Below are 72,089 nucleotides of genomic sequence, written 5' to 3' on the forward strand. Positions count from 1 at the left end.
GCATACCGGCACCCCCAAATATCTTCCGTTGCTACTCAAATTTTGCGTGGCCACTTTATCTGACCCGAGGAACTTTCTATGTGATTTCCGGAGAATTTTGTTTCGGGACCCTGGAATACCGAAAAACTGTTTATTATACCCTTCAATTTGAGCCGTTCGGAAGGACGTACCGGACCCAGTTTATTTTTCTCCCTGTTTTTCAATAACACGTCCGAGGTCATTTCAGGAGTTAACCTATTCGATTCAGCCTCAAATAACGAGCATTAATCCATTTTTCACGATTATCCGAGTTTCGACAAATGCTGGTTTATGGCATACCGGCACCCCCAAATGTTTTCCCTTGCTACTCAATTATTGCGTGGCCACTTTATCTGACCCGATGAGCTTTCTATGTGATTTTCGGAGAATTTTTTTCCGGGACCCTGGAATCCCGAAAACTCGTGTATTATACACTTCAATTTGAGTCGTTCGGGAGGTCGTACCAGACCCTGTTTCTTTTTCTCCTTATTTTTCAGTCACGCGTCCGAGGTCTTTTCAGGAGTTAACCTATTCGATTCAGCCTCAAATAACGAGCATTAAACGAGCAATAATACATTTTTCACGATTATCAGAGGTTCAACGAATCTTTGGTTTATGGCATACCGGCACCCGAAATGTCTTCCGTTGCTACTCAAATTTTGCGTGGCCACTTTATCGACCCAGTACCTTTCTATGTGATTTCCGGAGAATTTTGTTCGGGACCCGGGATTTCAAAACCGTTTATTATACACTTCAATTTGAGCCATTCGGGAGGTCGACAGGACCAGTTTATTTTTTCTCTCGTATTTCAATCACGCGTCCGAGGTCATTTCAGGAGTTAACCTATTCGATTCAGCGTCATATAACGAGCATTAAACGAGCATTAATAAATTTTTCACAATTATCCGAGGTTCGACGAATCTTTGGTTTATGGCATACCGGCACCCCCAAATGTCTTCTGTTGCTACTCATATTTTGCGTGGCCACTTTATCGACCCGATGAGCTTTTGTGTGATTTTCGGAGAATTTTGTTTCGGGACCCCGGAATCCCGAAAAATCGTGTATTATACAATTCAGTTTGAGTCGTTCGGGAGGTCGTACAAGACCCTGTTTCTTTTTCTCCTTGTTTTTCAATCACGCGTCCGAGGTCATTTCAGGAGTTAACCTATTCGATTCAGCCTCAAATAACGAGCATTAAACGAGCAATAATAAATTTTTCACGATTATCCGAGGTTCGACGAATGCTGGTTTATGGCATACCGGCACCCCCAAATGTCTTCCGTTGCTACTAAAATTCTGCATGACCGCTTTATCTGACCTGAGATACATTCTATGTGATTTAGGAGAATTTTGTTAGGGACCCTAAAATCCGGAAAAACCGTGTAATATACACGACAATTTGAGCCGTTTGGGAGGTCGTACCGGACCCACTTTATTTTTCTCACGGTTTTTCAATCACGCGTCCGAGGTCATTGCAGGAGTTAAACTATTCGACTCAGCCTCAAATAACGAGGATTAAATGAGCATTAATCCATTTTTCACGATTATCCGAGGTTCGACGAATGATGGTTTATGGCATACCGGCACCCCCCAAATGTCTTCCGTTGCTACTCAAATTTTGCGTGGCCACTTTAACCGACCCGATGAGCTTTCTATGTGATTTCCGTAGAATTTTGTTCCGGGACCCTGTAATCCCGAAAACTCGTGTATTACTTCAATTTCAGTCGTTCGGGAGGTCGTACCAGACCCTGTTTCTTTTTCTCCTTGTTTTTCAATCACGCGTCCGAGGTCATTTCAGGAGTTAACCTATTCGATTCAGCCTGAAATAACGAGCATTAAAGGAGCAATAAAACATTTTTCACGATTATCCGACGTTCAACGAATGCTGGTTTATGGCATACCGGCACCCCCAAATGTCTTCCATTGCTACTTAAATTTTGCGTGGCCGCTTTATCTGACCCGAGGGACGTTTTATGTGATTTACGGAGAATTTTGTTCCGGGACCCTGGAATCTCGAAAAACCATGTATTATACACTTCGAATTGAGCCGTTCGGGAGGTCGTACCGGACCCAGTTTATTTTTCTCCCTGTTTTTCAATCACGCGTCCAAGGTCATTTCAGGACTTAAAGTATTCGATTTAGCCTCAAATAACAAGCATTAAACGAGCATTAATAAATTTTTCACGATTATTCGAGGTTCGACGAATGCTGGTTTATGGCATACTGGCACCCCCAAATGTCTTCCGTTGCTACTCAAATTTTGCGTGGCCACTTTATCTGACCCGAGGAACTTTCTATCTGATTTCCGAAGAATTTTGTTTCGGGACCCTGGAATCCCGAAAAACTGTTTATTATATACCCTTCAATTTGAGCCGTTCGGGAGGACGTACCGGACCCAGTTTATTTTTCTCTCTGTTTTTCAATAACACGTCCGAGGTCATTTCAGGAGTTAACCTATTCGATTCAGCCTCAAATAACGAGCATTAATCCATTTTTCACGATTATCCGAGTTTCGCCGAATGCTGGTTTATGGCATACCGGCACCCCCAAATGTTTTCCCTTGCTACTCAATTATTGCGTGGCCACTTTATCTGACCCGATGAGCTTTCTATGTGATTTTCGGAGAATTTTGTTCCGGGACCCTGGAATCCCGAAAACTCGTGTATTATACACTTCAATTTGAGTCGTTCGGGAGGTCGTACCAGACCCTGTTTCTTTTTCTCCTTATTTTTCAGTCACGCGTCCGAGGTCATTGCAGGAGTTAAACTATTCGATTCAGCCTCAATAACGAGGATTAAATGAGCATTAATCCATTTTTCACGATTATCCGAGGTTCGACGAATGATGATTTATGGCATACCGGCACCCCCCAAATGTCTTCCGCTGCTACTCAAATTTTGCGTGGCCGCTTTATCTGACCCGATGAACTTTCTATGTGATTTCCGTTGAATTTTGTTCCGGGGCCCTGGAATCCCGTAAAACCGTATATTATATACATTTCAATTTGAGCCGTTCGGTAGGTCGTAACGGACCTTGTTTCTTTTTCTCTCGGTTTTTCAATCATGCGTCCGAGGTCATTTCAGGAGTTAACCTATTCGATTCAGCCTCAAATAACACGAGCATTAATAAATTTTTCACGATTATCCGAGGTTCGACGAATGCTTGTTTATGGCATACCGGCACCCCCAAATGTTATCCGTTGCTACTAAAATTTTGCGTGGCCGCTTTATCTAACCCGAGGAACTTTCTATGTCATTTACGGAGTATTTTGTTCCGGGACCCAGGAATCCCGAAAAACCGTGTATATAAACACTTCAATTTGAGCCGTTCGGGAGGTCGTACCGGACCCAGTTTATTTTTCTCCATGTTTTTCAATCACGCGTCCGAGGTAATTTCAGGAGTTAAACTATTCGATTCAGCCTCAAATAACGAGCATTCATAAATTTTTCAAGATTATCCGAGGTTCGACGAATGCTGGTTTATGGCATACCGGCACCCCCAAATGTCTTCCGTTGCTACTAAAATTCTGCATGACCGCTTTATCTGACCCGCGATACTTTCTATGTGATTTCCGGAGAATTTTGTTCCGGGACCCTAAAATCCGGAAAAACCGTGTAATATACACGACAATTTGAGCCGTTTGGGAGGTCGTACCGGACCCACTTTATTTTTCTCACGGTTTTTCAATCACGCGTCCGAGGTCATTGCAGGAGTTAAACTATTCGATTCAGCCTCAATAACGAGGATTAAATGAGCATTAATCCATTTTTCACGATTATCCGAGGTTCGACGAATGATGATTTATGGCATACCGGCACCCCCCAAATGTCTTCCGCTGCTACTCAAATTTTGCTTGGCCGCTTTATATCGACCCGATGAACTTTCTATGTGATTTCCGTTGAATTTTGTTAGGGGCCTGGAATCCCGTAAAAAAACCGTATATTATATACATTTCAATTTGAGCCGTTCGGTAGGTCGTAACGGACCTTGTTTCTTTTTCTCTCGGTTTTTCAATCACGCGTCCGAGGTCATTTCAGGAGTTAACCTATTCGATTCAGCCTCAAATAACACGAGCATTAATAAATTTTTCACGATTATCCGAGGTTCGACGAATGCTTGTTTATGGCATACCGGCACCCCCAAATGTTATCCGTTGCTACTAAAATTTTGCGTGGCCGCTTTATCTAACCCGAGGAACTTTCTATGTCATTTACGGAGTATTTTGTTCCGGGACCCTGGAATCCCGAAAAACCGTGTATATAAACACTTCAATTTGAGCCGTTCGGGAGGTCGTACCGGACCCAATTTATTTTTCTCCGTGTTTTTCAATCACGCGTCCGAGGTAATTTCAGGAGTTAAACTATTCGATTGACCTCAAATAACGAGCATTCATAAATTTTTCAAGATTATCCGAGGTTCGACGAATGCTGGTTTATGGCATACCGGCACCCCCAAATGTCTTCCGTTGCTACTCAAATTTTGCGTGGCCTCTTTATCTGACCCGAGGAACTTTCTATGTGATTTCCGGAGAATTTTGTTCTAGGACCCTGGGATTTCGAAAAACCTTGTATTACACTTCAATTTGAGCCGTTCGGAAGGTCGTACAGGACCCAGTTTATTTTTCTCCCTGTTTTTCAATCACGCATCCGAGGTCATTTCAGGAGTTAACCTATTCGATTCAGCCTTAAATAACGAGGATTAAATGAGCAATAATCCATTTTTCACGATTATCCGAGGTTCGACGAATGATGGTTTATGGCATACCGGCACCCCCAAATGTCTTCCGTTGCTACTCAAATTTTGCGTGGCCGCTTTATCGACCCGATGAGCTTTCTATATGATTTAGGAGAATTTTGTTCGGGGCCCTAGAATCCCGTAAAACCGTGTATTATATACATTTCAATTTGAGTCGTTCGGGAGGTCGACGGACCTGTTTCTTTTTATCCCGGTTTTTCAATCACGCGTCCGAGGTCATTTCAGAAGTTAACCTATTCGATTCAGCCTCAAATAACGGGCATTAATAAATTTTTCACGATTATCCGGGGTTCGACGAATGCTGGTTTATGTCATACCGGCACCCCCAAATGTCTTCCGTTGCTACTAAAATTTTGCGTGGCCGCTTTATATGACCCGAGGAACTTTCTATGTCATTTCCGGAGAATTTTGTTCAGGGACCCCGGAATCCCGAAAAACCGTGTATATAAACACTTCAATTTGAGCCAATCAGGAGGTCGTACCGGAACCAGTTTATTTTTCTCCCTGTTTTTCAATCACGCGTTAGAGGTCATTTCAGGAGTTAAACTATTCGATTCAGCCTCAAATAACGAGCATTAATAAATTTTTCACGATTATCCGAGGTTCGACGAATGCTGGTTTATGGCATACCGGCACCCCCAAATGTCTTCCGGTTCTACTCAAATTTTACGTGGCCTCTTTATCTGACCCGAGGAACTTTCTATGTGATATCCGGAGAATTTTGTTCCGAGACCCTGGGAATTCGAAAACCGTGTATTATACACTTCAATTTGAGCCGTTCGGGAGGTCGTACCGGACCCAGTTTATTTTTCTCCCTGTTTTTCAATCACGCATCCGAGGTCATTTCAAGAGTTAACCTATTCGATTCAGCCTCAAATAACGAGCATTAAACGAGCATTAATCCATTTTTCATGATTATCCGAAGTTCGACGAATGCTGGTTTATGGCATACCGGCACCCCCAAATTTCTTCCGTTGCTACTCAAATTATGCGTGGCCGCTTTATCTGACCCGAGGACCTTTCTATGTGATTTCCGTAGAATTTTGTTTCGGGACCCTGGAATCCCGAAAAACTGTTTATTATACCCTTCAATTTGAGCCGTTCGGGAGGACGTACCGGACCCAGTTTATTTTTCTCCCTGTTTTTCAATAACACGTCCGAGGTCATTTCAGGAGTTAACCTATTCGATTCAGCCTCAAATAACGAGCATTAATCCATTTTTCACGATTATCCGAGTTTCGACAAATGCTGGTTTATGGCATACCGGCACCCCCCAAATGTTTTCCCTTGCTACTCAATTATTGCGTGGCCACTTTATCTGACCCGATGAGCTTTCTATGTGATTTTCGGAGAATTTTGTTTCGGGACCCTGGAATCCCGAAAACTCGTGTATTATACACTTCAATTTGAGTCGTTCGGGAGGTCGTACCAGACCCTGTTTCTTTTTCTCCTTATTTTTCAGTCACGCGTCCGAGGTCTTTTCAGGAGTTAACCTATTCGATTCAGCCTCAAATAATGAGCATTAAACGAGCAATAATACATTTTCACGATTATCGAGGTTCAACGAATCTTTGGTTTATGGCATACCGGCACCCCGAAATGTCTTCCGTTGCTACTCAATTTTTGCGTGGCCACTTTATCTGACCCGAGGAACTTTCTATGTGATTTCCGGAGAATTTTGTTCTGGGACCCTGGGATTTCGAAAAACCGTTTATTATACACTTCAATTTGAGCCGTTCGGGAGGTCGTACCGGACCCAGTTTATTTTTCACTCTGTATTTCAATCACGCGTCCGAGGTCATTTCAGAAGTTAACCTATTCGATTCAGCGTCATATAACGAGCATTAAACGAGCATTAATAAATTTTTCACAATTATCCGAGGTTCGACGAATCTTTGGTTTATGGCATACCGGCACCCCCAAATGTCTTCTGTTGCTACTCATTTTTTGCGTGGCCACTTTATCTGACCCGATGAGCTTTCTGTGTGATTTTCGGAGAATTATTTTTCGGGACCCTGGAATCCAGACAACTCGTGTATTATACAATTCAGTTTGAGTCGTTCGGCAGGTCGTACAAGACCCTGTTTGTTTTTCTCCTTGTTTTTCAATCACGCGTCAGAGGTCATTTCAGGAGTTAACCTATTTGATTCAGCCTCAAATAACGAGCATTAAACGAGCAATAATAAATTTTTCACGATTATCCGAGGTTCGACGAATGCTGGTTTATGGCATACCGGCACCCCCAAATGTCTTCCGTTGCTACTAAAATTCTGCATGACCGCTTTATCTGACCCGCGATACTTTCTATGTGATTTCCGGAGAATTTTGTTCCGGGACCCTAAAATCCGGAAAAACCGTGTAATATACACGACAATTTGAGCCGTTTGGGAGGTCGTACCGGACCCACTTTATTTTTCTCACGGTTTTTCAATCACGCGTCCGAGGTCATTGCAGGAGTTAAACTATTCGATTCAGCCTCAATAACGAGGATTAAATGAGCATTAATCCATTTTTCACGATTATCCGAGGTTCGACGAATGATGATTTATGGCATACCGGCACCCCCCAAATGTCTTCCGCTGCTACTCAAATTTTGCGTGGCCGCTTTATCTGACCCGATGAACTTTCTATGTGATTTCCGTTGAATTTTGTTCCGGGGCCCTGGAATCCCGTAAAACCGTATATTATATACATTTCAATTTGAGCCGTTCGGTAGGTCGTAACGGACCTTGTTTCTTTTTCTCTCGGTTTTTCAATCACGCGTCCGAGGTCATTTCAGGAGTTAACCTATTCGATTCAGCCTCAAATAACACGAGCATTAATAAATTTTTCACGATTATCCGAGGTTCGACGAATGCTTGTTTATGGCATACCGGCACCCCCAAATGTTATCCGTTGCTACTAAAATTTTGCGTGGCCGCTTTATCTAACCCGAGGAACTTTCTATGTCATTTACGGAGTATTTTGTTCCGGGACCCTGGAATCCCGAAAAACCGTGTATATAAACACTTCAATTTGAGCCGTTCGGGAGGTCGTACCGGACCCAGTTTATTTTTCTCCGTGTTTTTCAATCACGCGTCCGAGGTAATTTCAGGAGTTAAACTATTCGATTCAGCCTCAAATAACGAGCATTCATAAATTTTTCAAGATTATCCGAGGTTCGACGAATGCTGGTTTATGGCATACCGGCACCCCCAAATGTCTTCCGTTGCTACTCAAATTTTGCGTGGCCTCTTTATCTGACCCGAGGAACTTTCTATGTGATTTCCGGAGAATTTTGTTCCAGGACCCTGGGATTTCGAAAAACCTTGTATTACACTTCAATTTGAGCCGTTCGGAAGGTCGTACAGGACCCAGTTTATTTTTCTCCCTGTTTTTCAATCACGCATCCGAGGTCATTTCAGGAGTTAACCTATTCGATTCAGCCTTAAATAACGAGGATTAAATGAGCAATAATCCATTTTTCACGATTATCCGAGGTTCGACGAATGATGGTTTATGGCATACCGGCACCCCCAAATGTCTTCCGTTGCTACTCAAATTTTGCGTGGCCGCTTTATCTGACCCGATGAGCTTTCTATATGATTTCCGGAGAATTTTGTTCCGGGGCCCTAGAATCCCGTAAAACCGTGTATTATATACATTTCAATTTGAGTCGTTCGGGAGGTCGTACGGACCTGTTTCTTTTTATCCGGTTTTTCAATCACGCGTCCGAGGTCATTTGAAGTTAACCTATTCGATTCAGCCTCAAATAACGGGCGTTAATAAATTTTTCACGATTATCCGGGGTTCGACGAATGCTGGTTTATGTCATACCGGCACCCCCAAATGTCTTCCGTTGCTACTAAAATTTTTTCGTGGCCGCTTTATCTGACCCGAGGAACTTTCTATGTCATTTACGGAGAATTTTGTTCCGAGACCCTGGAATCCCGAAAAACCGTGTATATAAACACTTCAATTTGAGCCAATCAGGAGGTCGTACCGGACCCAGTTTATTTTTCTCCCTGTTTTTCAATCACGCGTTAGAGGTCATTTCAGGAGTTAAACTATTCGATTCAGCCTCAAATAACGAGCATTAATAAATTTTTCACGATTATCCGAGGTTCGACGAATGCTGGTTTATGGCATACCGGCACCCCCAAATGTCTTCCGGTTCTACTCAAATTTTACGTGGCCTCTTTATCTGACCCGAGGAACTTTCTATGTGATATCCGGAGAATTTTGTTCCGAGACCCTGGGAATTCGAAAACCGTGTATTATACACTTCAATTTGAGCCGTTCGGGAGGTCGTACCGGACCCAGTTTATTTTTCTCCCTGTTTTTCAATCACGCATCCGAGGTCATTTCAAGAGTTAACCTATTCGATTCAGCCTCAAATAACGAGCATTAAACGAGCATTAATCCATTTTTCATGATTATCCGAGGTTCGACGAATGCTGGTTTATGGCATACCGGCACCCCCAAATTTCTTCCGTTGCTACTCAAATTATGCGTGGCCGCTTTATCTGACCCGAGGAACTTTCTATGTGATTTCCGAAGATTTTTGTTCCGGGACCCTAGAATCCCAAAAAACCGTGTATTATACACTTCAATTTGAGCCGTTCGGGAGGTCGTACCGGACCCAGTTTATTTTTCTCATTGTTTTTCAATCACGCGTCCAAGGTCATTTCAGGACTTAAACTATTCGATTCAGCCTCAAATAACAAGCATTAAACGAGCATTAATAAATTTTTCACGATTATTCGAGGTTCGACGAATGCTGGTTTATGGCATACCGGCACCCCCAAATGTCTTCCGTTGCTACTCAAATTTTGCGTGCCCACTTTATCTGACCCGAGGAACTTTCTATGTGATTTCCGGAGAATTTTGTTTCGGGACCCTGGAATCCCGAAAAACTGTATATTATACCCTTCAATTTGAGCCGTTCGGGAGGACGTACCGGACTTAGTTTATTTTTCTCCCTGTTTTTCAATAACACGTCCGAGGTCATTTCAGGAGTTAACCTATTCGATTCAGCCTCAAATAACGAGCATTAATCCATTTTTCACGATTATCCGAGTTTCGACAAATGCTGGTTTATGGCATACCGGCACCCCCAAATGTTTTCCCTTGCTACTCAATTATTGCGTGGCCACTTTATCTGACCCGATGAGCTTTCTATGTGATATTCGGAGAATTTTGTTCCGGGACCCTGGAATCCCGAAAACTCGTGTATTATACACTTCAATTTGAGTCGTTCGGGAGGTCGTACCAGACCCTGTTTCTTTTTCTCCTTATTTTTCAGTCACGCGTCCGAGGTCTTTTCAGGAGTTAACCTATTCGATTCAGCCTCAAATAACGAGCATTAAACGAGCAATAATACATTTTTCACGATTATCAGAGGTTCAACGAATGCTGGTTTATGGCATACCGGCACCCCGAAATGTCTTCCGTTGCTACTCAATTTTTGCGTGGCCACTTTATCTGACCCGAGGACCTTTCTATGTGATTTCCGGAGAATTTTGTTCTGGGACCCTGGGATTTCGAAAAACCGTTTATTATACACTTCAATTTGAGCCGTTCGGGAGGTCGTACCGGACCCAGTTTATTTTTCTCTCTGTATTTCAATCACGCGTCCGAGGTCATTTCAGAAGTTAACCTATTCGATTCAGCGTCATATAACGAGCATTAAACGAGCATTAATAAATTTTTCACAATTATCCGAGGTTCGACGAATGCTGGTTTATGGCATACCGGCACCCCCAAATGTCTTCTGTTGCTACTCATTTTTTGCGTGGCCACTTTATCTGACCCGATGAGATTTCTGTGTGATTTTCGGAGAATTTTGTTTCGGGACCCTGGAATCCAGAAAACTCGTGTATTAGACAATTCAGTTTGAGTCGTTCGGGAGGTCGTACAAGACCCTGTTTCTTTTTCTCCTTGTTTTTCAATCACGCGTCCGAGGTCATTTCAGGAGTTAACCTATTCGATTCAGCCTCAAATAACGAGCATTAAACGAGCAATAATAATTTTTTCACGATTATCCGAGGTTCGACGAATGCTGGTTTATGTCATACCGGCACCCCCAAATGTCTTCCGTTGCTACTAAAATTCTGCATGACCGCTTTATCTGACCCGAGATACATTCTATGTGATTTCCGGAGAATTTTGTTCCGGGACCCTAAAATCCGGAAAAACCGTGTAATATACACGACAATTTGAGCCGTTTGGGAGGTCGTACCGGACCAACTTTATTTTTCTCACGGTTTTTCAATCACGCGTCCGAGGTCATTGCAGGAGTTAAACTATTCGAGTCAGCCTCAAATAACGAGGATTAAATGAGCATTAATCCATTTTTCACGATTATCCCGAGGTTCGACGAATGATGGTTTATGGCATACCGGCACCCCCCAAATGTCTTCCGTTGCTACTCAAATTTTGCGTGGCCACTTTAACCGACCCGATGAGCTTTCTATGTGATTTCCGTAGAATTTTGTTCCGGGACCCTGTAATCCCGAAAACTCGTGTATTACTTCAATTTGAGTCGTTCGGGAGGTCGTACGACTCGTACCAGACCCAGTCTCTTTTTCTCCTTGTTTTTCAATCACGCGTCCGACGTCATTTCAGGAGTTAACCTATTCGATTCAGCCTGAAATAACGAGCATTAAACAGGCAATAAAACATTTTTCACGATTATCCGTGGTTCAACGAATGCTGGTTTATGGCATACCGGCACCCCCAAATGTCTTCCATTGCTACTTAAATTTTGCGTGGCCGCTTTATCTGACCCGAGGAACGTTTTATGTGATTTACGGAGAATTTTGTTCCGGGACCCTGGAATCTCGAAAAACCATGTATTATACACTTCGAATTGAGCCGTTCGGGACGTCGTACCGGACCCAGTTTATTTTTCTCCCTGTTTTTCAATCACGCGTCCAAGGTCATTTCAGGACTTAAACTATTCGATTCAGCCTCAAATAACAAGCATTAAACGAGCATTAATAAATTTTTCACGATTATTCGAGGTTCGACGAATGCTGGTTTATGGCATACTGGCACCCCCAAATGTCTTCCGTTGCTACTCAAATTTTGCGTGGCCACTTTATCTGACCCGAGGAACTTTCTATGTGATTTCCGGAGAATTTTGTTTCGGGACCCTGGAATCCCGAAAAACTGTTTATTATATACCCTTCAATTTGAGCCGTTCGGGAGGACGTACCGGACCCAGTTTATTTTTCTCCCTGTTTTTCAATAACACGTCCGAGGTCATTTCAGGAGTTAACCTATTCGATTCAGACTCAAATAACGAGCATTAATCCATTTTTCACGATTATCCGAGTTTCGACGAATGCTGGTTTATGGCATACCGGCACCCCCAAATGTTTTCCCTTGCTACTCAATTATTGCGTGGCCACTTTATCTGACCTGATGAGCTTTCTATGTGATTTTCGGAGAATTTTGTTCCGGGACCCTGGAATCCCGAAAACTCGTGTATTATACACTTCAATTTGAGTCGTTCGGGAGGTCGTACCAGACCCTGTTTCTTTTTCTCCTTATTTTCCAGTCACGCGTCCGAGGTCTTTTCAGGAGTTAACCTATTCGATTCAGCCTCAAATAACGAGCATTAAGCGAGCAATAATACATTTTTCACGATTATCAGAGGTTCAACGAATGCTGGTTTATGGCATACCGGCACCCCGAAATGTCTTCCGTTGCTACTCAATTTTTGCGTGGCCACTTTATCTGACCCGAGGAACTTTCTATGTGATTTCCGGAGAATTTTGTTCTGGGACCCTGGGATTTCGAATAACCGTTTATTATACACTTCAATTTGAGCCGTTCGGGAGGTCGTACCGGACCCAGTTTATTTTTCTCTCTGTATTTCAATCACGCGTCCGAGGTCATTTCAGGAGTTAACCTATTCGATTCAGCGTCATATAACGAGCATTAAACGAGCATTAATAAATTTTTCACAATTATCCGAGGTTCGACGAATGCTGGTTTATGGCATACCGGCACCCCAAATGTCTTCTGTTGCTACTCATTTTTTGCGTGGCCACTTTATCTGACCCGAGGAGCTTTCTGTGTGATTTTCGGAGAATTATTTTTCGGGACCCTGGAATCCCGAAAACTCGTGTATTATACAATTCAGTTTGAGTCGTTCGGCAGGTCGTACAAGACCCTGTTTGTTTTTCTCCTTGTTTTTCAATCACGCGTCGAGGTCATTTCAAATTAGATTAACCTATTCGATTGACCTCAAATAACGAGCATTAAACGAGCAATAATAAATTTTTCACGATTATCCGAGGTTCGACGAATGCTGGTTTATGGCATACCGGCACCCCCAAATGTCTTCCGTTGCTACTAAAATTCTGCATGACCGCTTTATCTGACCCGCGATACTTTCTATGTGATTTCCGGAGAATTTTGTTCCGGGACCCTAAAATCCGGAAAAACCGTGTAATATACACGACAATTTGAGCCGTTTGGGAGGTCGTACCGGACCCACTTTATTTTTCTCACGGTTTTTCAATCACGCGTCCGAGGTCATTGCAGGAGTTAAACTATTCGATTCAGCCTCAATAACGAGGATTAAATGAGCATTAATCCATTTTTCACGATTATCCGAGGTTCGACGAATGATGATTTATGGCATACCGGCACCCCCCAAATGTCTTCCGCTGCTACTCAAATTTTGCGTGGCCGCTTTATCTGACCCGATGAACTTTCTATGTGATTTCCATTGAATTTTGTTCCAGGGCCCTGGAATCCCGTAAAACCGTATATTATATACATTTCAATTTGAGCCGTTCGGTAGGTCGTAACGGACCTTGTTTCTTTTTCTCTCGGTTTTTCAATCACGCATCCGAGGTCATTTCAGGAGCTAACCTATTCGATTCAGCCTCAAATAACACGAGCATTAATAAATTTTTCACGATTATCAGAGGTTCGACGAATGCTTGTTTATGGCATACCGGCACCCCCAAATGTTATCCGTTGCTACTAAAATTTTGCGTGGCCGCTTTATCTAACCCGAGGAACTTTCTATGTCATTTACGGAGTATTTTGTTCCGGGACCCTGGAATCCCGAAAAACCGTGTATATAAACACTTCAATTTGAGCCGTTCGGGAGGTCGTACCGGACCCAGTTTATTTTTCTCCGTGTTTTTCAATCACGCGTCCGAGGTAATTTCAGGAGTTAAACTATTCGATTCAGCCTCAAATAACGAGCATTCATAAATTTTTCAAGATTATCCGAGGTTCGACGAATGCTGGTTTATGGCATACCGGCACCCCCAAATGTCTTCCGTTGCTACTCAAATTTTGCGTGGCCTCTTTATCTGACCCGAGGAACTTTCTATGTGATTTCCGGAGAATTTTGTTCCAGGACCCTGGGATTTCGAAAAACCTTGTATTACACTTCAATTTGAGCCGTTCGGAAGGTCGTACAGGACCCAGTTTATTTTTCTCCCTGTTTTTCAATCACGCATCCGAGGTCATTTCAGGAGTTAACCTATTCGATTCAGCCTTAAATAACGAGGATTAAATGAGCAATAATCCATTTTTCACGATTATCCGAGGTTCGACGAATGATGGTTTATGGCATACCGGCACCCCCAAATGTCTTCCGTTGCTACTCAAATTTTGCGTGGCCGCTTTATCTGACCCGATGAGCTTTCTATATGATTTCCGGAGAATTTTGTTCCGGGGCCCTAGAATCCCGTAAAACCGTGTATTATATACATTTCAATTTGAGTCGTTCGGGAGGTCGTACCGGACCCTGTTTCTTTTTATCCCGGTTTTTCAATCACGCGTCCGAGGTCATTTCAGAAGTTAACCTATTCGATTCAGCCTCAAATAACGGGCATTAATAAATTTTTCACGATTATCCGGGGTTCGACGAATGCTGGTTTATGTCATACCGGCACCCCCAAATGTCTTCCGTTGCTACTAAAATTTTTTCGTGGCCGCTTTATCTGACCCGAGGAACTTTCTATGTCATTTACGGAGAATTTTGTTCCGGGACCCTGGAATCCCGAAAAACCGTGTATATAAACACTTCAATTTGAGCCAATCAGGAGGTCGTACCGGACCCAGTTTATTTTTCTCCCTGTTTTTCAATCACGCGTTAGAGGTCATTTCAGGAGTTAAACTATTCGATTCAGCCTCAAATAACGAGCATTAATAAATTTTTCACGATTATCCGAGGTTCGACGAATGCTGGTTTATGGCATACCGGCACCCCCAAATGTCTTCCGGTTCTACTCAAATTTTACGTGGCCTCTTTATCTGACCCGAGGAACTTTCTATGTGATATCCGGAGAATTTTGTTCCGAGACCCTGGGAATTCGAAAACCGTGTATTATACACTTCAATTTGAGCCGTTCGGGAGGTCGTACCGGACTGTTGGAGTTAGTGTCCTCCACAATAGTGCGTTAACATAATAAATCTCATTTAATAGAATATCATCAGATATTTAATTATTTGATCCTCGTCAGTTGATTAACGTAAATCGATAACGGTTGGCTGACTAGAGTTTGACGTTATTGTCGTGAGACGGCGGTGATCAACTGACCCCTTTCGGTCACACCTAAAGGAACGAACCCCAATTGATAACTAATTAATTGTATGAGATACAATTTATTTAGTCCCTTGATTTATAGACTAAGAGGTTAGTCGATTATTATTAGAGAGATTTCGAGTTGCGAACTCGAGGAGCGGCAGTTATTATTTAATTATGCGATAATTAAATAATAAGTTTTAGGAAACGGGTTTTAGTTAATTAACTGTTAATTTACTAAAATTGTACTAATTGATTAATGTGATTAATATTAGTACGTAAATAATATGTGTAGTGGTACACGTATATTTACGGAGTGAATTGGACGAATTTATTATGGAAGCATTTAAACATGATACGATGTTTATAATGAAAATTACACGGATTTGTGCGACAAATATAAAAACCAACATGGACCCGTATATGGTCATGTGGACCGTGTAAAATAAGTGTAATGGATGATTACTTACATAATCATTTTACCTTATTTTGTACACTACCATAATATATGTCTTATACTACATTTTGCATGTGATGTAAGATAAAAATATAAAACAAAAAAATTGTCCACTAGAGCACCAACCCACCCGCCACTTCCTTTCCCAATTCTACACTCCATATATTTGGTCATTTGTTCACTCTACCTTACTTACACAATTCATTTTTGCATGTGAACAAAACCTCTTCCATCTCTCTACAACATTTTCTCTAGTATACAATTATTACTAAGAATAGTTAGTAATATTACTAGTATTATTATCAAGGGCACATATTAATAAGTTACTAGTTCATACTTATTAATATTGTTGGGTAGTTCTTGGGTGCTACTTGGAGGAGACTTTCTATTTGAAGGTTTTTCAAGGAGGATCATCCATATCATTTTAGCTCAAGAACAAATTAGTAAGGAGAACTAATTTGTGCCCATTTTACCTCATATTCAATGTAAGGAAATTGTTTTTCCTTATACTTTGTTTTTATGCTTTCATATTAGCATGCATGTTACATAGATCACATTAACATCAATTTATGAGATAAATTTATTTTATTAGAGAGTCTAATATGGATCTATGATCTTTCAAGTGGTATCAGAGCTAAGGCTTGTAATTTGCATGTTGATTTTAAGCATTTTAATGAATTATGAGATAATTAGTAAAAACTCAAAAATTGTGTTAGAAGAGGTTTTAGCACGAAATTTTTGGGACATGCATACCTACTGATCTCAATAGGTTTGTGGAATTTTTTGGTGATTTGTGAAGTAATTTTGCTAATTTTAATGTTTTTTGGTAGAAAACCGAGTCAAAATGTCGCATTTTAGTGAAAAATTGACTAAAATTAGTTAAATATTGATTCGGTGCAGGGCTTTTTTATGGTAGTTCATGCATGTTTTCTACTGATTGTATGCAAAAGGTTGAAGGTTGGTTCGAATTTTTGCATGTTTATTGATTTTTTTTTTGAGTAAAAAGTCGATAAAAGTACAATTAATTAATCATAATTTCGAATTTTTGGATTCTGCCCATGATAAATTTATGTACATTTAAGAATATTATTTAAATGTCAAAAGTGATTTTGCATGTGTGTTTTCACTTTGTTTTGATGTTTATTGGTTTTAGTGGTTAAAAACCGATAAATATCGATCTTTTTCTTCACAAAATTTATCCGGAATTTTTGGGCAATTTTTATGACTTTTTGGTGTTCTTGGGAGTGTTCAAGAATACTAAAAATTTTTGTTTCAATTGTTTGGGTAATTTTTCAATTATTTTGGATTTTTACTTAAATATTATGATTTTACCGATTAAATTAGCAAAATATCACCAAATCAAACTAATTATTTATCATAAAATTAGTGAGGACTAATTTTGAGGTTCAAAACAGTTTGGACAATTAGTTTGGACTTAAATGAGATTTAAGAGTTAATTATTGATTTTTACATGTTAAAAATCGATTAAATCCACAAAAACCGAGATGGATACCAATGATTGATAGGTAGGGCGATTTTGGCATCATATTTACAGCATTTTAAGCATATTTATTTAACTTGAATGAATGATTGTCATTTATTTAAAGTATTTATCTTTTGTACCTAGTATGGCCTAGTTTATTTTTAATCGTTATTACCCGAAATGAATGGGAATATCGATTTGTTTGTAATTAAATACGATCTCGTATCGTCGGTTTGTAATTAATTAATAGTTTTATTCATTTTATTAATTAATGTATAATAGGAATAGCTATGTAATTCATTAGTAATAGTTATTTTACCGGCGTTTCCAAAAGACGGATTACAACGAGACGGAGTCTATTTTTGGAAGGTGTTCCAAATCCCACAAGGAAGAGCCACTTATGGAATGAAGAGGCAAGGGACCAAGGAGTTGGTTTCCGAAATGTAATAGACTAGTTTTTATTAACTAGGAGGTCATACTAGGATTTATTCATATGCTTACATGTTTGCTTGTTTTATTTTCGCGCATGCCAAAATCGCCATTCACATGCATATTCTTTTTTCGCGATTGTCAATTCACGTCATTTATATTCACCGAATTAATTCACTTATAAGGAATTTATGACTAAATTGACAAGATCTCTCACATAACTAAAATTGAGATTAGCCTTACCAATTAGTAACACCTATGAATCTCTTGTTCATTAGAGCCACGCTCGCCCAAGCGGGGTGTTCTCTTTTTACCTTGGGTAAGTAGGGTGGTAAGCGGTTATCACACGCCAAAATTGGTTGGACTCAACGGGATATAAGACGGTCTTGTGTTCCGGGGCTAGTAGATGAATTTGAGGAAATTCGTCGACCAAGAGTTCTAGAGGTAGAATTAGTCAACGTGACTTACCGAATTTACGCAATTATGGGATGTTTCGCCCAAGCGATGCCTATTTTTGTCTAAAGACGGATCTTGGAATCATTTATATAATTTAGTGGGAGATCATTATATAAATGTTGAAACTTGTTGAACATGTTTTCACAAGTATTTTTTTTTTAAAAAAAAAAAAACATTGAATGTTAATTTTTCCTTTTTTCGTTCTTTAAATGTATTTACTATGACATCGCGCACTTCATCCTCCTTTCATCCTCTATTTATTATACTCGTTTCGTTCTTTCATAGGAAGCGGTTTCTTTGAAGGAATTAATGATTGGTAACATGATTTACCAATTCACCTACATAAGCTTACAACAATTATTGCGATTATTATACAACTTAACATCCATACATATTTAAAAAGGGGTTTTCATGTTGCAAACTCATATTACGAGTTTAAAAGGGAGTCAAATTTTATCAAGAGAGTCTTGATTTCGAAAGTGACACCTCCGTCATGATGATGACATATTAATTACTCAAGAGTAATTTAAATGTTTACGAAAAGAGTTTTCAAAAACACAAATAATACTCCAATATAATACCGTCAAATGGCTCAATTCAATAAAAGCCAAATCGATTGTTTATGCGCTAAAGAATTTAGGCATATGATAACAATTGAACGGTTAGGTAGTCCAATTTCGCAAGAAGTTGAGATTTTGCCACATGTTTTCACTCACTTTATAGTAATTCACTCTTACTAAGTGTATAAAATATCACAAATGACATGAAGAGAGGTCTTCATGAGATTCATTTTTGCTTGATTGAAGCAAAGTGGAATGTAAAGTGAGTGGGAGTTAAGAAGAATCAACCCTAGATGTATGCGATAGAACAAAGTTGAAAGAGACATCTACTCAATGGATAGGCTAGTTCCACTATCTTGGTATGACATACTAAGTATGGGTCATTTCTTTGTAAAGAAGTTTACATGAATTGACAAAACGTAAGACGTCTAGCATAGGACATTTTTGTATCGAAATGGTGCTAGAGTAGCAATGATTTCGATGAGGACAAATGTACCTAAATTTGGTTTTAAAAGAATGTAATCATCTATGTTGATACATAGAAGGCATCACTTATATGATTTAAAACAAAAGGTTGTACCTACTCCTATGATAACTTGGTGGTTGGTTTAGAGCATACAAGTTAGAGGAATTTTACATTCTTCACGAAAACTAAATATTAAAACTATCTTGTAGATTTTAAAATCTCTAATCTGGTGAACCCTATTGATCAAACCTCAAGTAAATTCGTTTCAAACGAGTAAACGAAAAGCACATTGAACAACCATTTGATTGTGAGTCTTATGGTATGTGTGCATGTATTATGTTTTTCTTTTGCAGAAAAGAAACACAATAGTGAGGTTATCGACCATATACATACGAATGTGTAAGGCCGATAGTTGGTAATATACATACTTGGTTACTTTTACCGTAATGTTAAGTAGATATGAAAACCTCATATCTATTTAATAAGACATAAAAGTGATTTTTGAAACGTGGAATATTTACAAAATGAAGTAGTAAACCAATAGCACTTCAAGATCAAGATGTTGATCGGAAGTTTCAAAGTATTGACTTTGAAGATCAAATGGGTAATATCAAGTAGTGACCTTGATAATCACTAAGAAGATTGTGAACCAGTTCACTTAATACCTTCTCCTTGGGACACCATAGAGTATGGTGTAGTCAAGTATATAAACCGAACTTTATGAGATATAGTTTAAGGTTTTTCGCAATTTTGTAAGCTATTTTCTCACTAAAAGTTTAAAACTCGACTATAATAGCCTTAATGACTCCATATGAGATATGGGTAGGGAGGGTCCCTAACTTGTCATTATTATACATTTGGGACCATAAATGTTTATGTTCGAAAACCAATTTATGTATTTGTGAGGGTTATCCAAAATTCAACCACTTGGTTTTTACTCCTCCAAAACGAGAACAAAGAGTTTGTGGCTCGTAATGCTGTCTTTCTAGAAAGATTTTCATTTTCTGGAAGACAGAGTGGGAGAAATTTTGAACTTGCAGAAGTCCAAGACCCACAAACTGAGTACAATGCAAGAAGACGTTATTTATTGAGTCTTGGACTTCTGCAATACAAGAAGACGTTCTTTATTGTGGCTCAGTGGTTATAAGGAGATCATTTTGCGATAATATTGCGTTACTTTTCAAAAGTGACGAATCTTAAACCCACATCAAAGGCTTTTCTATAGTATGAACTCTATGTGATGGCGTGTCACCATGCAATTCGAATTGATCTCCTTGCACACGATGCGATAAGGAAGGAAACACGAGATGTTTTTGAGACTTGACTTAAGGTGAATACTTTGGTTAGTTACCTTGATCTTGTCATAAAGGTTACATAAGATGTTTAAAATTTGGGCTTGTTATATAGAGTTTGTGACAACCCAAATGCCTTTATCAATTCGTATGGTCTTAGCAATATAGCCTCTCATGAGGATGAGTTTAGGCAAAAGGATAACGAAACTTTCTCGTTGGGAGAAGTTTCATCAATGCTAAGAAGCCTAGCATGTTCTAAAGATCCCTTTTGTGATCTATATACATCAAAGAGTTGGAACTTTGGGTTCAATCATGTAGTCTATCAAACGGTATTACTCGAGTGTCGAGATACCATGATGATACATGGAGTTTAGTGGGAGCTAAAGTGAGTTTCTTAGTCTAAATATATGCTTGACATATTAGTGACTAGAAATGTAGCTAAGGTGATGTTTCTTAGTCTAAATATGTGTTTGACATATTAGTGACTAGAAATATTCTCGGGTGAATACTTGAGATTAGCATGGCGCATATTAAATATCCGGATCTAATGAGATAGATCTCTATGGATATTAGCATTATAGTCAAGAGACTTATGTGATAAGATTCTTGACTCGTTCAAGTTGTTGAACAATTAATATGATCTCTTGTGCTTCCGCTGCAGTATCTATTAAATATGCTGAAAGCTTCTCTCGTCGAGACTTATCATGTTGAAAATATGAGAAGTCATTACCAATCATTTTCTAGTGAGTGTCACTAGATGATTATCAAGAGCATCCTTGAGTACTTGAGAAGCACTGAGGATTTACTCTTGTAGTTTGGATGAATTTATGTATTTTGTGTAAAAGGATTACACGGAAACATTCCTATGCTTATAAGATGTTATGGGCCTCGTTATGGAATGGTTAGCATGTAAGAGTGTTATGTGCATAAAGAAAATATGTATAAGAAGTTATACATATATGTATAAGAAGTTATACATGTATAAAGAAGATATGTATGAGGAGTCATACATAAAAGATGTCATATGAAATATGTGTATGTATAAGTGTTATGCGTACAAATCATGAACGAAAAGCTAAGTACATTACAGCATCCGATGTTGTAAAAGAGATAGTTGATAAACCGGAATTTAATGGGACTAGAGTAGTTCTGTTAGCAGAGTATCTTATCCCAAGAGACTGTGAAAACAGTGGGAGTGTTTAACTGGCTTTAGAACCAGAGTCTAAAAACTTGTTTAGACATGTACTTAGAAATGCTCTATGTGATGAAAAGATTGCATAGAACAAAGGAAAATTGCAATGGAAATTAGAGTGATGCAACTGTTGCTAATCCTCTAACCAAAGCCGTTGGCATAAGGTAGACATGATGGTTATGTCATCTCAATGTGATTAAGCAGTATACCTTAATTGCTGAAGATCGTTATGTAAATATTGGATAGAGTATTGATATTTACATAAGTGATGATCGCATTCATTGTTAGAGTTTCTTTAAGAACTCAATTATTCAGTTTGACTGAAAACCGGAATACCTTGTTTATCTGAATAAGTTGTGGAGACAATGTTGAACACTATTCAAGTGAATAAGATGAACATTGTATTTTGCCCCTAGTCACTTAATGAGGTGACGTCTCGGAGTGACTAGATTGTGAGTCGATTGATGGTTGTTCAACACCATAAGGTCATATGTGATGACTGGTCGATTACATAGGCAGAGTGTGTGACAGTTTGCCGGACAGTGACCATTTAGAGAGTCCCTAAGTTCTATTTTAGACGCCTGGTCGTGGCGGGGATCTCTAAGATGTTCTAATGAGTCGATTCTTTTGACTGGAGACTATTATCTGAGCAGGTGCAGTTTTCGAGTGACTTTGGTTTTTGTCCTAGGTCGTGCCGTGAAAGGAGGCCAAAAGGGCATTTACTAGGTCATGGTGAGCTGTATTCTGCAATAGGATAGATAGGGCATACATGAATTGTCCACCCACGTTGGGTAACTATATCTCAAGGCCACTCGAGGAGTTAATGACTACAAATGCGTGGCCACGCTCGGAAGTAATCTGTGAGAGATTTTTCCGGTCAGGTAGTCACACTCCCGATCGAGAAAACCACTCGCGATGTGTTCATGTGCAAGTGCGACCTGAAAGACACCTTGCATTGAGTGGGAGATTAAAACGGACAAGAGAATTGGTAGCGCACACCTTGTGTCGGACAAGTGGGAGATTGTTGGAGTTAGTGTCCTCCACAATAGTGCGTTAACATAATAAATCTCATTTAATAGAATATCATCAGATATTTAATTATTTGATCCTCGTCAGTTGATTAACGTAAATCGATAACGGTTGGCTGACTAGAGTTTGACGTTATTGTCGTGAGACGGCGGTGATCAACTGACCCCTTTCGGTCACACCTAAAGGAACGAACCCCAATTGATAACTAATTAATTGTATGAGATACAATTTATTTAGTCCCTTGATTTATAGACTAAGAGGTTAGTCGATTATTATTAGAGAGATTTCGAGTTGCGAACTCGAGGAGCGGCAGTTATTATTTAATTATGCGATAATTAAATAATAAGTTTTAGGAAACGGGTTTTAGTTAATTAACTGTTAATTTACTAAAATTGTACTAATTGATTAATGTGATTAATATTAGTACGTAAATAATATGTGTAGTGGTACACGTATATTTACGGAGTGAATTGGACGAATTAATTATGGAAGTATTTAAACATGATACGATGTTTATAATGAAAATTACACGGATTTGTGCGACAAATATAAAAACCAACATGGACCCGTATATGGTCATGTGGACCGTGTAAAATAAGTGTAATGGATGATTACTTACATAATCATTTTACCTTATTTTGTACACTACCATAATATATGTCTTATACTACATTTTGCATGTGATGTAAGATAAAAATATAAAACAAAAAAATTGTCCACTAGAGCACCAACCCACCCGCCACTTCCTTTCCCAATTCTACACTCCATATATTTGGTCATTTGTTCACTCTACCTTACTTACACAATTCATTTTTGCATGTGAACAAAACCTCTTCCATCTCTCTACAACATTTTCTCTAGTATACAATTATTACTAAGAATAGTTAGTAATATTACTAGTATTATTATCAAGGGCACATATTAATAAGTTACTAGTTCATACTTATTAATATTGTTGGGTAGTTCTTGGGTGCTACTTGGAGGAGACTTTCTATTTGAAGGTTTTTCAAGGAGGATCATCCATATCATTTTAGCTCAAGAACAAATTAGTAAGGAGAACTAATTTGTGCCCATTTTACCTCATATTCAATGTAAGGAAATTGTTTTTCCTTATACTTTGTTTTTATGCTTTCATATTAGCATGCATGTTACATAGATCACATTAACATCAATTTATGAGATAAATTTATTTTATTAGAGAGTCTAATATGGATCTATGATCTTTCACGGACCCAGTTTATTTTTCTCCCTGTTTTTCAATCACGCATCCGAGGTCATTTCAAGAGTTAACCTATTCGATTCAGCCTCAAATAACGAGCATTAAACGAGCATTAATCCATTTTTCATGATTATCCGAGGTTCGACGAATGCTGGTTTATGGCATACCGGCACCCCCAAATTTCTTCCGTTGCTACTCAAATTATGCGTGGCCGCTTTATCTGACCCGAGGAACTTTCTATGTGATTTCCGAAGATTTTTGTTCCGGGACCCTGGAATCCCGAAAAACGTTGTATTATACACTTCAATTTGAGCCGTTCGGGAGGTCGTACAGGACCCAATTTCTTTTTCTCCCGGTTTTTCAATCACGCGTCCGAGTTCATTTCATGAGTTAACCTATTCGATTCAGTCTCAAATAACGAGCATTAATAAATTTTTCACGATTATCTGAGATTCGACGAATGATGGTTTATGGCATACCGGCACCCCCAAATGTCTTCGGTTGCTACTCAAATTTTGCGTGGCCGCTTTAGCTGACCCGAGGAACTTTCTATGTGATTTCTGGAGAATTTGGTTCTAGGACCCTGGAATCCCGAAAAACCGTATGTTATACACTTCAATTTGAGCCGTTCGGGAGGTCGTACTGGACCCAGTTTCTTTTTCTCTCGGGTTTTCAATCATGCGTCCGAGGTCATTTCAGGAGTTAACCTATTCGATTCAGCCTCAAATAATGAGCATTAAACGAGCATTAATCCATTTTTCACGATTATCCGAGGTTCGACGAATGCTGGTTTATGGCATACCGGCACCCCCAAATATCTTCCGTTGTTAGTCAAGTTTTGTGTGGCCGCTTTATCTGACCCGAGGAACTTTCTATGTGATTTCCGGAAAATTTTGTTCTGGGACCCTGGGATTTCGAAGGACCATGTATTATACACTTCAATTTGAGCCGTTCGGGAGGTCGTACCGGACCCAGTTTATTTTTCTCATTGTTTTTCAATCACGCGTCCGAGGTCATTTCAGGAGTTAACCTATTCGATTCAGCCTCAAATAACGAGCATTAAACGAGCATTAATCCATTTTTCATGATTATCCGAGGTTCGACGAATGCTGGTTTATGGCATACCGGCACCCTCAAATGTCTTCCGTTGCTACTCAAATTATGCGTGGCCGCTTTATCTGACCCGAAGAACTTTCTATGTGATTTCCGGAGAATTTTGTTCCGGGACCATGAATCAAGAAAAACCTTGTATTATACACTTCAATTTGAGCCGTTCGGGAGGTCGTACATGACCCAGTTTCTTTTTCTCCCGGTTTTTCAATAACGCGTCCGAGTTCATTTCTGGAGATAACCTATTCGATTCAGCCTCCAATAACGAGCATTAATCCATTTTTCACGATTATCCGAGGTTCGACGAATGCTGGTTTATGGCATACCGGCACCCCCAAATGTCTTCCGTTGATACTCAAATTTTGTGTTGCCGCCTTATCTGAGGCGAGGAACTTTCTATGTGATTTTCTGGAGAATTTGGTTATGGGAACCAGGAATCCCGAAAAACCGTGTGTTATATATTCAATTTGAGCCGTTCGGGAGGTCGTACTGGACCCAGTTTCTTTTTCTCTCAGGTTTTCAATCATGCGCCCGTGGTCATTTCAGGAGTTAACCTATTCGATTCAGCCTCAAATAATGAGCATTAAACGAGCATTAATCCATTTTTCACGATTAACCGAGGTTCGACGAATGTTGGTTTATGGCATACCGACACCCCCAAATGTCTACTGTTGCTACTCAAATTTTGCGTGGCCACTTTATCTGACCCGAGGAACTTTCTATGTTATTTCCGGAAAATTTTGTTCCGGGACCCTGGAATCCCGGAAAACCGTGTATTATACACTTCAATTTGAGCCGTTCGGAAGGTCGTACCGGACCCTGTTTCTTTTTCTCTCTGTTTTTCAATCACGCGTCCGAGGTCATTTCAGGAGTTAACCTATTCGATTCAGCCTCAAATAACGAGCATTAAATGAGCATTAATCCATTTTTCATGATTATCCGAGGTTCGACGAATGCTTGTTTATGGCATACCGACACACCCAAATGTCTACTGTTGCTAATTGAATTTTGCGTGGCCGCTTTATCTGACCCGAGCAACTTTCTATGTGATTTCCGGATTATTTGGTTCCGGGACCCTGGAATCCCAAAAAACCGTGTGTTACACTTCAATTTGAGCCGTTCGGGAGGTCGTACCGGACCCAGTTTATTTTTCTCCCTGTTTTTCAATCACGCGTCCGAGGTCATTTCAGGAGTTAACCTATTCGATTCAGCCGCAAATAACGAGCATTAAACGAGCATTAATCCATTTTTCATGATTACCCGAGAATCGACGAATGCTTGTTTATGGCATACCGGCACCCTCAAATGTCTACCGTTCCTACTCAAATTTTGCGTGGCCACTTTATCTGACCCGAGGAACTTTCTATGTGATTTCCGGAGAATTTTGTTCCGGGACCATGAATCAAGAAAAACCTTGTATTATACACTTCAATTTGAGCCGTTCGGGAGGTCGTACATGACCCAGTTTCTTTTTCTCCCGGTTTTTCAATAACGCGTACGAGTTCATTTCTGGAGATAACCTATTCGATTCAGCCTCCAATAACGAGCATTAATCCATTTTTCACGATTATCCGAGGTTCGACGAATGCTGGTTTATGGCATACCGGCACCCCCAAATGTCTTCCGTTGATACTCAAATTTTGTGTTGCCGCCTTATCTGAGGCGAGGAACTTTCTATGTGATTTTCTGGAGAATTTGGTTCTGGGAACCAGGAATCCCGAAAAACAGTGTGTTATATATTCAATTTGAGCCGTTCGGGAGGTCGTACTGGACCCAGTTTCTTTTTCTCTCGGGTTTTCAATAATGCGTCCGAGGTCATTTCAGGAGTTAACCTATTCGATTCAGCCTCAAATAATGAGCATTAAACGAGCATTAATCCATTTTTCACGATTATCCGAGGTTCGACGAATGCTGGTTTATGGCATACCGGCACCCCCAAATATCTTCCGTTGTTAGTCAAGTTTTGTGTGGCCGCTTTATCTGACCCGAGGAACTTTCTATGTGATTTCCGGAAAATTTTGTTCCGGGACCCTGGGATTTCGAAGGACCATGTATTATACACTTCAATTTGAGCCGTTCGGGAGGTCGTACCGGACCCAGTTTATTTTTCTCATTGTTTTTCAATCACGCGTCCGAGGTCATTTCAGGAGTTAACCTATTCGATTCAGCCTCAAATAACGAGCATTAAACGAGCATTAATCCATTTTTCATGATTATCCGAGGTTCGACGAATGCTGGTTTATGGCATACCGGCACCCTCAAATGTCTTCCGTTGCTACTCAAATTATGCGTGGCCGCTTATATCGACCCGAGGAACTTTCTATGTGATTTCCGGAGAATTTTGTTCCGGGACCATGAATCAAGAAAAACCTTGTATTATACACTTCAATTTGAGCCGTTCGGGAGGTCGTACATGACCCAGTTTCTTTTTCTCCCGGTTTTTCAATAACGCGTCCGAGTTCATTTCTGGAGATAACCTATTCGATTCAGCCTCCAATAACGAGCATTAATCCATTTTTCACGATTATCCGAGGTTCGACGAATGCTGGTTTATGGCATACCGGCACCCCCAAATGTCTTCCGTTGATACTCAAATTTTGTGTTGCCGCCTTATCTGAGGCGAGGAACTTTCTATGTGATTTTCTGGAGAATTTGGTTATGGGAACCAGGAATCCCGAAAAACCGTGTGTTATATATTCAATTTGAGCCGTTCGGGAGGTCGTACTGGACCCAGTTTCTTTTTCTCTCAGGTTTTCAATCATGCGCCCGTGGTCATTTCAGGAGTTAACCTATTCGATTCAGCCTCAAATAATGAGCATTAAACGAGCATTAATCCATTTTTCACGATTAACCGAGGTTCGACGAATGTTGGTTTATGGCATACCGACACCCCCAAATGTCTACTGTTGCTACTCAAATTTTGCGTGGCCACTTTATCTGACCCGAGGAACTTTCTATGTTATTTCCGGAAAATTTTGTTCCGGGACCCTGGAATCCCGGAAAACCGTGTATTATACACTTCAATTTGAGCCGTTCGGAAGGTCGTACCGGACCCTGTTTCTTTTTCTCTCTGTTTTTCAATCACGCGTCCGAGGTCATTTCAGGAGTTAACCTATTCGATTCAGCCTCAAATAACGAGCATTAAATGAGCATTAATCCATTTTTCATGATTATCCGAGGTTCGACGAATGCTTGTTTATGGCATACCGACACACCCAAATGTCTACTGTTGCTACTTAAATTTTGCGTGGCCGCTTTATCTGACCCGAGCAACTTTCTATGTGATTTCCGGATAATTTGGTTCCGGGACCCTGGAATCCCAAAAAACCGTGTGTTACACTTCAATTTGAGCCGTTCGGGAGGTCGTACCGGACCCAGTTTATTTTTCTCCCTGTTTTTCAATCACGCGTCCGAGGTCATTTCAGGAGTTAACCTATTCGATTCAGCCGCAAATAACGAGCATTAAACGAGCATTAATCCATTTTTCATGATTACCCGAGAATCGACGAATGCTTGTTTATGGCATACCGGCACCCTCAAATGTCTACCGTTCCTACTCAAATTTTGCGTGGCCGCTTTATCTGACCCGAGGAACTTTCTATGTTATTACCGGGAAATTTTGTTCCGGGGCCCTGGAATCCCGGAAAACCGTGTATTATATACTTCAATTTGAGCCGTTCGGGAGGTCGTACCGGACCCTGTTTCTTTTTCTCCCTATTTTTCAATCACGCGTACGAGCTCATTTCAGGAGTTAACCTATTCGATTCAGCCTCAAATAACGAGCATTAAACGAGCATTAATAAATTTTTCACGATTATCCGAGTTTCGACGAATGCTGGTTTATGGCATACCGGCACCCCCAAATGTTTTCCGTTGCTACTCAAATTTTGCGTGGCCGCTTTATCTGACCCGAGGAATTTTGTAGGTGATATCCGGAGAATTTTGTTCCGGGACCAGTTTATTTATCTCCCTGTTTTTCAATCACGCGTCCGAGGTCATTTCAGAAGTTAACCTAATCGATTAAGCCTCCAATAACGAGCATTAAAAAAGCATTAATCCCTTTTTCACGATTATCCGAGTTTCGACGAATGCTGGTTTATGGCATATCAGCACCATCAAATGTCTTCCGTTGCTACTCAAATTTTGCGTGGCCGCTTTATCGGACCCGAGGAACTTTCTATGTGATTTCCGGAGAATTTTGTTCCGGGGCCCTGAAATCCCGAAAAACCGTGTATTATACATTTCAATTTGAGCAGTTCGGGTGGTCGTACGGGACCCAGTTTATTTTTCTCCCGGTTTTTCAATCACGCGTCCGAGGTCATTTCAGGAGTTAACCTATTCGATTCAGCCTCAAATAACGAGCATTAATCCATTTTTCACGATTATCCGAGGTTCGACGAATGCTGGTTTATGGCATACCGGCCTTCCCAAATGTCTACCGTTGCTACTCAAATTTTGCGTGGTCGCTTTATCTGACCCGAGGAGCTTTCTATGTGATTTCCGGAGAATTTTGTTCCGGGAACCTGGAATCCCGAAAAACCGTGTATTATTATACACTTCAATTTGAGCCGTTCGAGAGATTGTACCGGACCCGGTTTCTTTTTCTCCCGGTTTTTCAATCACCCGTCCGAGGTCATTTCAGGAGTTAACCTATTCGATTCAGCCTCAAATAACGAGTATTAAACGAGCATTAATCCATTTTTCACGATTATCCGAGGTTCGACAAATGCTGGTTTATGGCATACCGGCACCCCCAAATGTCTTCTGTTGCTACTCAAATTTTGTGTGGCCGCTTTATCTGATCCGAGGAACTATCTATGTGATTTCCGGAGAATTTTTTTCCGGGACCCTGGAATCCCGAAAAACCGTGTATTACACACTTCAATTTGAGCCGTTCGGGAGGTCGTACCGGACCCTGTTTCTTTTCCTCCCTGTTTGGTTTAAATATATATTTTTATTAAATATTAGTGTACTTTTTGTTTAATAAATGATGATCAACGGGCTATTCTTCGGACCGGGCCGGGCCAGGCCTACCGTGCCTGGTGCGTGCCGGGCTCTACCGTGCTTGGGCCGTGTCGTGCCTGGGCACGGATTTCTGAAGAAAATCGCGTCGAAGCTTGTCTCAAGCCCTGTCGTTCCGTGCCCGTGCTTCCTCAATTTTCTCGTCGTGTTGTGCCGTGGGTCAGGCCTGGCCGTGCCGCCCACCAGCCCGCGGCCGTTTATGCCAACTCAATTCCAGCTCCTTACAAATGTATATTTGGATAGAGACCAACTTTTTGGCCCAAATGTGGGATACAACCAACGACCGAGTGGTGGATTGGTGGGTAAGGGCCTAATCCAACTGTAAGCCCAGATAAGTAGGTGGGCCTTCACATATTAGCCCACCAGGAAAGTATAGTAATATCGGTTTGGCCCATATCCGGAATGATCGCCGTAATCACTCAATACTAAAACCTTTAAATGAAAAGTAATATTCCCTGATCTAACCTCCATCAAATTCATAAATGACACGATACCCGTTACCCAAAATATCGAACCATTACCCGTATACTACTTCTCTCAATAAGTAAATAGAGATTTGTTTTTATAAGAATGTTGTGAAATATAGAGTAGAGAGAATTATGGAGAGAAGGCAGAGAGAAAGTAAGGGAGACAGAACCATCTTCTTATTCCATTATGAAGAGTATATATATACAATACAATGGGGAAAGGTTTCCATAAGACAATATATTCTAGAGTATTCAAAGATATGGACATCCATATAATAATATTTCATAACACTCCCCCTTGGATGTCCATTACTGAAGAAGAAGCCTCGTTAAAAACCTTACTAGAAAAACCCTATGGGGAAAACGCTAGAAAGGAAAAGAGTAGAATAATCTTCAAACACGCATAACAAGCTGCCTCGTTAAAACCTTTCCATGGAAAACCCAGTGGGATAAAACCATGGCTAAGGAAAAAGAGTACAGCGCGTGCTACTCCCCCTGATAATTACATAACTTGATAAATCTTGAAATGATCCATGATTTGACACAACTTCTCGATCGTTGAAGTAGTACCCATTGTGGTTAATAAACTTGAATCTTCGATCAATAAAATCCATGACAGCTTCGATATCATATTTCTTTGAGAACTCAGAGTCCGGATATAATATTTGATAATAACTCTTGGATCTTCATTTTAAATAATACTCCATAATTATGATAGAGTTTCTCCTCAATAGATGACATACATTATGCCTAAAACAATTGTCATCTCAATAATATTGATAATCATGACTATAGCGTAATAATGCGCTTATACTGCTACCTCGTTAAAAACCTTGCTAAGAAAAACCCGTTGGGTAAAGAACCTAGTCGAAGGGAAAAAAAGTGTAGCCATCATTTCTTAATTCTTTATCTTAAGGAGAATCAATCCGATAATTATTGAATAAAACATCCAATACTTTTGAGCGATTTTCTTTGCTAAACCATATAGTATGGATTGACATTTTCCATTGTAGATTTTCACTACATTATTCTAATCGTTATGATACTTCTGGACCATAAACAAATTTCACATGCTTAGCAAAAAGCTCATTCAATATCTCAAACTTCAGGTTGAGACAATAACTTTTCAAATAAACTCTATAGGAGTTTTGATGTTCCATTTTGGAATTAATCACGATATCTTTCAATCGTATAGTAGAGGTTTATGTATCATGAGTTTTCAATAACTCAATTGATCAACCATTAAAAATTGATGATCATTTATAAGAGGCTCCTACAGGGAGCTATCCTCGTAGGAGTAAAATATATTTCTGCTTTCCATCATTATCCATTCAAAATTATATATTATGAAACATGTGCATGCATATGATATGAAACTAAGTTCTAAATGACATATGCTAACAAATATGCAATAATAATAAATTAAATATTAAAACTAATATGCAATGATAAACTTAGTCTCTATATGCACATGATAATGACTCGATAATGCAAACTATACAGTTTCCTTTCCAATATTCATAATTTCGATTGACTCCATGTCAATGGATGGACTTCAGGTCCATGAGCTCATTCATAATCATTGATTATGTGTCGACAATATAATTGGACTTATTTATAAGATCCCCATTATCTAGTCCATTATATTCCGCGCGCAAATGCATATCGGTTCCTTAAATATATCGATATATAATTTCAACATCTTGTGATATTGTCAGTACTGAATCAGTGATATCTGAATATATTTGGTACCATTTCTTTTCTATATAGGCCATCTATTATCATTCAGATATTTATGCCACTTCTGGGACATCCAACTTTATTTACTCCATAGGAGTACCAACTGCCAAACTTGCCATTTTCTTATTACTAGAAATATGTGAACCGATATGACTCTCACACTATATTTCACGTGTGCTTTATTGTTCAATTTGGCAAGAATGTAATTTTTCATTACATATATTTTCTACGACTAATGTATAGCTCGCTATACCACATATAGGGCTAAACTGTCTATAATTAAGTCATAGATTTTAATGTAACATATCACATTTTGATAAGGTGATAAAAGTGGTATCATAATACATCTTCATAAGCAAATAATTGCCATCATTTCTAATTTCATGAACCTCTACTTGATGTATTTCATATTGAAAACAAACCACTGAACTTCAGGTCCAGCTGGGGATAATATACTTGTTTGTTTTTACCAACTTTTCCTTATCATTCTCCCCCTAAGGTGATAAAAACCATAACCACCTTAAATCTTAATTTCTCATATCGCCGATGAGAATTTATATGGGCATTTTTATACATTAACAAAATCTTTTGGGGAGTAACATATAATGCAGTTGGATTTTAAGTGTGCTGGAACACAATGCCCAATTCGGAGACTAACGATTCCATATAATAATCAAACTGTGATCTCCAATATTAAATATACTCGGTCTTCGTGTAATGTCTTGCTTTTAATAAATTTACACGAGAGAGTTTCAGCACTTATATTTTTCTTAAGATAAACTTCAGGTTTATCAAAACGGGTATAATAAGAACCCGGATGACCTCAATATGTCACATCTGAATTATTTCATGTCAACTTTCTAAGAATCCGGCCAGATAAATGATGTGACATCTGACATAGGACACAATAAGTGTCTCATATAAGTAAGCAAGACTCGTCAATATTCCAATAAGGAATATATTACTCTTTGAGTATTTTCATATGACTTTCATGAAATATTCACTTTCATGAGATATTTTCATTTTTTTCAATGAACAAATTTGGCTCAATAAGGCCACGTCATTAAGCTCAATTAAGGCTTCTTTACTTGTCTCATCAAATGCATATTATTAGGCTCAATTAAGGCCGCAATGTTAGGCTTATCATAACGCCATATTCTTGATCTGTATGTTACAAACAGAGTATTTATGAGATGTCACATTCACTTCAAAGAATGGATCAAATTCATATCTCATTATACTGTTCAACTTCAGGTGAACAATAATTAATTCGCAAATAAATTTGCCTTTCATAAAGACCGTTTTAAACTCAACAACGGTTTATATATTCATAGACGTGGAATTTTTGACCACTTACACTTATAAAATATGAATATATTATACTGATGAGACGGTGTTAAATTATACACACCTTTAAAACTTTGAACTTCAGGCCAAAGGCTTATCTTTATAAAAAAGAATCTTTTTGGAACATCAGGTCCAAAAATTATACGATATATCCTTTGTAAATGTGCATCGTATTTCACATAAACTCAATTCATTTATTAATAATAATCAAACATGTCAAAGCCTGTACCGTGTATGTCAGCCTAATTCTTCTAGAGATTTGCACAAGTGCATCTAATCCATACACGTGATTCTACCCATAATTACCAAAGAGATGATACAACACCAAACCGCAACACTTATGAGACTTACAAACTTTATACGAAGTACTATACAGTATATGTCAATCAGTGATTAAGTAATGAAAAGATTCTCCAGGCAATTTTTCTAACAAATTTGATAGTATATTGCTTCCGTATTCAACAATTTTTTTTTTTTTAGTTTAATAGTAGTCCCACAATCCAAACATTATATCTATAACTACAAGTACATACGTTCCATGTAATTTAAGCATATTCCCAACTTTGGTAGTGTAATAAAATATTTAGAGCATAAAAAGAAACCCTACACGATTAGAATTTAGATCTTGTAAATACAAACTCTATTTTTTATTTATTTATGCATCTTCCATTGTAAAACAATATGCAATAAGCCAATAATATTAATGATTCACAACCGTTCATAAAACAACATAATTGCACAAAACGATGATATGTATCACAAAAATTAAGAAGACATACATGTATATGACAAAATTATTTAGAAATAGCAGCCTTTGATTAAGTTTAGGATTCCAACGAAATTATTTAGGAATAGTTTCAAGTGATAAGAAAGATACAAAAAGTCGGATCCAAACATTCATAGTTTCGATAATTTGGTGTTTCAGTCAAATTAGACGTGTCTTGTATTTAGGCTACTTATTAGCAAAGATGATATAGATATGTGGTCAAATAGAATTAACAATCTCAAGACAAAAGTTTGTTCAACCGATTTGATGTATATGACAAAATAAAAACTAACTGCACTAGAAGCATGTATTAGTAATTAAATATTCATACAACGACAATGCATATTTTGTATAGATCAGCTATTCAATCGATTCAATATGCATGCACGACTAATCAGATCTCAATAAATAATTAGGGGTATAACAGAAACGTACCTTAATTACCGTAATAAAATAACAAGATCTGATATGAACCTCCTGATTATCAGATCTTAATAATATACGAATAAATTAAAACAATTAATTCCTTTACGCTCAGTCGGTTAAGAGTCGTGCTAATAACGTGTTGTGAAATATAGAGTAGAGAGAATTATGGAGAGAAGGCAGAGAGAAAGTAAGGGAGACAGAACCATCTTCTTATTCCATTATGAAGAGTATATATATACAATACAATGGGGAAAGGTTTCCATAAGACAATATATTCTAGAGTATTCAAAGATATGGACATCCATATAATAATATTTCATAACAAAGAAGACTTAATCGAACATGAGAAATAACTTTTTAACTAAGCTAGTCAATGGACTTAAGAGGCCCTATTCTGATGGTTAACCTAAGGCCTTGGTCTTCGGCCACCCACAAGAATATGTGACTACCAATTTTTTTCCTAGCCCCTTAAAAAAAAATTTAATCATATTTATACTTTTTAATAAACAAAATTAACATACTACCCTCTCTGTCTCGGTCATTTGTTGTCCTTTCTATATTAGGAATGCATTTGATGAACAATTTGGTCATTCCTACTCAATTTGGTCCACATGTCATTTAGTAATTGACTCTCTCCTCTTTTCTTGTTCTTTGTGCTAAAACCAAAGTATAACAAATGACCGGGACGGAGGGAGTATTAGTAATAAAACATCAATACTGTGAGATAAGTAAGATTACATATCAACATTACTAAATAGTAAATACATACAACAATTGGTAGTTTAATGTAGTAAGGATTTTCTGTCTCATTGTGTGTCACTCCATTCACCTTTTGACACTTCACTTGTTGCAAAATAAAATATTCAATAATTATATTAATTTGTTGATGTGTTAAAAGGCGATTAGAGTGACACACACATTGGGACACCAAATAAGACAGAGGATCCCCACTCAGTTTTTAATGTCGCTCAACAAGTAGATTCTTATACTAATAATAATAATACAACAATAATAAAAGAAAAGTAAATGGGATTGATTCATAGTAATTAAAGAAAAAAATATCATTTTTAATCAGTAGGAAATGAACAACAAAGTTAAATCACAATTTATCTTTCTTAAGAGTTAAAATCGTCTTAGCTTAAGACCTATTATAACTTTCTTTAGCTATATTTTAATCAGATGTGAGAGCCGTTTTAAATTAAAATGATTTTAAAATATACTTTTTGATGATTAGAATGTTCAATTACACGAGTAAGCCCCTCATAAAACCACCTTACAATAACATTATTAAGGTATAGTTTTACAATAATAACTTATCATCTAATATTTACCTTATTTTACAACTTACTACCACGATATTATAAATTTATTGGAGCTAACTGAAACAAGGCTTAGTCATGAACTAGTTCATAAGGTTAGTCATAAATCATGATGTTATGCACTTATACTTTTAAGGGTCTCCAGGTAGAAATTTAAATCTTTTCTCTCTTTCCATTTCTAACGTGAACCCCACGTTTCTATTTCTAACGTGGGCCCCACCGTTGTTGTATACTCCATAATTTTGCACAATTACTAGTGCCACCTTAATTTAGTTTTGTTTTCCAACTCGTTCAAATCCACTATACAACATTATACCAACGGAGTCATAATAAATAGAGCCCCGCATGGCAAATTTTGAATAGCCCCCTCGAAATCTCGAAGACGGCCCACCCCAAACATTACAAAGTCTAATTTGCTAGCTAAATTTCCACGTAGTAAGTACTACCTACCTCCGTTTTACTGTAAAAAAAAAAGAAATTTTTTTTTTCTATTACATAAGACCTCCAAGTCTCCCATTGGTTAAAACCATGCAAATTTATTTGAGGTCCCCGGTCCCCGCAGGTAAATTATACCATGCACCCAGGAGTATGGTGCATGGTACTCCCTTTTCTTAATTTTTTTCTTATAATAAATAAATTATAAAGTTAATAAATTAGAAAATAAAAAAAAAATATTATTATTCATAATTTTTATTCCTCTACAAATTGAGATCATATTTGATATATTTTGTTATTTGTTTTATTTGTTCTCACATATTCACATAACGTAATTGACATATTCATATCATATCACATAATTTTTTTTTCCTTAAATTATTTTGTATTATGCGATTTTGGTATGAAATTAAACGTTCATGATTATTGTTCAATATATTTGAACAAATAAAGTTTCACTAAACTATAAATGTCATATTCACTAAAGTGAAACTGAATATAATAGAACCATCGGATAAATATCACACCCCATAATACATATTCATCAAACTACACTGTCATATTCACTAAACTGAAAGTGAATATGATAGTGTCCTATTGTGAATATCGCACTTTAAATCACATATTCATTAAACAATATTGTCATATTCACTAAACTTAAAATGAATATAATAGTGTCATATCGTGAATGTAACACTTAAACTGAATATGACCGTGGTAACTTTTCTTAAAAATAGAAGTTAATTTTTGTTTTAAAATTTTAAAAGAAAAAAAAAAGTAAAAGAAAAAAAAAAGGAGGAAGTTGAGGATGAGTGGGGAGTGGGGGGTTGGAGGGAGTATGCAGTATCCTACACATGGGTGTAGGATATAAGAATTGGTCCCCGCATGTCTTATGTCTACACTCTAAAAGTTGCATGAATTTCACTATGCCCATTTATTTGTACACAAATCTATAAATACTATTAAAAGGCTAGACATTAAACGTCACATAGACAAATGTGACATGACAACAATTAATTATGACGTGGCAAAATATAGTCCACGTGGAAATACTAGCATAGTAGTACACATGAAAAAAAATTATCAATTCCACATTTAAAAGTTACTCTCATAATTAATGGTAAAAAACTAAATTTAGATAATTTTAATTTCATAGGATAATTTTTAAATCACTCTCATGCAAAGTGGATTTAATAATAATAATAATCTATAAATATAATTAAAAAGTAAGCTAAACTATCAACCATCAACTATATGTCTTATTTTAATTTCATAAGATAATTTTTAAACCACTCTCATGCAAACCTTTTACATTACATTTCTCCTTGCTCCATATTTATGTATGTAAAATCAATAACTCTATAATCTAAATACAAAATCTATATATCTAACTTAAAGGCATGCTAAATTACCTATCATAATCTACATGTCATATCTATACAATAATATAAATAGGCTACCTTGAGCATATGTATAAGACATGCGACATCGTAGAATCACTAAGAAAATTTCATTTGATAATGTGTGACTAATTAATAATATTCATTCATAGAATTAAGATAGAATACTTATTATCACGTTTATGACCCCTTATTCATCTCTAACTCTTCATTTTCTCTTTAGCTCTTCCTTTTCCTTTTTGATGATTCCTTTCTCCCCCTAAAATTTAACTCCTTATTTGATGCTAAGTTAATATAAGTAAAGTCTTTCAAATAAGCACCTTTATTTTTTACCCTCTTTTTCTAAGCTTTTGGCATATTCATATGTTATTGAAACTTTCCATTGCATATAATTTTTATTAATCATTTGCATTTAGAAAAAAAAAATAAAGTTATATCATACATAAGATTTGTGTTTTATTTGGTATTGTTTAAATAACTTTTATTGATGTCAATTTGTATTTCACACCTTGATTTATTTTAGCAGATGGAATGATACAATTTTCTTATTATTGCAAAGTTGGATTGTGCAGTTAATTACGTTATACATAAGGTATGTTCTACGAGTTTTGTTTGTGTAATTTATATAAGCTTATTGTAAAATGCACAGTTTTTTGTAATTTATCCACTAATATCGCTTTGTGGTAGATTTATTTTATACTATCTTTATGTAAACCCTCTTACAAGATTAATTGAATTATCGTTAGATGTATGTTTGTTTCTTATTCCATTTTTGTAGGTGATGCTTCCTTTGTCTTCTCATAATATTAACATAGTGTGTTAAAAAAAACTACATGGGAAATGTGTGGGTAACAGAAGGATTTAGTTGAACAAAAACTTGATATCCGTCCTTGAACCATGTTCTAATTATATTAAAACTTATTTGGTACGTAATTGTCTTACTTGATATAAAAACCAAACATTTTTAGTTTTTAATTCGAATTTAGAGGATCTTAGTAAATTGTTTTTTTTTTATAACTCTGTTTTTGTAATAAAAAAATTAAAAAAAATACAATATAGTTAAAAGGCTACTTAAAACATCTAATTTTAATTCACATATCATTTTTATAGTATTGGTTAATATTAAGGCTACATCAGACTTATTTATTAAAATTCTTCATAAAATTTACTAATATTTTTTTGATGGAAATCATAATACCGATCATGATTTAAATTATAAAAATGAATTAACAATTTACTCTCATCATTTAAATCGTACAATTTATCCATCTAACTCTTCATTAACCATAGAGATAGTAGTTAAAAGGTATTATATGTAGTAAATAAAAAGTCTAATAATTTGGATTATAAAATTACTAATAATATTTTTTAGTGGAAACCATAAAATCATGTACTAAATTACAAAAATAAATTAAGATTTACTCTCATTATTAAAATTTAAATCGTAAAATTTGTCCATATAATTCCTCATTAGTAATAAAGATAGTAGCTAAAAGTCTTATATGTGGTAAATGAAAAATCCAATATATCTTGGATTATAAAGCTTCACAATTTCTCATATTGTTACTTTTGATTTATTTCAAAACCATCTTAAATATTGTAATTAGCACACTTACGAAAAAGTGAAAAATAAGGTGTATATGTGCATGTGATTCAAACGTTCATAGTCTTCTTAAAAGTACTCCATATTTCTATCTTTTAAGATTTTAAAATTTAAAACGTTAAATAAGTTGTATAGTTAGTTTTGTAATTAAGATGATGCTTATTTAATTTTAATTTTAATTTTAATTTTAACTATCTCAATTTGCAGATTATTAATTGTGAGGAGGCTATTAAAAAGTGGAGATTACATGTTTGGATCTAAATGTGAAAAACTAAAATATATTTTTTACTCTTTTAGTTGGCTTACAAAGTATCACCATTCATCATCGGCGAGATTCTCTATTTTACATGTATATTTTTGATAAAAAAATATAGATTTTGAGGAAAAGTTAAATTAATAGTATCCATTTAACTTTCTTAAAAAAACCTATCAGATATGTAACCGCGATCTTGGAGTGCTTTGTTTATCGACCTAACGACGCACCCGTTTTTAGCTTAATTATTTATGACGTACATCATAAATATATAAAAATAACAAATTTCTAAAAAATTTAAACAAACATTTATAGTTATAAAATTAGCTACATTAAATTGTTGACTACAAAATATTCATGAATAATATTAACATGTATTAAAATATATGGAAATAAAATTCAAATTAAAACTTCTATCTATATTACTATGATCATGAAAAATAATGTAAAAGAAGTAAATATTTACAAATGTTTAGTTTATAACTTATTCGCGATTAAAAAAATATTTTATATTTTAGTTAAATATGGACGTCAACAAAATCAAATAAATGGAACAAATAGAACAAGTCCACGATTTTCGCGGGTACAAAACTAGTATAATATAAAAAAGGCAAGCCTAAATATTAGCTTTCAACATTCACTTTTAAGACTATTAGAGCATGACACATCATCATTATTATTTAAAAAAATTGAAAAAATCATAACATTAAACACTAATTAAATCACAATAAATATTAGTATTTGTTTTTTTATTTGTTAAGAAAAATTAAACTTAAAATTAAAACCAATATATCTCATATTAAACACAAATATAATTCTCACCATAATCTTTCAAAATATTGCTAACCATTCAATCTACCTTGAATTATTGTTCACAAATAAAAATATAAAAAAATCTATTTTGAATTTTTTTTAGGTTAAATTAATTACATCGCTAAACAAAATTGAAGACAATAACAATAATAACAATAATCGTGAGAAAACACTAATAAACGTAATAATATTCGTGGCAAAATATTAATAATCCACGATAAACGTTTAGTAAATTGTAGAAAATATATATTGATAATATATTGACAATATATTATGGTATAGATTGATAAAAAGAATTCTTACGAGTCCTTTTTGTCAATAGGGCTCAGTGCGACCGCAAATCCGGGATTGTATAACACCACCAACGTGACAATATAGCTAACCCCGTGAATTTCACGGGTAATAGAACTAGTTCTTGTTTAAATGGTTAAAACTTCAACTTTCACTTTTCTTTGTATAATACTTTTTCTTCATACTTCAGTACGATATAGTTTCAATTATTAAAGTTCATTTTACGTTCGTAATGATGATAGTTCTACATAAATGGAATTAATATCAATGTGCTCCGCAACAAACACAAATCCTCGCAAAAATTTCGAAGTTTTTACTGTTTTATTGAACCAATCATATAAGGAAAGATTCCTCGTACGAGAATTTTAACTTTATATTTTTGGGCTAACTTTATTGTCCAAAACGACGCCGTTTAAGTATTGATGAAAATGTGTTAAAACAGTTTAATACTTCATAGAAGAAGAAACCCAAAACCATTTATTTACTCATTGAAATGAACGAGAAGAAAATCATGAAGCGTCCTGCACTTGTAGCCGCAGTTGGTGTCTCCTGTCTTTTCTTCTTAGCTTGCTTAATTATCTATGGCGGTTCTTGGTCCACCATACAATCACCACTATGCGTAAGTACTTTAATATTTCCGCATCCTTAATTTTTTTTCAAATGGGCCGGTTCAATTCAATTTGTTTTGCAATTTGTTTTGTTAGACCACTGTCGTTCGAACCCGAGTAAATCCGCCCAACGAATTCATTGGAGCGAGTGCTGGTATAACAATCTACAAGCCCCGCGTACAAAACGGGCAGTCCTCGTCGGCCCGAATTAAGCTTGTCAATGGTGCTCATACTATTGAAGCAGACTGGATGGTTAGTTTTATATCATTACATTTAAAGACCTGACGTTTTTTTTTCTGATAATTTTTACTCTTAAAGACCTAATGTTTTTTTTTCTGATGATTTTTACTCTTAAAGACTTATGTTTTTTTTTAGGTAAACCCGGATGTGTTCGGCGATGATAATCCGCACCTATACACCCGATTCACGGTAAGACATCTCGTATTCTCGTCTATAATGTACTTATTTTATGTTTAACGCATTTTAATTAACTTCGAGTTGTCGATTTTTATACAGGGCAAAGGAAAAAGCTGCATCAATACACAATGTGAGGGATTTGTGTTGTGCAAGTGCCAAACAAATGTGGGGGCCTTGGTTTATCACCTCCATACTCTGTTGCCGGAGGAACTTTACGTGTATGGGACATCTCCATTCAAAAGGTATTTCCTTTGACTTTATTTTTAGCACAAATTCTCATTGAAGACATGACATATCCGTCACAAGCTTGTGACGGATACCACTTTACCTCACAATATACCCACTTTTTCTCTCTCTGCAACACTATTCATGTGGTCCCCTTTCTCCACTAACCCATTTTGTTACCATTTTATCTCACAAAATATCCGCCACAAATGGTAACCCGTCACAAGGGAGACCAATTGTTATTTTAGACCTGTACTCGGGTCGGGCTAGGGCCGGGCCGGACTGGCCAGGGGGCGGGGCGGGGTCTCCTGGTCAAACCCGGGCCAGGCCAGGGGGAAGGGACGGGCTTGGCCGGGTCGGGCTGGGATATGCTTGACCCGAGCCAGGACCAGAGGCGGGCTAAGGCCGGGTCGGGCTGGCGGGCCTTACCCTTTTATTTTTTTATTTTTTATTTTTGCTAAAATGGCGGGCCGAGCCGGAATTTCAGGACCCATGCCAGGCCAAGGTTAACGGCGGGCTAAGGTCGGACCGGGCCGGTTCAGGCCAGGCTGCATAAAATAACGGGCTAGGGCGGGCCGGGTCCTAGCCGGGCCTGGTCGACCCGTGCTGATGGCCAGCTCTACTTATGATTGCATGGTCTATGAAGATCAATGAGAGTTAGGTTTTCATTAACACAATAAAATTAGTCTTTTTCTCTCTTTTTCTTAGAATAGTCGTGATTCGTAGTTTCGTACGACACAAGTGAAGGGTAATTTAAGCGTGTTTACGTAATTTTCTAGTCTAGTTTTTCTTACCGTAACTATTATTAAACATATGAAAAAGACTCGAAAGATAAGAGTAATGGGCTAAATTGGCTCAATAGTAAAATGAATATTCGAATTGTATAATTAAAAATCACAAAATCTCATTTGTGGCGGCACGTATTCGTTACTTTAGAGTGACGGATACCATTTTTCCTCACAAATGACCCAAATAGAGGAGAGAGGGAAGCACATGGGAGTGCCCCCACCTTGTCCTCCCTATCTGTTTTGTGAGTGGCATTATCCGTCACTTGCTTCGACCCGTTTTCAGCAAGAATAACTGTTGAACGTTAAATATTGTGTAAGACGGTCTATGTGTGTAGAAATCACTCTTTTATTATTAGTAATAAATGAATGAATTTCTCCATTGAAGAGGACCATCTTACAGTTTGAAATCGGTTTATTCTAGAATTTGTGTTCATCCAAAATATATAGCTTCAAACGTTAAGACGTTTTCACATGTCGAATACATCCGAATATCTCACCTCATTGTTATACTTTGAAAATGACTCTTGATCGAACCTTAACGAAACTAAAATTGTTCGACCATTGTACTCGGGCCGGGCCAGGCTGGCCAGGGGGCGGGGCGGGCTCTCCTGGTCAGACCAGGACCAAGCCAGGGGAAGGGACGGGCTTGGCCGGGCTTGGATATGCTTGACCCGGGCCAGGACCCGAGGCGGGCCATGTTGCCGGGCCTTACCAATTTTTTTTATTTTTGCTAAGATGGTGGGCCGGGCTGAATTTTTAGGACCCGTGCCAGGCCCAGGGCAAGTGCGGGCCAAGGCCGGCCAAACTGCATAAAATACTTTGCTAAGGCGGGCCGGGCCAGGTCGTACTCAGCTCTACTTATGTATACATAAGTATATGACTTTCAACCCGAACCAACAAGAAACCCCATTAAATATTTCAAGGTGAGTACTTATTATCAATGTTGTTTGTAAATTGTAAATGTGCAGCGTGAAGACAACAATTGGTGGCTGTTTCTAACGACCAAGAAGGTGGCAATCGGGTACTGGCCGGGAAAACTGTTTAAGGAATTGGCTGAATCGGCAAGTATGGTGGAGTGGGGAGGGAAGTAAGTAATCCGAGTTTGATTTACCCTCCCCCGGAAATGGGTAATGGTAATAAGGCAAGATATGACACCAGCTACTCAGCCTCGTTTATCCAACTGTCAACTCTCGATAAAAATGGTCGACAAAATAACCCAAATGCTACGGAGAAAGCTACGACTTGTGTTGGACCATACCGCGTTTTAGACGCTGGTTATCAAGGTCACGATTTTGGTCGAATTATCTTTTATGGCTAAAGACTTGGTAGTTTTATTCTATAGTTTGTAATAAAGTGTGTGACTGTGTGTTAATGACTCTGCATTATATGTTTAAGAATTGGATTCATTTTCCATTTTTTATCGGGTATTGGCCTCTCCATTCAGCTAAACCCGGATTTCCTTTTGACGCACCATCGGTATTGAGTGGAACAGGGGTCGAACCAGGGGCGGGAATAAAAAGCGAAAACTTATCAAATAAATGGGTGTATAAAGTAAAATTGCGAGCAGATGGTTCGGTGGAGCGGTACAAGGCAAGGTTGGTTGTCCTTGGAAATCGGCAGGAAGCTGGGATTGACTATGAAGAGACTTTTGCTCCTACTGCTAAGATGGTAACGGTACGTGTTTTTCTTGCTCTTGCTGCTGCTCGTCAATGGGAGTTACATCAAATGGATGTACATAATGCTTTCTTACACGGTGAATTATCAGAGGAGGTATATATGCGTCTTCCTCAAGGTTATTCTGTTGATGGTAAAGGTAAAGTCTGTAAGCTGAAGAAGTCTTTGTATGGGCTGCGTCAGGCTCCTCGTTGTTGGTTTGCTAAATTGTCAGCTGCTCTTACTGCTTATGGTTTTGTCCAATGTCTTTCCGACTACTCTTTGTTTTGTTATGAGAAGGGTAGCGTCGAGGTTTATCTTCTGGTATATGTGGATGATCTCGTGATTGGAGGGAATAATAGTGCGGCGGTTGCACACGTTAAGTCCTACCTGAGTTCTTGTTTTCACATGAAAGATCTTGGGTCGTTAAAATATTTTTTAGGTATTGAAGTTGCGCGGAATTCCTCTGGAATATTTGTTTGTCAACGAAAATATGCATTGGATATTTTACCCGAGACAGGTATTATTGGTGGAAAACCGGAGAGTGTACCCATTGAACAAAATCATCGTCTGGCGTTGTCCAATGATGCCGAGATGAATGATCCAGAGAAGTATCGTCGTCTTGTTGGTCGACTTATTTATCTCACTATTACACGTCTTGAGTTGTCATATCCTGTTCATATTTTATCTCAGTTTATGCAACAACCTCGTCAGAGTCACTAGAATGCGGGATTACGTGTGGTACGTTATTTGAAAAAGAGTCTTGGTCAAGGTCTATTATTTCGATCTGACTCTAATTTGGAGCTCTATGTTTATTGTGATGCGGATTATGCGAGTTGTCCATTGTCTCGTCGTTCGTTGACTGCTTATTTTGTGTTTTTGGGAGGCTGTCCAATCTCTTGGAAAACAAAGAAGCAGCCAACAGTTTCTCGCTCCTCCTCTAAAGCTGAGTATCGTGCCATGGTTGTCGCCACATGTGAGGTTAAGTGGTTGCTTGGATTATTTCGTTTTCTTCATATTGATGTTTCTCGTCCCGCAGTGCTACACTGTGATAGTTAATCTGCATTATCTATTGCTCGTAATTCAGTCTTTCATGAACGTACGAAACATATCGAGGTGGATTGTCATTTTGTCCGGGATGCCATTCAGGATGGTATTATTTGTCCGTCGTATATTCATACTACTGAGCAGGTCGCTGACTTACTTACTAAAGCTCTTGGTATTCGACAGTTCGAGTATTTGGTTTCCAAGTTGGGCGTCGTTGATCCCCACGCTCTAACTTAGGGGGTGTTGTTACGGAAATATATTATTGTGTGTAATATTACGATAATTGTTATTAGGTAAATTGTGTTTTGGTAAATATTCGTATTTCCTAATACCGTCTTAGGGTTACAGTTTAGGCATGCGTTGGTGTATGGTTTGTCATATTGTTAATACACACAGAAAATTCCCAAAATCCTTTGTCTTCGTTGTTCTGCCGAGTCCTAATTTAACTCGAAATCTCGAATTGTTGAAATAAGACTGGATATGGAGGATTGTCTCTGGCTTTATATTGATCTCTATGTGTTGGGCTTGTTTTAAAAACATCTTTAATTGGGCTTTTCATCGATACTCGTATTTTAACAAATTGTTTACTCTGTATCGACTATTTATTTCTACGAAAATATTTTTATTTTGATAATCTAATATTTCATTTTTTTTTAATAATTAGCATATTTGAATAGGTAAGTTTTCATCATAACATATGGAGTTATCAAAATAAATTAAAATATAAATAGTTTGCTAAGACTGTTATATATGTATAGGACTAGCCCAATAACAGAAGCCCAAAAAAATTAATTAATAAATTTGTGAAAAATATTTTATTTTGATAATAAAAAAATTTATATTGAAAATTTCTAGTTTTAAATATGTCAGTATTTGTCATAAGATAACGGGTTACTAAAATAAAGTTATAATAATAATAATATAAATAAAATTAAATGCAAATTTTGAGTTATTCCCTATTGAACCATATGTATGAAGATGACTTTAAAAAGAGAGCTGCTGAATACCATATAATTAAATGTTAAATGCGAGTAATTCTTGGCCCATAGTCGCCAAAGAGGAGCAAAGGCACTAGGGCTGTGAATGAACTGAGCCCGCTCGACAAGTCTTTGGAATTGGCTCGGTCAAAGCTCGGCTCGAGATGGGTCAAAGCTCGGCTCGAGCCAAGCTTAGCCGAAATCGAGCGGATCCCAAACACACTAAGGCTCGGCTCGGAAAATCGTTTGATCTCGTTATTTTTTAAATTACTTAGTTATTATTATCAAAAGTGCATACTTAAAATATACTATCAGTTTTATGATAAATTATTCATAATATTAGCTCGAAAAAAAAGGATAAGAAATCTTATTTCAAACTAATAAACGGAAAACTTTCTAACTTAAAATGAAATATTTAATTGAAAAATTACGCTTGATTTAAAATAATGCTCGGAAAAATGATACTCGAGCAAAGCTATGCTTGATTTACAATAATGCTTGGAAAAATGGTACTCGAGTAAAGCTTGGGCTCGTAAAATATCATATGAGCCGATCCCCAATCTTGATTTCAAGTGCTCAAGTTTGGACTCGAACTCGAGTTTTACAATATAAGCCGAGCTCAATTATAGGTGAGTTCGAGCTCGGCCCAACTCGTTTACACCCCTACGGCCCTAAGCAAAGCCATGTGATGCTAAAGTTGATGGTGGGCTTTTACAATTTCTTGGTTATTCTTGCCAATTATATTACTCCACCAGCAACTCTCCTATAGGACCGTCCTATAGTATAGGACTGGCCCAAAAGGAGAGAAGCCCAAAGAAAACAATTATATTTATTTATATTTTAATTTTATTTTAACAACCCGACATTTTATGATAAAAACTAACATATCTAAATATACAATTTATCAATATAAAATTTTAGGTTATCAAAATAAAATAATTTTTTATATGTTTATTAATTAATTTATTTGGGCTTTTAGTTATTGGGCTAGTCTTATGGATAAATTAGTCTTACACAACAATTTGTGATTACTCCACTTGACATTTCTTTTATCTAATATCATATTGTTGTTTTGAGCCTAAATATTGAGTTTGTTTTTTCATATCTCACGATCAACCAAAAGTAATTCGGCCCGTTCGGTTGAAAATAGCTAAATCAAATTAAATTAGATTAAATGGAGCTTAAGTTAACTTAATGAAGCTTTAGAGTTAATTTGTGAAAAGATAAACTAAATTGAATGAAACTGAACTGAAATGAGCTGAAAGCATGTCCAAAAGAACAGAAATATCCATTAGTACATTTTCATTTTATGATATTATCATCAAAATTAGTAGCTATTAAGTGTGTCGATTAATGGGAATTATTGGCAAAAGAAGTGGATCTTTAGAGGATTAATTATTACATTTTCATTTTATGATCTTATCATACTAATTATATTTGAAAGTAATTAAAAGAAGTTCTGAAATAATAAGTCTTAAGAATATTGTTGAATTGGGCTTGTGAATGCTCAAACAATGGACAAGGTAACAAGATGAATATGAGACTTGGGCCAACTCAACAATATTGCTGATGAGCTAAGCGGGCTGAGAGATCGAGTAATTACAGTTTATAGATTATACATCACATGTAATTTTGTTTGTGTAATTTTTGAGTTTTATAATAATGTTTTTGAGTTTTGTTTTAAAGATTATGAGTTTTATTATAAAGTTTTTAAACTGATTTACTTAAACATTACGCTAAAAAAAATACAATATTGCTTAAAAACTATACATATAAATTCAGTTAATTTTGAGTTTTGTGATAAAAAATTAAAATATACGAAGTAACTTATAAACTTTAAAAAGTTCAGAAAAAAAATACATGTAAGCTCATTTGCTAAAAGAGATCATGACATCAAATGCGTGTTCCTTTTTCCCGAGTAACAAGCTAAAAAAGATTGGTGGACTTAGAATATTATAAAAGCACAATATGAGATCAAATAGATCAGTTTAAAAAGCCCATGCACTATGTTTCATAAGATTGGTTTTAGTGGGCTCTTAATTTTCCCTTTAAAAAGCATCTAACTAAATAAGGTAATATGTAAAAAAAAATTATTACATTATTATCTTTTTAATTAATATATTCTTATAATTAAACTCTAATCTTTTTAATTAAAATTCATACTTATGACTTTTCATTAAATGCATAATTTATTATGCAATCATTTCCATTTCCATAGATATTATTTTTAATCAATTACAGTCTAAAATTACGGAAACTTACTTTTTATGTAGTTTTTAACATAATTATTGTCATCACTTACACCATAAAATTACGTAAATATATTTCTTATATTATCCTTCATCAATTACGCTCTAAATATGGTGTTTATTTTAAAGGACTTAACAATTTTTATGTATTTTTTAATTAAAAATAAAAAAAATATTAGTCTAATTATTCGTAAATCGTCTTTTTAATTGCGTGGTATACTGTTTTTACCTGTTTTTGTTATAAGGTTGATACGCGTTTTAATTATATTTTACATTTTTACATCACTTCATTGTAATTTAATGTCATAAATTAGTTTCATGCAATGATATAACATTATAGAGTTAATTTTTATAGTAAAGTAAAAATGGTTTAAGATAAAAATAACTTACTTAAAGTGTCTTTTGATGGTAATAAACTTTTCTTTTCTATCTCTTATTAATATTATATTAGTACATTATAACATTAAAGGTAAAGTTAATTTATATAATTAATTTAATGAAAATATTTCTTTATAAAATAGAACAAAAAAATACCGTGTCGTAACACGGGGATATACACTAGTAATAAACTAATTAGTAAGTAGTGCCTTTTCTAGGGTTATTAATTGTTTTAGAGTAGTTAGTGACTAATGATTTTTCTAGGATTGATCGGTATGTCTCTAATTAGTTCAAGCATGTTTTAATTGTTGGACCGATTGCGAAATTGTTTATTTGAGTTTGATTAGAAATTACAATGAATTGGCCATTAGCTACTTAAGAGATGAGTTAAACTGGATGAAACTGAACTGAAATGAGATAAAAGCCTGAATTTAAGTCCAAAAGAACAGAAGTATCCATTATAAAATTTTCATTTTATGATTTTATCATAAAAGTAGTAACTATTAAGTGCATCGATTAAGGGGGATTAATGAATTATTGGCGAAAGAAGTGAGTTTTTAGAGAATTAATTATTACATTTTCATTTTATGATTTTATCATACTAATATATTTGGATGTCCTTCAGACGGAATCCGTTCTATACAAGAATATTGTTGAGTTGGGCTTGTGAATGCTCAAACAATAGACAAGGTAACAAGACAAATATGAGACTTGGGCCCAACTTTCTTGTGGACTTGGACGAATTGAGGAGTAAGACCAAAGAAAGAAACAAGTCCATCAAGGAAACAATTGTTCGAACGCAACCAAGAGGAATACGGAGCACTTGGGCAGCGGGAGTACGCGCTGGCGGGAGATCTTGGGCATCTTCAGCGTGTCAAATCACTTTAGAGTTGATCAAATGGCCCAGGTCCATCAATCAAGGCCAGCCTCGCTCGTTCTTTTACCTGGTTTGGGCCTTTGCGTAGGCCGAAAAAAGTCCACGTTCCGGCCCAATAGGCTTATTCGTTATTGGGCTGGATACGGCCCAAGCATTTGGCCCGGCCCGAGATAGAAGTTTGAATGATAAAGAAATTAGAAACAATAAAAAGGAAAATATAAACTATTAATTGTACATCTTAAATAAGAATACCGTAAACTATTGATAGAGACGGAGTGAGTAATGTCTTAAGAATATTGTTGAGTCGGGACTTCCGACATGCTCAAACAATGGACAAGGTAGCAAGATTAATACTTTAAGACTTGGTTCTCGTGGACTTGAACGAATTGAGGAAACATGAGACATGGGAAGTTTGATAATGGGCCAATTGCAATTCTTGGAACACAAGCAAGAGGAATACGGAGCACTTGGACATAGAGTAGTCAAGTCTGACCCGATCCAACTCGAGTGACCAGACCACAAGTGACAAGACCCCAAAATGTTACAACCCAAAATCAAACTGACCCGACATAACCGGATTAAGGCAACCAGAAACCAAACTGGACCAGACCCTAGATGACTCGTAACACGATTTGATCTGACCCAGCCCGATAATTGACCTGTCCCGAAAGATAATCCCAAAGCTAATTAGAAAAGATAACGCGACCCAAAAGATAACCCGACATTAATTCAAAATAAAACCCTGACATAAATGAAAAGTCAAGGCGATAAAGATCAAAATAAACCAACATTTTGAACGATTTTTGTAAAGTATTTAGAATCAACTAAACTTTTAACTTCACTAAATAATGATCATAACTCAACTCAAACTGGTAAAATAATCGGAAAAAATCGGCCGGATAATAAATGGATGAGCCTAGGGGTGTACACTGGGATGTGCTGGGCCGGGTTGGGCTAGGCTGTCATTTTGTGGCCCAGATCTGACTCTAAAAGGTGTCGGGCTGGGCTCCATAATGTCTGGCCCATGCCCGACCCATATAGTGTTTTTAGTATTTTTTTGAATTTTTAGCGGACCAAGCTGGGTTGGGTCGAAAATTTGGGGCACTGGCCCGGGTAGAGAGACATGCTTGGCTGGCTGGCCTAGAAAAAACTGGCCTACTGATGCAAGTTGGGTCGGGCTGGGCTGAGCCGTTGAATAGCTCTAGATGAGTCAAACCAAGTAAAACCCGACCCATCCCAAGCAAAATAACTCGATCCATATTATAATTTTGACGTTTATTTTTAAACGTAAAATTGAACACCAACGTTTAACTTTGAGTATAAATATGTAATAAATTCTTGCACAAATTACGATATATTGTACAAGACAATATATGAATATGAAATAAATTATCGTTATTTGAACAAAATTGTTATCCAAAATTTGTTCCAGAAAATTTTCAACCCATTGACATTTGACACAAAATATGTGCTCTTTTATTTGAGATTATCTATTAATTAATAAACAATACATTCATAACTTATGAGTTTATACCTTACATTTTCTTTACCTTTGATTTTACCTCATTTTTGTGCCTTTTGTATTTCTTCCCTCCTCAAATTACCCACAAGATGTTTTTCTTATCTACAGTCACATATATTTCATGATACTTTAAAGTTTAGATAATAAAAATAAATTATATTGACCAAAAGGTAAAACATTAACATGGCAACAACTTGAAAAACGAATAATAACATTGTCACATGTAAATCATTTTAAAACCAAATGAAATACATGAATTCAGATATAAAGCAAACAATTCATAAAAAACAAAAACATAAAAATTAAAATATACTTTGTAGGACAACAACAACAACAACAACAACAACATACAAATATATGTTCTCATCATAATCAAATAAATTAATTAAACCATAAAATATATAGGCCACAACTTAGAAAATGATGGCTAAATGGAAAATAGGTATTAAATAAATAAATGAAGTGAATATAAACTATTATAGGTATTATTATAGTTTTTATAGCCATTACACAACCATTGATTCCAATATTTAAATTTTATTTTTAAATTATTTTGTGTTATTGTTAAATAAGATAATTGAATGCCGAGAAACTAAAGAGGTGAATTAAATAATAAAAAATGTTAATGAAAATGGTAGGGGTTAAGCAATATGAAGAGTTGTAATCAATTTATTAACATATTTTGTTATAAAAATTAATTAAATAGGAAAAGTATTAATCAATTTGGTGGGTGTTAACTGTTAAGTTTTATAAAGTGTTTTAATTAATTTATTAACATGTTTTATTACAAAAATGAATTAAATAGGAAAAAACACTTTATAAAAATGATGGGTGTTAAATAATATGAAAAGTTTTAATTAATTTACGCATTTGCTAAATCCCGCACGCTAGTTTGCTAAATCCCGCCCAAATTACCTTATTATTCCATAATTGCCCTTATATTTAAAAAAAAGAATTAAAAAACTGAATTTATTAGACTTCTCTCCCTTCTCTCTCAAAACTGAACTAATCCCTTAATCGTTCGACAATTATGGATCATAATTCGCACGTATCACACGTAATTTCGCCGTTTTATCAACGATTTTATTAAGACCCGTATTCTAGCCGATTTAGTTAATGTTTTTTTTAATTAAAAAAAGGTTTTAAAATTAGGGTTTGGATTGAGTCGGGTTGTTATAAGGGTGGTTGTGGGGTCGTCAGGCTGGAGTCGGCATTATCGGCGGTTGCTGCAGAAATGAGCGTGGCGCGGGGAGGGAATTGTGTAGGGATAGTCGGAGCAGAGAGGGGTCGGAGCAGCCGAGATGGGGGTGTGGAGGGATAGTCACCGCGCTAGTGGGGTTACGAATAGATGGTCGGCGGCGGCTGGGAGGGTGGTAGAGAAAGGGCTGTCGGTGAGTTGGTTTTAAGAATGTCGTAGGTTTCTTTGTTTTTTTTCTTTTCTGCGTTTTCATTTCTTTCTTTTTTTCTCTCTCTTGTTTGGTGCGGTGAAAAAAAATGAGAGGGGCACGTCTGGAATTAGGGGAAAAAAGTGCGGGATTGAGTAAAATCTTGCGCGGGATTTAGCACGTCCCTTAATTTATTAACATGTTTTACAAAAAATTCAATTAAAATGCCAGTTTTAATTATAAATTATGAAACTTTGATGTAAATTTATAAGGGTTACATAAATTTTGGAAAATAATATATTTAAATTAATGTCATGTAATAAAAATTTGATAATTCATGTCATATTTATTCATTATGTCACATTAAAAATTTGACATGTCATGTGTAATAAGTGATGTAGCTTTTTGTTAATGCTAGGTGTCATTGTATACGTGACATTTTAAGTTACCCTTTTAATAATATTGTACAGATATAATTTTTTTTTCAACTTCATTTATTTTTCTTCATTCTTAATTTCTTATGTATTCAGTTTTTTTTTATTTCGAATACATATAATACTACTCCGTATGAAATATCTTGAAATTATTAACTTATAGTTAATGCGTATTTTTTTATTGTAATTTGTTTTGAGTTAATTAAGTTTAAAGCTAATGGAATATGGATGGATTTTTAAAGAAAATAAGTGAATTAAATTAATGCAATATAATGATAAATTGATAATCCATGTCATATTAGTTTGCCAAATCACATTGTTATTGTGTACGTGGCTTTTTTTTCTTTCCATGTGACATTGTCTACGTGGTATTTTTAGGCTAGCCTTTTAATAATATTTTATAGTAGATATCATGTAATAATAAATTGATAATACATGTCACATTAAAAATATGCGACATCACATTTAAATATGTCACGTCACATTATATTTTAATCTAGGTAACTTTTTGGATCCTACATGGCTTTGTCTAGGTGGCCTTTATTTGTTATTTTAGGGTAGCTTTTAATTATATTTTATAGATTTAAATATGCCACGTCACATTATATTTTAATCTAGGTGGCTTTTTGGATTCTACGTGGCTTTGTCTAGGTGGCCTTTATTTGTCATTTTAGGGTAACTTTTAATTATATTTTATAGATACAAACTGAATGTAAGATACGCAAAAGGAGCATGGAGCATTTACCGTGCCATAAGAGGTACTCAATAGTCAGCAATAAACATATGAAGTAGATTCGCAGCAGAAGAAGACATAAGATACCAACTTTCAACTTTTGCTTCTGCCTCAAGGATGTCGATGTCAAGTTTCTCCCTTTTCCACTTCTTTTTCTTGGGTTTCTTGAACTAAAGCATTTCTTCCGGAATAAAGTACCCTGATAACATTTGTACAGACGAATTCAAATCATCAACTTGATTACGATGAAGGGATCTGAAGTTTTCTGCAAAGCTCTTCAATGTTCTTATCAACAGTGAAGCGACCAGCTACATTCAAATTCCAAAATTACCCCTTCTTTCTCAGTTGGATCATCAAACCTACATCGATCCACATCATGGCGCTTTCACTACTCTTACTTGTCACTTTCCTCCTCGTTGGCCACTGGGCCATCCTGACCGCAGCTTCCTTCCCGGATGATGGGTCCCGCCCACTCCCGACTAGGTACTACGGGAGATACACCAGACAGGTAATCGCCGTGGTGGTGGTGTTAGCTGTTTTAATGGTAGCCCTAGTTGCAGCCGGGTTGTGGTACCTCTGTCTTTCGTACGGGGCGTCAAACCACAGGCCATCGCGAGAGAGAGGAATGAGATGAACAAATGAGTAACTAAATGATCTATATATGTAACTATGCAAGGCCGTCTTGGAGTTCATGTGGACCATATGCAAAATTTAATTATGGGGCCTTTGTAATTGATTAAAATCGAAATTTTCTTATTTTCATAAAAATATATAAAATTTAATTTTAATTTATCGCCTCAAAACAGAATTTACAACTACTACAACAACAACAACAACAAGAGTAGATGTGGCATAACATTAATACAAATAACAGTAGCTTTGACAAAATACAAATAGCCGTGACAAAATTTTAGTAAATTGTATATATATATATATATATATATATATATATATATATATATATATATATATATATATATATATATATATATATATATATATATATATATATATATATATATATATATATATATTGAGGCAATAATATTCTATCCTGTGACAATAACATTAAATCTAATGAATAAACAAATTCCATAGTACATCCATTCAATATTTCAAGCCTTTCTACTCCGTTGTCAATTTCAATTCAATTATGTTATTTAACTCTAGATGTATACTTGATCTACGAGTTTTTGTTCCACACTCTCACTGCCAATTATGTTGTGTTGTTGCAAAGATTTATCTGCAATAAAGCATAATGAAAGAAAAATGAAACTTTAGTATGTAATTAACTTGCATTTTGAAAACAAAACATAACAAAATAGACAAATTATGTTTGATTTCCTCAACTTTATTATCGTAATTGTATAAAAGGAAAATTTATGAGATGAAGACACAGTAGTTCAGTATACGAGATGTTGGAAAATATAAACAAATGATTTTCCAACATTACATTATATTCAATTTAAAATCACGTACACTAACTTACTGTTGTTGGCCCATCTCCGACTCGACTTGGGGTCCGACATTTTGTGGATCAACTAACTCTACATCCACCACTGCTTGTTTGTGGATTCGGCTATTTTATGAGTAGTTTTACGTATAAGAAGTTGTTTCGAGATACATAGCTCTAAACACTAGTGATAGTAGATTCAATTGGATAAGTTGTACGAGTATAATTCGGCATAATAAATAACTAATCAATAATCAATTTCCCCTCACGATCCACATCTCCTCCTCTTCTCCATCCTACAACCAGAGAACCTGACTCACACGGTTTTTCGAGTAATTCACCATGTAATCCTAAATTACCACTAGATGAAGAAGGTATTGTAAACTAAAGAAAATGGACCCAGATGAAGGTATAAGACCACGTAACCTAACATGCTATATGAAACATTATTAATTGAAGCCAAAGTAGAAATTTCCCAAAGAATAATTTCTACAATTAATTATTCCTTACATTTAATAATGTCGCCAATTTTTCACAATGTCCATTTATTTTGTTACCATTCGATTAAGTTTAACCTAAGTTCATTTATTTTGTTACCATTGAATTAAGTTTAACCTAAGTTCATTTATGCGCTTTCTAGTTCCATTTGATGCAAATTTTTACACTTTTATAAAATTAGGAATTTTTACTGAATTCCAGAAAATGATGATGATAAAGTTTATTGGACCACCCCAAATCAATTTAGCACAGAACTCATTAAAATAATCAAGTTTTCCAATTTTGCTGCAATCCCACCAATATCATTCATTATATACGCCAGGGATAATTCCACTAAAATTATTGTTACTTGCATCTAAATAAACAAGATTAGGTTACATTCCCAACCCATTTGGGCTACTTCCATTTAACATGTTCCGAAATCCTACGGAGATTATTATACCAACGACAGATAGAACGCTAATAAAATTAAAGAATACTTACAACTATTATCCTACTAATTTAAACTACACCATCTTGCTATGCTACCTCTGCTACCTCCACCTTGGCTGCCTGTGGTTCGACGTCCCGTACGGGACGACAGAGGTACCACAACCCGGCTGCAACTAGGGTTGTCATTAAGACAGCTAAGACCACCACGATGACGGTTACCTGTCTGGTGTACCTCCTGTCGTAGGAAGTCGGGAGTGGGCGAGACCCGTCATCCGGGACGGAAGCTACGAGACGACAGAGGTACCACAACCCGGCTGCAACTAGGGCTGTCATTAAGACGGCTAAGACCACCACGATGACGGTTACCTGTCTGGTGTACCTCCTGTCGTAGGAAGTCGGGAGTGGGCGAGACCCGTCATCCGGGACGGAAGCTGCGATCAGAATGGCCCAGTGGCCAACGAGCGGGAAAGTGACAAGTAGGATCGACGTGGGTTTGTGAAATCCAATCTATAAGGCGATAAATAATATTTGAGAGGTGGAGGAGGAGAAGGAAGAAAACACAAACATAAATCATCTTATTTAACTACCCAAGAATCCTCAAATATTACAAACTCTTAATTTCGAATTTCACAAAACAAAATCCCAATCTACACAAACCTAACTTTAAAATTTTCAATACTACCTAACAACATCACTAATTAGTTAATAATACATAGAAATAGAAGTAAATAACAATAGATAAATATTTAATATCTAACCTTAAATTTAAGACAAAACAATGAAGAATGAGATGAACAAATGAAGTAACTACATGATCTATATATGCAACTATGCAAGGCCGTCGTGGAGTTCATGTGGACCATATGCAAAATTTAATTATGGGCCTTTGTAATTGATTATAGTCGAAATTTTCTTATTTTCATATAAATATATAAAATTTAATTTTAATTTATCGCCTCGAAACAGAACTTACAACTACAACAACAACAAGAGTAGATGTGGCATAACATTATACAAATAACAGTAGCTTTGACAAAATACAAATAGCCGTCACAAAATTTTAGTAAATTGTGGCGATATATATATATATATATATATATATATATATATATATATATATATATATATATATATATATATATTGTATATATATTAAGGCAATAATATTCTATACTGTGACAATAACATTAAATCTAATGAATAAACAAATTCCATAGTACATCCATTCAAGATTTCAAGCCTTTCTACTCCTTTGTCAACTTCAATTCAATTATGTTATTTAACTCTAGATGTATACTTGATCTACGAGTTTTCTTTCCACATTCTCACTGCCAATTATGTTGGGTTGTTGCAAAGATTTATCTGTAATAAAGCATAATGAAAGAAAAATGAAACTTGTAGTATGTAATTAACTTGCATTTTGAAAACAAAACATAACAAAATAGACAAATTATGTTTGATTTCTTCATCTTTATTATCGTAATTGTATAAAAGGAAAATTTATGAGATGAAGACACAATGGTTCAGTATACGAGATGTTGGAAAATATAAACAATTGATTTTCCAACATTACATTACATTCAATGTAAAATCATGTACACTAACCTACTGCTGTTGGCCCATCTCCGGCTCAGCTTGGGGTCTGACATTATCATCCCGGGGTGTCAGCCAACAACAAAAAATGACTCCACCCACAATTATTCCGCCGTCGCCGTCGTCATCTCCACGTTAGCTACTTGAGGTTGGACATAGTCCTTCGGAATTAGCCAACAATGCCAAAGTAATTGATAAGGTTATTTTCAGTCGTTTCCCTTAATCAAAATAAATCCTAGCTTAGGACTCTAACAAAATAGCTAGCAGTAAGTCAGGGTCGAATCCATAGGGAGGCGGTGATTATCTAGTTTGTTTATATTTAAATCCGTCTTAAAGTAACCAGTTTTTGGGGTTTGTTGATTTGGTTTCTAACAACTAATTGCAAAGTAAATAAAGGATGGATAACAATAATATTAAAGAATATAGGGATTCAGGTTCACTAGGTAGTTATCAAAGGGTAGGATTTAATTAATTATTTGAACAATTTATATTTTTGAAAGTCATAAGATCAGTCGATTCTAATATGTCTTTTTAAATCTTACTTAATATGCAATCGCTATTATTAAGTCGGTATAATTCAATTATCGTGGCCTATACTAGTCTTAACTCGGTCGGTGATAATCCTAGTTTATGCAAGACTAATTAAATTTTGATCAGTAATCAACTAATTAGAAGTAATACGATAATTAAACAACAATCAAGAGCAATTTAACAATCAATTCATAATAAACCCCTTTTCTAACAACCTAGATCCCCTTTCACCCTAGATGATAAGTTTAGCTACTCATACTATATATAATAGCAACAATAACAATAATAGAAGGCATAATTAAGAACATGAAAGTTGAACAAGTAATTGAAATTATAATTATTGAAAGATTAGAACAATACCTTAAAGTAGTAATGTTTAGATCTAGAAGGAAGAACAATAAAAATAAACTAAACTAAGTATTTTAGAGAGTTTTTAGAGTAAATATGCTAAACCTACGGAAAATAAAGCGTCAATAACCCAGGGTACGAGTTTAGGTATCTACGTACTTACCTCTTAGGAAAACCATACATGCTTCTCATAATTGCGTTTGTTATACTTAAAAGCCTAATTTTCTAAAATCAAGGAAAAAAAATTTAAAAAGGAAACTCTAAAAATTAAAAACAGATTAAACAGAGAATTTCTATACTTAAAACCCCAATTTCCTAAAATCAAAGAAAGAATATTTTTCAAAAAAGGGAACATTAAAATTTAAAATTCGGAACTCGAAAATCAGGAATTTTATAATATAATGATTTGTAATGTGTTTTTATACGTGTTGACACCTTATTGAATTTGTTATTTTATGAAATGTGAAACATGTTAGTGAATAGGAGGGAGTACTTCATTTTTTATTAGTTATGAACATTAGATGGCATGTACCGTGATATAGTGAGTAATAATACAACTACATAAATTGTGAAATAAGTCCTAATTCGCTCGCTAATGTGACTCATATTTGAGCACATTTAGTTCCCGAATTAACCTCGTTCTCATGCTTTATAGCACTTATTCGGGTCATTTCTTATCTTTAGTTTCCTATTTTGCGTATTCTTTGAGGATATGTGTCCTTCGTAGAAGAGGAATGCTATCCTTTCATTCATGAGGCAAAATGGAGCTAAATTGATGGCATCTAATGACCAAGCATCAAAGAGAAGACAATACTAGAAGGCCTAAGTAGATAATAAAGTGAAATGGGCAATGATGAAAGGATCCTTGCATCCCCGACATGATCTTTGCGGATTGTTGAGGAGCAAAAGAAGAAAAACGCAATGTCCTAGAATCCGAGCAGATCAGGCACGATCCGGGCGTCTCACAACAGCATGATCCGGGCGTCTTGTGCCCAAGACGAGCGGATTACAGCGCATGGAGCCGAGCGTCCCACCCAGGATCCGAGCGGATCACAAGGCAGAACAACTCGTGCCTCAGCACGGGACGGGCAGATCAGCACGAGACTAGCATGGAAATCCGCTCATTTCCTTCGGGAGGAGCATTTCCTTAACTTTTCTTAGGGTCTTAATAGTCATTTAAACCCTTAGTAACCCTAATCCTTGTACCTAATCTTTAGTATAAATACCCCTTTGTACTACCTATATTAGCATCATCTCTTAATCAACTCTTAATCTAGTTTTAATCATTCCTTACTCAAGTCTTAATCAAGTTGTAATACAATTCTCAATATTAATCACATCTTAATCTTTCCTTAATTTCTCTATTGTTCTTCATTTATTTAAGGTAATTAGAAGATTATTTGAGTTTATTTGGAGGATTGACAACTTTCCATCAATCATCAAGTACTTCTATTAATCTTTCCTTTATTATTTGGAATCATCTTCATAGGTATAATTCCTTCTTAATCTTATTTAATTATTGTTAATCACTTTTATTTATTCATCATGTTTTGCTTTGTTAGTATGATTGATAACCTTATTAGCTTGTTGAACTTGATAATGAGTGAGTAGTTTCTTTAGTTAGGGTTAATGGGGAATTAAGGGAAACCAACACGGGGATTAATCTATGCTTAATCTAATATGTTTTCGTAATTAATTTGCTTGCTGTTGTGATTTCAACTTATGCACATGTTATGTTTGATGAAATGCGAGCCTATGAATCCTTGCATTTTTTACCCATCATCTATATTTCAATGGGGCTTGTAAGCTTATACACCAACTAGAGCCTCATTCGACCATGCATATAGTTGTATAAGAAGGATTAAGTCGGCTTGTAGGTGTTGTACAATCTAATCGATTCGGCTCGGGGACCCAAACCTTCTTAGGGATTGTAAGTTTGTACACCAACTCGATGCCATCACAACAATAAGTGCTTGCATCTAGTAGAGAACATATTTGCATGATCAACTCCCATGAATCCCCTATGAACCCCTGACACCATAGTGCCTCTAATCAATTGTTTACAACCATTTTATTTACCTTGCTTTGCTTTCATTGATTTACTTTTATCTTATTGATTAGTTGATCTCCAATCTCAACCCAAATTGTGACACCCTAAGACACAACCATTTGCAATTAAGAATCCTACATCAATACCCGTCCTTTGAGATCAGACCTTTACTTGCCTCTTTGCTAAGAGTAGTTTGTGAAGTTATAAATATTGTTTTTGTTGGTAGCTTTTGACGACGAGTTTATTCCACACCACTCGCGTTAGCCATTATTCCAGCCACTAGTCCAGCACCTGTTACAGTTTCATTCTCTAAGGATATTGTTTGTTCCAACCCTTTATATCTTCTTGGAGAGGCCTTGGTTACAGATGTGGTAGCCCCTGTTGGTATTCTGGCAGATTATTTGTACGACGACGATGACTTACTTGACAACGAGGATGCATTGGCTGAATGCTCCTTCAATTCTATTAAGACACAACCATTAGCTGTTGATTTGGGGAGTAGCCTGGACTATCTCAAGGGAGATAAGTCTCTTTTGTAATACTCCCTCCTATTCCCGATAACCTTCCCTATTCATTGGTGGCACGGGAATTAAGGGTGTTTGAATTAAATAAGTTAAAGTATTGTGGTGAGGTGAGATAATTGGAAAGAGGGAAGGTATTGTGGGGTATTATTGTGGGGTGAGATGATTAAAATAAGTATTGTTGTGGGGTAAGGTGATTAAAATAAGATAAAGTATGGGTATTGTGGGGTATTGTTGTGAGGTAAGGTGATTAAAATAAGTATAAAACTTTACTAAATAAGGAAAGAGGGAAGGTATTGTGAATAGATGAAAAAGGAAAGTGGGAAGGTTATGTAGAATAGGAGGGAGTATGTTTTATTTAGAGTTTGGTTTTGTAAGGATGCATCCTAGTAATGCATTTGCCTTCCTTGGGATTGCAATTAAACTTGATATGCAGAAAGCATATGATAGATTAGAATGAAACTTGATATGGGTTTTAATATAAGTGGATTTCATGGATCATGGACTGTATAAAAACTACTTCTTTCTCGGTGTTAGTAAATGAAACACCAGGAGATGTCTTTAGACCCACTTGAGGCGGTATTCGACATGGAGACCCGCTTTCGCCTTATATATTCATTATGTGCGCCGAACTTTTAACAAGATCACTACAAAATAATAGTGACGTGAGCTCTAGTGATATTGGCATTCGAATTGGACCCGGGGTGGAAAAGATTCCATTTCTCACTTTTGCGGATGACACTATTATCTTTGCAAAAGCCTTTAAATAGAGTTGCAAGACCATTAAGTCTATTTTAGACAAATTTTTCATGATTTCAGGACAGTTGTTAATTTTAACAAATCTACCTTTCAATGCACTAGAAATATTGACCGTACTCTTCGTGAATCCTTTATGGATATCCTCCGGATGAAGCTCATTTAGGTAAGTACTTAAGATGCCTATAACTGACAGCAGAGTGACTAAAAATACGCTTGAAAGCATTTTTCAATCTTCTTGCACTCAATTACCAAATGGAAGGCGAACTCATTATCTCAAGCAGGTAGACTAGTCCTGGTTAATGCTAATCTAGCCTCGAAGCGAACTTTTCAAATGCAAATCTTCCTTCTACCCTCATCAATCCATAATAGATTAGATAAGATTAATAGAAACTTCCTCTGGGAATAGAATCCTAATCAGCACTCCCCTAATTTGATTGAATGGCATAAAGTTTGTTTACCAAAAAAAGCTGGTGGACTGGGCATAAAACCTTCTCAAGCAGCTAATAAAGCTCTTCAAATGAAACTATTATGGAAAATTTTTATGGATAAGAAAAGTGTTTGGGTTAAAGTGATATCTAAGAAATACCCGAGAAATTGCTCACTCTTGGACCACATGCCAAGATACATTATCTTATTGGTAATGGCATAAACTTATGAGTCTTCAGACTCGTTTAGAATAGGATTGAGATGACAGGTAGGTGATGGTAGCAACATTAAATTTTGGTCTGATAATTGGGTCTTTTCTCACCCACTTACTAGCAGTATGGGTGATGATGATAGTAACCTTGATCTTAATTGTTGGTTAAAGATTTTATAACATCTGATAAACAATGAGAGGTTTATAAATTGTCCAATTTAGTGAATAATGAGATTGTAAATCAGATTAATAACATTCCACTGCCACAGAATGATATTCGAGATACCCTCCTTTAGGGGCTGTATGTGGATGGAAATTTCTCTATCAAAACAGCAACATGGTTAGCGCAAGGTTTGTTCGATCAAACTCTTGACAAATGTAAATTTCAGTGGATTTGGAAAATGAATATTCCTCCAAAACTAATTTTTTTTTTCTTTGGAAACCTTGTGTTGACGGCCTCCCAACGAAAGGTAGGCTACTCAAGAGTCATATTAATGTCCCACCTCACTGTGTTTTATGCAATTATCCTATCGAAAACAAATGTCATTTTTTTTTACAAATGCCCTGTGATTGAGTTTGTTATCCAAGACATGAACATTATAAGTTATAACATTTTTTTTTGTCAAATTATGATAATATTGCAAGTCAAAGTTTTGTAATGAAACTCAATTATCTCTAAGACTTAATTTCAAAAGATGATTTCATTAAGATTATCTTTATTTGGTGGAATGCATGGTATTATATAAATGACATTATCTTTAACAATGTTCATCTCAATATCAACAAGCTTAATACTCTATGTAATAATAGCATTAAGATTTGGAATGAGACTAGACATAAGGATCTAAACAATCCCGAAAAAGACAAGTCAATTAGAATCAATTCTAGTAAGAAAGAAATTTGGTGGGAGAAACCTAAAAAGGATTTCCTAAAGTTAAATTTTGACGGATCGAGATTAAAGATGTGAAATTAGATCTTCATTGTTTTGATGAAGTGATAATTAAACATTGGTTCCGTGAAGCAACAAGGTTCCTGACTTTATGGCTTCTATTGGGCATTCTTGTCTAAATCTTTCGAGGTGGTCTGAACGTCGGTGGCTTCAACTCACCTAACTCATCCAAAAAGATGAGATAGGTTGAAATTATCCCAGAGGATCAATATAGTTTTCTTATCTAATACTTCCTCCATTCAACTCCAATCTACCTACTTTACTTTTACACACTATTCACAATTGTGTATTCAATTTCGATTTTCTCTCGATACGTAAATGGAAATATATTCATGTGAGATCTTGTTTGATTCGTCTTTACGAGTACATTAAAAATATCTAACTTTTATAATTTTTGCAAATACGTAACTAATGATATTTGACGCGTAAAACACGCGTTGACAAACGTGAAAAAGGAAAGTGGTAGAGTGGAGTTGAATGGAGGAAGTAGAAAAATACAACTACACAAATTGTCTCTTAACATAGGACCACCCAAATTAGATAGAAGCCCAGTCAAATATTAGTTGATCTAAGCAACCCACATCTCTCTCACCCTGTCCAACATTTACCTCAGTCTTTTTTCCATTACTTACCTATCTGGCTATCTGTATATATTTACCGAGTTAAAATGATATTATATCATTTTTTCTTATGACGAGGGGGTTGAATCCCCCCGGGCCCATGCATTCCCGCATCACCACATGGACCATCTAAGCCACCCTCCTTCGGGGGCTGCAGTCACATAAATATTATCTATGCCACTCTCAAGTTATTTATCCTTACATATTTTCATAATTATTACATATTAATACTAATTTAGTTGGACTTTTTATTATTGGGTTAGTCTCGTAAAATAAATAGTCTTGTACAAAAAATTGTGATTTGAGAATATTAAGTGATATTATGGATAAATGGATGACTTTTGGTTGATCTTGAGACATGAAAAACAAATTCAATATTTGGGCTCAAGACAACTATATGATATTGGATAAAAATTAAAATGTCAAGTGAACTAACATTATTGACAAGGATAACCAAGAAATTGTAAAAGCCCACCATCAAATTGTAAAAGCCCACCAGGAATAATATGTTTGACGAAGCAGCACGGAGCATTTAAAATTTAAAGTACCATTTGACTAGGAATGGTAATGGATCATGTTCGAGTGGGCGGATGCTCACCCGCAGCTATCACCCAACTTTACCTTGCCCATCCGACCCACCCATCACCCGATTATTAGCCACCTGAAGCTGCCCATCAATCGTCCATGGAAGAAACGGATGGTGCAAGTGTTAAATGGGTGACCATATTAAAATAACAAAAATATGAAAACTAGGCCCAAAACGAGGCTTGACATCACATTTCGTAATTTATATAACAATAGATACACGATAGTAATTAAAACAACTTATTTAATGATGGATACTTATAGGTAATTGATATTTGAGATTTTTGATGATCAATTGATTTGATTAATAGTGGATATGAGTTGATCAAAGAACTTAAATATTTGAATTTTTCATAAAATTCTTGTATTTATTAGTTAATCATAAATTCAAGTTTACCGTAATGTTGTTGCATGCATTAATGCATTATACATGTACGCACTAATTTAATCATGTTAAAGAAAGTATTAGTATAGTTTATAAACATTCTGATCATCATTTACTGAGCACTCAGTTCAACTGTTCAATAACTATTATAAAATGAAATAGATTAACGCATACCCTTTGCACCTTTGCTAACAATGTCTTTTTATCTTAAAATGTTACCCCCCATTTTGATCAATTATTATCCTTTGATTTTGACACAAAGACCAAGAAAAGGGGAAGAAGCCAATTACTAAATGACAAGTGGAACAAATTGAGTGTGAATGATCAAATTGTTCATCAAGCTTATTCTTAAAATAGAAAGAACAACAAATAACTGAAACACCCCAGTATGAAAAATAACAACAAATAATCGAGACATAGGGAGTACTAAGTACTTATTAAATTCTCGTCTTTTTATCAAATAAAAACCTATATTATAAATATGTGAGTATATATATATTTTTTCCACTTCTCCATGCGCTTAACCCATTTTCATGCAAACCTAGTCAAGGAGTACTACATAATAAAGAGTCCATAATAAAGATGTAATTGCAAGCTTAATATAAAGTCTCCCTTTTGACAGTCATTTTCATCTAAAGGATTCAAATGGATGATATATGACCCATTTACATCTAAATATGACCCGATTTAAATGATACTCCTTTCTAGTCTAATTGTTGGTTCGTTTTCTTTTAGGCACAAAAATTAAGGATATGAATTTGGACCACAAAAAACACGTTACCCATATGGAACTGAATTTGGACCACACAAAACTTACCAAAAAAGGAAAGGAGAACCAACACCCGATTAACATCGAAAAAGAAAGAGGAACCAACCATCAGACTAGGAGAGAATAATATTTTACCATAAAAACATAACTCAATTTAAATGATGATATTCCATAAAAATAATTATATAAAGCTATCTGAAGATTTCAGGCGAAATAGTCCGTCTAGAGAATCATTGCAAGCTTAATGGTGTAAAACATCAACCAAAATCGAAAATGTTCATGTCATTTAATTGCAATGTTAGAGCATCTCCAACAATGAGGATTACACTGCGCTAAAAACTGAGGAAGAGAAAAAATGGGGTTCCAATGATGAGGATATATCCTCATGTTAGTGAGGATGAAAGCATGCAGCGAGAAATCGAGGAAACAAACGCTGCGTGTGATGATGTCCTTTTCATGCCTTTTTCAATTTTTTATTCTCAAAAAACACAGTGCAATTGCATTTACACAAATACCCACACTTACCCAACTAATTAATTTTACATCTATTTCATATTTTTGGCAATATTTAATATGTAATTATTTTTTATAAAAAAAATAATTACACCATATTTCTTATTTTTTTTTCTTTACAAATACGTAGTAATATTTACATATATTCACATACTTTTCCTTCTCTACCTTCTTTGATTTTCATTACTCTATTAGATATCGTTTTTTAGTGGACATTTAAAATTCGTAATTTGTAGGGTAAATTGAATAACATTAATAAAAACGATTACATTGATAACTAACAACTGATAACGCATAAATAAAACTGACAAAAAAATAAAGCTAACACGTAAATAAAACTGATGAACAAATGTGTGGGTATGTTAAAGTAAGAAAGATAAATGATGAAAGATAGTGTTGAGGAATAAGTGTAAATTATTGTTGGAGGTGTAAAATTGAAAAGTTGAGGATTAATGAGGTGGATGAGTAAGAAGTGATAAGAGAGAGTGAGATGAGGAAGAGAAATGGGCATGGTTGGAGATGGTCTTAATGGTGTTTGGTGAAAATGGTCCCCTGAAAATCTCTCTTTTGGACATTAATAATGCTACACTTTTTGTCGGCACAAGAGAGAACAAGAAATACGTCACTACTCGTATTTGGCTCGTGATCCGAGGTTGATAGATTCATGGGTCCACTAATCATTTGTATGTCACCCTCAAATCACAGGACTCTGTATACATCCATTAAACAAATGTTATCCCTTGACTTAAAGTTAAACAATAATTATTTTTTAGAACTTGTTTGAAATGAGAGTAATAATTAAGAGAATAATAGAGTTAAAATAAACTAAAAATGGAGGGAAGGAATGGAAGTTGGAGATAAAAATAGATAGAAATGGGAAAATATAGTGTAATTGTTCTTTTACGCAAATTCTTATTTGTGACGGAGGGTATCCGTCACAAACAAGAGACGGGTACCATATTGTCTCACAAAAAACCCATAGAGGGTGAGAGAAGGAGCACATGGGGTGGGTGCCCACCTTGTCCCCTCTACCCATTTCCACTCACAAAATACCCGTCGCAAGATCCGACCCGTCGTAAGGGAGACCTACACGTTCTTTTATTAAGAGAGTAATTGTTCCCTACTTCCCATTCCAAATAATAATTACCCTGAATATTTGCCGTTGGACACCAGTAGTGGCGCACTGCTAACACGATGCCTATGGCGACACATAAAAGAAAGAAGGCCCCGACAATCACTAAAGGGATATCGAGGTTGACTGTCAATCCGACTTTGAAGGCCGTGTATCACAAGCTAGGGTCACACACTCAGGAACAATAGCTCCGGTGGCTGTGGCTACTGCAAAAAGAAGATGTAAAACCTGCAGAGTAAAACAAAAAATATTATTAGGTTTTCTAAATGGATTCAAACTCGAAGTATTTACAAAATAATGTTAATTTCAAACTAATATAAACAAATTAGGTTTTATAAATAGATTCAATTTGTTTTTGCATTTTGGGGGAGTAGGATGAAATCAGTAATTAAATCTACCTGGGATTAATATAAGGAAATTTATTTGGATTTCAAATATAAGGAGGCACTTGTCAACGTGTAATTAATTTATCACTAAAAAATAACGTGGGAGACCGGGAGTGACATAAAACCAAAGTCATGTAACTATTATCTAATCTTTATGCATATACATGTCCTATTATCTAATGTATATGTTCTACAACACACCAGAGATTGCAATGAGATTTGTAGTAGACTATTATTTAACTCATTTTATCATTTATGTAAAAATATAAAATTTATTATTTTTGACAAATTGATATAAATGATATATTAAGACTAGTATTTATTAAAGTTCATAACTATGCTACTATATGATTTATGACAATTAAAATATTGAGAAGACAAAAACCTTATAATTCTATATGTTTTAAGCTTCTTCCATTGTGAGATTTATCATTCTCAAAAAAGAAAAAGAAAAAAACAAGAAATAATTCAATGTTATGAATTGTCTTTCCGTCTTCACTTAATAATTTTATTTGCCGGGAAGACAAAGCGACGTTCAAACTTTTACAAAGAAAATTTAATACAAAATCTATACAATCTGATTAAAAATCAACATTTAACTAAAAGGAATCTATCTGAAACCTACAATGTTTTTCTCATCTAGGCCTACAAAAGTCATCAATAATATTATTAGTAGTATATTTGTAATATATTAGTTGTATATTAATTATTGAATCTATTATCTTTGATTAACGTTATCATATTCTACAAAGTTGTACAACAACAGCTAAGAAAATATAAATATTTTGAAGAGTTTAGTGTCCTTGTCGCACGCACTATTCGCGTTTTTTACTTTTCTTGGTTTCTTGGTACCATACACGACCAATGATTTCGCGCCACGTGGCTAAGTTGAGTAAATCTCAAGTGGTTAATTAAAGGTTAGATTGGTAATTAAACATATGTAGTTAAGTTGATAACCATATCTTGATAAGGTTTACTCATTAAAAAGTACGGAAAGATTTTGGCACCTAAAACTATCAACAATAAGATCAAATTATGCATCGAACCATCGAACCAACAAACCATCAACCTCCTCACAAAAAAACTGACATTGTCTCCTCTGTTTTTCAATGGCTTCACTTCTATTTTCTTCTCTCATTTCCTGGCTCTTCTTGTCCTGACTGCAGCTTTTGTTCCGGATGACGGTCCCGACCAATCTCCAATGTCTATTACCGGTGATACACCCAACAACTAACTGTCGTGGTGGTCGTTTTAACTGTTTTCACGACAGCTCTAATTACAGGAGGTTTGTGGTATATGTGTCACGCCCACGATTTTTTTATTACTCCGTATATTCATATCTCGACATATTTAAATACTTATCAAAATAAATAAAATACATAATGCTTCTTTTGATGGGAGCTAAGCATCACAAATTCACAATATATATAAAACCGCTTGCATTTTATTTAGTGCATAACCTGATCATAACATTATGACACCCACACACACACTAAAAGAAAGACCCGACTCGATAGAATGTATGTGACCGCGGGAAACTACACCTCTACAAGTTCCGCTTCGGCCATGGGCTGGGATTTCTTGGTCCGGAAAAGGGACCAATAAACGGCGGCTCCGACACCTGCCAGCAGGAGTAAAACTAGAACGATAATCACCGCCAACGCTTCATGACCAACCGATGGCTCTTGTGCCAAGTTGCTGTGACAACCTCAGTCCCGTCGTACGGCGAGGGGAAAGAGCTGGTGGCGCAGGCGAGGAGTCCGAGAACGACAAGGGAAAAAAAAGAAGGTAAAGTGTGACAGCCGCCATTACTGAGGAGAAGGTGGTATTTGTTTTTTTTTGTGGTAAAATGCAAATGTGTTTTCTGATAATAATTTGAAGTTTTGAAGTGTTTGATGAACATATCGCTAATTTGTTTTCCGATAATAATTTGAGGTAAAGAGTGACAGCCACCATTACACGAGTCTTGGATTCGTGTGTATTACGCATTTTTCTGTCCGATAATTTATCTATACGTAATGAATATTTGACTCATACTTATCATGTGATGCTTACTCCAGCGGTTCAATCTCTCCTTATTATTTTTGTTGTTGTCATTATCATTGTTGTATCTTTTGTTGTCATTATCATTGTTGTATCTCTGTCCAACAAAAATAATAAGGCATCCATAGGTTCAGTGGTGGGATATTGTATAGTATAACCCGTGATATTGTTTAGTACAACTAGTGATATTGTTTATTGTAAAGTGTGATATTGTTTTGTATAACTCGTGATACTCTTTTACTGAACTCACAGACTCAGATACAATATCACATGTTATACTAAACAATATCACAGCTTTGACTTAAAGAAAAAAAATTCATAAAAAAATCGTGATATTTTTGTGTAGAGCGTGTGATACATAAATGGACTCACGAGACTAAAAAAAATAGGGTAGACTCATGTGATCCTAATTCTCTCTCCCCCCCCCTCTCTCTCTATCTCTCTCTCTCTCTCTCTCTCTCTATCTCTCTCTCTCTCTTTCTCTCTCCTAATTCGGTGAGAACGAAGTAGACACATTAAAATAGACGTTAGATACACTTTTTTTTTTTCAAAATCTGAGGTATACTTTACCTTTTCGTAGATACACTTTTTGATGTAATTGTAGATACATTTTTGATAGTGTAGATACACTTTTTACAAAAATTATAGGTACATTTTATAACAATACAGATACATTTGTTTAATCCTAGATACATTATATTTTCAACATATAATAACAATAAAAAAAATTACTTACATACAATAAATAGTATGCTAGATACACCAACAAGTGATCTAGATATACATGACAACCTTAATTAAAAAAAATAATAATTAAAATCCAATAAAAAAACCCCCAAAATTAAAAACCCTAATTTCAGAATCAAATGAACCCATACTACCACTACCCCCCACCTCCTATTAACACCTCCCACTGCACATCTGACGTCCCCAAACACCTCACGACGCCGGCGACGAGCCTAACAACCGTCGCCAATTGAGTCAATGTAGGAATTCACATACCAAGAATAACTTGCGACAGTCTCATCGCTGGGATATTGACCGATTATTTTCCAGCCCGATTGAGCTCCGACGACCCTCGGTGAAGGGCAACGAAGTATGGGTAATGGACGAATAAGCGAGGTGAAAAGAGATCGCAACCAACACTGATGAACATAAATGAATCGATAACGGTGGTTGATGCCTTTGCCGATATTTTATGCGGGGTGGATGGGATGTTTCCGGCGATGACTTGTTGAGACAAGAGAGAAAACGTGAGAAGAGATAAAGAGACAAGCCAATAATGATCGCAGTCGTTGGTGGTAGATGCGGTGGATCGGCAGTGAGAACAACGACATCGCGACGGTTACCTTCACCGCAGTGACATATAATATGGCAATAGATAAAGAGACAGGGATACGAGAGGTAGCCGGTGTCTGGTGGTAATCGTGGTGTCCGTAGACCTCATCTGGTGGTGGTGGCTGCTAGTGGTGGTGGTCGCCGATCTCTAATGGTGGTTTGACTGAAATGTCTGCGTAAATGTGAAAGAGGCAGGCTAATATACTCCATCTGTCCTGGTCATTTGTTATCCTTTTCCATTTTGGGGTGTCTTAGTCAATTGTTGTCCTTTCTATTTTAAGAATGAACTTGATGAACAATTTGATCATTCACACCTAATTTTCTCCACTTGTCATTTAGTAATTGGTCCCCTCCTCTTTCCATGGT

The sequence above is a fragment of the Silene latifolia genome, chromosome X (assembly GCF_048544455.1).
Source record: "Silene latifolia isolate original U9 population chromosome X, ASM4854445v1, whole genome shotgun sequence".
Lineage (NCBI taxonomy): Eukaryota > Viridiplantae > Streptophyta > Magnoliopsida > Caryophyllales > Caryophyllaceae > Silene > Silene latifolia.